Source organism: Aphelocoma coerulescens, assembly GCF_041296385.1.
Source record: "Aphelocoma coerulescens isolate FSJ_1873_10779 chromosome Z unlocalized genomic scaffold, UR_Acoe_1.0 ChrZ, whole genome shotgun sequence".
NCBI lineage: Eukaryota > Metazoa > Chordata > Aves > Passeriformes > Corvidae > Aphelocoma > Aphelocoma coerulescens.
Window position 1 is genome coordinate 40,789,396 of NW_027184085.1, and position 60,948 is coordinate 40,850,343.

The window sequence follows — 60,948 nt, forward strand, 5'->3', positions numbered from 1 at the left end:
GTCACTGTACCAGTACAGCTGTCAATGTTGACACCAGCACTTAACTTGGATGGGCTAAGTTTGTCTACAAGGCCTTTTTGACAAACTCTCCCAAGAAAGAGTTGCCATCTTACCAAGACAACTTGTTGCAATACTGAATAAACCAATACTTGGTTTCCATAATATGGACGAAAACTAAGCAGTTAATCCTCACTCATGGAGATATTCTATATGTCCTTTCACTAGTGTGAGAAGCTCAACACAAAAAATTTTCCATTTATGGGCTAATTTAAGCATAATGGAATGGGTCACCAAACACTTTATTTTTCTTTCTCATAATTACAATTTCTTTCTCAGTTACAGTCATCAGGCTTGAGAGGTCAACACATGCAAACCTCATCAAGTTGAACAATGCCAAGTGCTGGGTCCTGCACCTGGGTTGGGACAATTCTGTACACAAACACAGGCTGGCTGGAGAATGGATTGAGAGCAGCCCTGGGGAGAAGGACTTGGGGGTGCTGGTGGGTGAGAGGCTGGACATGACCCAGCCATGGGCACTCACAGCCCAGAGAGCCAAACGTGTCCTGGGCTGCATCCAAAGCAGCGTGGGCAGCAGGGGAGGGAGGGGATTCTGCCCCTCTGCTCTGCTCTGGTGAGACCCTACCTGGAGAGTTACATCAGTTCTGGGGTCCCAGCACAAGAAGGATATGCATCTATTGGAGTAAGCCCAGAAGAGGGTCACAAAGATGATCAGAGGGAGCACCTCTCCCACAAAGGCAGGCTGGGAGAGAGATGGGGTTCAGCAAGAAGAAAAGAAGACTCCAGGAATACCTCACAGCAGCCTTTCAGTACCTAAAAGGGGCCTGCCTATAAGAGAGCTGGAGTGGGATGTTTTACAATGGCATGGAGCAATACAATAAAGCATAATGACTTCAAAGAAAGAGATTAAATTTAGATTAGTTATTAAGAAGAAATTCTTTACTGTGAGGGTGGTGAAGCACTGGCAGAGGTTACGCAGAGAAGTTGTCCCCTGCTCATGGCAGGAAGGTTGAACTAGATGATCTTTAAGGTCCCTTCTAATCCAGAATATTCTGTGATTTTATGATCAGTAATGAAACAAGGAACTGAGTTGATCTAGTATTTTATCTTCTTTTAAACAGCCAGACTTCTTACTACAAAAAACAATACTGCTAGCAGCAGTGTGATCAGGAGCAACAAGCTTTTGTCGGGCATCCAGCACCCACCCAGTCTTCAGATGACAATGGCAGGCCATTAACTTGGCAGTTCTGCACTCTTCTACCCACCCTCTGGCAGCCATTTGCTCCATGACAGTACTAAACCCACTTGCTGTCATAATGACAAACAGGTCTTTACTCCTTTACCATGTCAGCTAACAAATTACAGAATGAAACTTTGGTAGCTGAAGTCTCCAAAGCCAAAAAGCAATTATCATATTTTTCTCAGAATGAGCTGTCAGAGCATTACCAACCCAGATGCTACTAGATTCCAAGTTGCTTAGTGTATAATTTAAACTATATTGTTGGTGAAATACCTGCAATACATTCTGCAGTACCTGTATTACATAGGACAGTATAACATTCCGCATGAACTGTAGAACTCCAGGTCTGATGAGGTCTAAATTTTGTACATGGTAAGTTCTTTGCCAAAACAGAAACACAGACAAATATGGATCTGTTTGGGAATGTTTTTGCTGGTTTTTTTGAGGAAATACAAATGGATGTTGCGGACCAAAATATCTCTTAGATGCAAGGTGGATTGAGTAATCAGAGCAGTAGCTCCTGGGTCCGGAACAGGCAACGGGTCAGAGCATCTACCTGGACTTGGCAGGACAGGGTATGAATTCCTGTCCTTGGTCAAGAAGAGCAGGGTAACACCTGGGTTTCTCATAAGCTACATTAGTCCTCTCTTTCAGACATCTTTTCTTCTGTTTTTCTGCAGAAAAAGAAATCTTGGAGGACTAAGGTTTTATTTCAGTGTAAACTGTCTATAATCCCAGATTTCAAGATTTTATGGAGTAAAAAAAAATCTTTACTGTCTAGGTTTTGTAGAAGATGATATACTTTCCCTGGGGTAGTATGAAAGTGCTTCAATCTTAGAGCAAAAAAAAAAGTGGTTTGGAATGTTTTGTAGGACCAGTTTATTGCTTTATATTGGCTAGAGAAATCCCAGATTTATTGGTCTGAATTGCTTTCACACTGATGAGTCAGTCTTTTCAATGCTTCATCTCAACACTGGAGTTTAGAGAATAATTTGTATTTCCATTCACAGTGGCAAGTCTCCCAAGGAATGATAGTTGTGAATTTGCTGGAAATAAAATAATCTTAATTATTCAAAACAATTCCACTCAGTTTCAACTGCTCCAGATTTTCAAACTTGCTCCATACACATGCTTTTATATGCAGAAAGTAAATACATTATTTGTATGTGCATAACTTTGGCTCAGAGTACAAACCCCAGGGATAGTATGCAGCTCTGAAAACACAGGTTACAAAAAATAATTTAATTTATAAGCTTTTAAGGCTGTATTAGCTCCATATTAGTTTTTTCTGCACTTCTGCCTCTCCAGATGTTGAAGCAATAAGAAATAATCCAGGAGGAGTTCTGATGCCACCTGTCAGTATTTGTGCTGTGAGCTGCAGCCACAAACTCTGCTCCACACGTAAAAGTCTGAGGAGCTGTGACCTCTGTTTGTGGGTTTCAGGCACACGAAAAAGTGGGTTTAGACTGCACAGTGCCAACATATTTTGCAGGATGCATTTCTGCTAAGGTTCAGCACAAGAAATAAAACCCAAGCAAGATAATATGTAGGGTGAACATAGTGAGAAGAGATGTAAGAGATGCAACAGTCAGCTGCTCAATGAGACTGTTCCATGTGCAATGATACGAAGGAATAAAAACTGTCTGAGCAAAACAGGTGGACTCAGTGCATACCAAATACTTGACTGCATAACCAGTTACCTCGGTAGTCTAATGGCCAGAAGGAGCAAAATCCCAAAATGAAATGTGAGTAGAACATTGCTAACAGATCACTAATGTTCAAGTATTGAATAATGGAAACTGATAACTGTTTTGAAACTCAATGTGCCTGAAGACTGAAGATCACAGATTCATTTACAAATCATGGAAGAATGGCAGGCTATATCTGCAGTTGTCCTGCAAGTATCTACAGGTCTATCTCAGTGAAGAAAACTGCTCAAATGTTTCAGTTCCCCCAAGTGCACTGGTATTTTTGTTGTACAGTGTGATACAGGCTTCATTTCTTACACAGGGAATAGACCATTTTTACAAATTCCAAATATACTGAGCAAATTTCTACGTAAACATTTCCCTGATAACCATTCATCTACCCATTCTGAACTATGGGATTTGAACTCAAAAGTTTTTCTGCTCTGCCCAGCAGCAAAATAAACAGACCTTTCTAACCTTTTCTTAAAAAAGAACAAGAACATCCCACATCCCAGCAGCCAGAGTAATCGTGGCTTTTAGGATACTCCCATTTAAGTTTGGTCTTCTGTGTTGGCTTCAGCTGGGGTAGAGTTAATTCTCTGCAGAGTGGCTAGCGTGGGGCTGTTTTGGATTTGTGTTGAACACAGGGTTGATAATATAAAGATGATTTGTTATTGGTGAGCAGGGCTTGCACAGAGCCAAGGCCTTTGCTGCTTTTCACTCTGCCATGCTGGCAAGGAAGTTGGGGTGCAGGGGAGGCTGGGAGGAGGCACAGCCAGGACAGGTGACCCTGACTGACCAAAGGGATATTCCAGACCGTATGGCATCTGTGCTCAGGATATGAAGTGGGAGAAGAAGGAGAACGGGGAGGACATTTGGTGTGATGGTGTTTGTCTTCCCAAGCAACCATTATGTATGATTGGGCCCTGCTCTCCTGGAGATGGCTGAACAATTCCCAGCCCATGGGAAGCAGGGAATTAATTCCCTGTTTTGCTTTGGTTGTGTGCACAGCTTTTACTTCCCCTATCTAAGTGTTTTTATCTCAACCCATGAGTTTTCTGCCCTGTACCCTTCTGATTCTCTCCCCAAAATTGCTGTGTGGGAGTGAGTGAGTGGCAGCATGGGGCTGGGTTGCTGGCTGGGACTAAACCACGGCCCTTTCAAATTGTCTCACATACTCTCTATCCTGGAGTGAGTTTCATTTAATACTTTCTCATTAGAAGCATTTCACTTTCTACAGATAGTTATTTAAATGAGGTGAGATTTGAACTTGAGTGCTGTATATGAAGTGAGCACTGTTTCCTCTTTTTTTATGATTTTAATATGGAACTACATCCAGTGGACTGAACTTTCCTTCTGAAAGTTTAGTCACACCTGGTAAAGTCCCATGAAAATACATTTTGTCAAAAATACTCCTAACCAACTTGCACTTTCATTAAGCTGTGCCTTACAAAGGTGTCTAAGATGCAGGATAGGAGCAAGACTTGACAACAAGATAAAATACTGGAGGAAAAAGAGACTTTGAGATATCCAGCAAGGTATCCTCTGATTCCTTTAAAGCAATTCCATCTTTCTATTTTCCGCTTAAAAGATGGGCTCAAAAATGTGGAGCCTTTTCTCCCTCCAGTTTCTTGCAGATATACTTAGGTATTGCTGATTGCTTCTTCTTCAAGAGCTAAAGAAATATGGAAGAATCGTCTGGGAAGGAGTCTCTATTCCCTTATGAAAGATAACTATATGAAGCTTTTCACTTAGAGAGAAACTTATATAAGGTATTTCACAGTGATTTTGAAAAGTCATGCTAAGAAATAACAGTCTGTGTGGTATTAGAGACCCATAGCCCTAGAGAAGAAGCAAAAAGGGATTCCTACAGTTCTTCTCCTGATTAGGGTCAAAACCTTAGAAACAAGTTAATTATCTAAACCTTTTACACACACTGCTGAAGTGCAGATGATTTCCTTAGAATTAGTCCATGCTCATTCCCTCAAGTTTTCTTCAAGCTCCAAATTTAGCATCTTTTGCAACTATAATGCCACCTTTAAATAAAACTGGAAATTCTAAGAAGAAAATCTGAGAGCCAGGAGAGGGAGATTTAGCAGACATCAAACAGCTCAAAACAGACATGAGGAGCAAATGTGTGATGATACTGGAATTTACGCTATGAATACAAGTGTAAACCAAGTCTGTGAACACCAGAATATTCCCAAAATGAAAAGATATTTTCAAGGGACTATGAAATGTGTTGTCATAAAAGGCCAGAAAAAGTTCGTCATCCATTAGGGGTTCCTGTGATTTTGTATTTTCCAGTAAAACTGTGAATTCCAGTTGACCATTATTTTTGTCAGAAAACAGACATAAAAAATTAATGTGTGGAAAATATTCTCCTATTTTTTCCTCCTCAGGATTCAAATTCCTGCATTTAACTTTTCAGGCTCCAGTTTTCTTAAGGCTGTTTCAAGGCAGATTCTAGAAAGCTGTTTTGGCTGAAAGACGTCTGTTTCCATACCCTATGGGTGATTCTGACTGTAAAAAGAAAAGAGACTGAGGTAAGAAAGACATTTCATTCTTGATTGCACAAGTAAGAGAATGGGGCAAATGGGACAAGAGAGCTGTGTGGATGAACAAGGAACTCCAGTCACTACTCAAGCATTAAGCAGGAAATACACAAGAGATGGAAGCACTCAGGCCACTTGGAATGAATATAGGGAAGTTGCAGAGTAAGTGGAAATGAGATGATGAATCTGGAATTTAAAGCTAGCCAAGGATGTAAAGGACAACAAGAAAGGCTTCTTCAAATACATCAACAACAAACAGAAAACAAAAGACAATGTGGACTGATCATTAAATAGAGTGGGAACCCTGATAACAAAGGACACAGAGAAGACAGGGTTACTGAATCTTTGCATTGGTCTTCACTGACAAAACCAGCCCTCAGCAATCTCTGACAGAGGAGACATGGGTAAAGGAGTGCTGGAAGGAAGACTTTACTTTGGTCAAGGAAAACTGGGTTAGAGAACACCCTGGCAAACTTGATATCCACAAGTCCATGGGCCCTAAAGGGATGCACCCCAAGTGCTGAGAGAGCTAATGAACACCGTAGCAAGGCCACTCACAATCATCTTTGAAAGATTGTGGCAACCAGGAGAGGTGCCTGAGGACTGGAAGAAGTAAATGGCACCCCCGTCTTCAAAAATGGCAAGAAGAAGCCACAGGAACTACCAGCCAGTCAGCCCCACTTCAGTCCCTGGAAAGGAGGTAGAACACCTCATTCTGGAGGCCATCTCTATCCACATGGATGACAAGAAGGTGATCAGGAGCAGTTAACATGGATTCACCAAAGGTAAATCGTGCTTGACCAATCTGATTGCCTTCTAGAGGAAACAACTACCTGGGTGGATGTGTGTGTGCGGAGAGCACCATGGATATTGTCTACCTTGACTTCAGCAAGGCTTTCGACACAGTCTCTCACAACACCCTCATAGGTACACTCAGGAAGTGTGGCCTGGGTGAGTGGACAGTAAGGTGGATGGCAGATCACAGAGGGTTGTAAATAGTGGCTCAGGATCTAGTTGGACGTCTGTCACTAGTGGTATCCCCCAAGGTTCCATAGTGGGCCCAGCATTGTTTACTTGTTCATCAGTGACTTGGATGAAGGGACAGAGTATCATCTCAGCAAGTTCCCTGATGACACAAAGCTAGGAGGAGTGGCCAATACCCTGGAGGGCTATGCAGCCCTTCAGAGGCACCTTGGCAGAGTGGGGAGATAGGCAGAGAAGAATTATCTGAAATTCAACAAAGGTAAATGCAGGGTCCTGCACCTGGGAAGAAATAACCCCAGGGCCCCAGCACAGGCTGCAGGTTGATCTGCTGGGAAGCAGCTCTGTGGAGAGGGCCCTGGGGATCCTGATGGACAACAAGCTGTCCATGAGCCAGCAATGGGGGCCAAGAAGGCCAATGGTGTCCTGGGGTGCATTAGGAAGATCTTTGCCAGCAGGTCAAGACAGGTGATCCTGACTCTCTACTCAGCCCTGGTGGGGAACATCTGGAGAGCTGTTGTACTCCAGTTATAGTCTCCTTAGTACAAGAGAGACATGGATCTTCTGGAGTGGGTCCAGTGCCAGGCTATGAGGATAATTATCAGACATGGGAGCATCTCTCTTATGAGGAAAGCTTGAGAGAGCTGGGCCTGTTCAGCCTCCAGAAAAGACAACTGAGAGGGGCCCTAAGCAATGCCTGTCAGTATCTGAGGGATGGATGTCAGAGGATGGAGCCAGGCTCTGCTAGGTGGTGCTGAGCAATAGCACAAAAGACAACGGGCAGAAACTGATGCACAGGAAGTTCCATGTGGAAACAAGGAAGAGCATTATTGTGCATGTGACCAAGCACTGGAAAAGACTGCCCAGAGAGGTTGCGGAGTCTCCTTCACTGGAGTTTTTCAAGGACAGTCTGAACACAATCCTGTGCCATGTGCTCTGGAATGACTCTGCTTGAGCAGGGATGTTGGACCAGATGATCCACTGTGGTCCCTTCCAACTTGACCTTTTCTGTGATTGCTGTGATCTCATCAAAACCCAGTTCCAGCGTATCAGGTTGAAAGTCTTCCACAAAGGTGATGTGAGACCAAACCATGAGAACCAATGGTATTTCCAAATAAAGGGAAGTATTCAACAACAGTGTGCCTAAGGAAATTCACAATGGGAAAAAAAAATTAAAATGTGTATTTCCTAATGATTAAAGTTAAAACACTAATTATAGAAATCATCCCAATTTTCTTACTAATAGGAGTGTTAATAATTAAGGCTGATCTCCTATTTTTTCTTCTGATGAGAGATAAATGCTGACTACTTTTCTTACGGTCTTCCTTAGCTGCCGGAACTGGAATTCATGCAAAGTATTCATACACACATTACGGATAAGAAAGCAGGCTCTGCCAACACAGTCAATAGCTGCTTGGAGTAGGTCTCTCCAGAGAGCTAAGTGATCACGATATATCCCTTACATATATCTGGCAGCCATTATGGCCATAGAAGGCAACAGTGGGATGGATGCTGCTGGGGAAGCTGGCCACTTACAATACCATCGCTGAGGAAAACACTGGATCTTGCAGATGCCAATTGCTCCAGAGGGAGCAACTAGATCAAGCCCAAAATGCAAGGTTTTTCTTAATCACTTCTCAAACCAGCTCCAACTGCTTTCAAAACTCATGGCCCTCCAGGAGCACACTAATCAAAACTCACTTTTGGCTTAAATTGTTATAAAGACAGGATTCTCATCTTCTGGGGAAAAAACCCAAAAAATCTCCCTTTAGATTTGTATGTGTTCTCAGAAAAATACCATCAAACTCACTCAAAGCAGAAAGAAAAACACCAGTTTTGTTGTTTTTCGCAGTAAAAGCTTATTCCTCTAGAAATCGGACACAAAATAATCAATATAAAAAAACACTGCAGTCTGGAAAATACTGTAGGTTGATGGTTTGGTGGGATATTTATTCACAGGTGTATTATCTCTTGTTCAAGAATAAAACAGGCAGTATAGAAGTACAGTTTGAAAAGCTTCCAAAGGACTATGTGTAGTGCACTGGTCATTTTGGAAGACAGTATGTTTGGGCCTGGAAAAATCTCAAACGTCCCAATGTCACTCTTACTGTCAGTCAAATTACCAGGCAGCAAGTATGCAGGCAGCAAGAGTTAGAGTTATTTTCTCTGCTTTGTTTAATTGTGTAGTTAAGTTAATAACATACAAAGAGCACATTGTAGAAAAAATATAACTTGGAAAACAGATGGAAAAATATTTACATGCTTTGTATTAGGAGTTTATATCAGTGGCTGACTGTTTCATAATTTTATGATAATATAGTCCTCTAAAATAATAACTATAAATATAGGTCTTACTATTAGCACTACTATTAGCACTACAATTAGCAATGTGAGAAATTTTCCATTAATTTTATTATCATTTCAGTTAATTTGTCTCATGTTATTTTAAAGATCCCAGGTTGAGCATAGAAGCACAAAGAATAATTAAGTCTCCTAATCTTTGACGATACTCAGGATGAACAAAGCAGACCTTAATGTAGACAAAAAGAGCTATTTTGCCACTTCTGTGATCCTAAAGATCAACAAAAATATCTCACAAATGTCTTGAAAATACTACCAGACAAACTACCCCGTGTATTATTGAACACAATTTCTAAACACAACAGAAAAATCTTTCGTCACTAGCGGGAAGAAGGGGATATTACTCCTATCTACATGAAAAATTACAAGGGCCAAAGGGACAGGTTATTCTCTATATTTTGTCTTAAAATTCACATCGCTATGACCAAATTCAGTCCTGATTTCACGGAAATCTCAGGAGGGGTGATGTGGTGAATGTGACAGTTTTAAGAGCTATCTTCCAGTAGAAATATCAAAAAAATAGTGCACAATAGATAAGGAATTATTTTTCCCTCTAACTAAAATAAATACCTAAGACAAGATCAAAAGCAAAACCATTACTACTTTTGCTTTGCAAAATCAGAGAATTATTCATAGCTACAATAAAAACTAAAATAAATCGATACTTACAAAGCTATGAAAAATTTTATTTCAAGACGAATTCCACGTTGCTCTCATTTTACTACATCTCATGCATTAGAAGGAACAATATAAAACTTTCATCTGGAACAGATAAAGATGTACACTGACAGGCAGGAGTCCTAAAATATTCACACCTTCACTCAAGTTAATGATTCTGAGGGTTTAAGAGGTCAATAAATACTGTTTGCACAAAATGTTACACTTAAGTAAATATTTAGGCAAATAGGTGTGACCTCTGGTATTTGATTTCAAATGTGAATGCTTGCCTGAATTTTTCAGGCAAAGTAAAGAGTCATCTTTCAAAAACAAGCCATGAAGTGTTAAAGGTATTTTGTAAGCACCAATTTCACATCTTCCAGGGTTTTGCAATTACAAACATAATTTGGATTATGAAAAATACAGAATATCTCCTCAGCTGCTCCCAAATAAATCAATTCTGTCAGCACCGATGACTTCCACAAAAAGAATATAATTTAAAACAAGTGCTTCTGAAAATTCTATTTCCACAATAACCCTTAACTAATTACAGGAAATCCTTGGCAGAGCAATAGTGCAAGAAAAATACAAACCAAAAAAAACCCAACCAACCAAAAAAACCCCTCTTTTACCACTGACAACAATAAACTATTTTCAGTAATAAATTAATTTACTTTTGATCATTTCAATCAATTCAGTAAATAAATTTTAAGCAGCAATACAAGTGCAAGCAACTAATAAATATGAAATAATCAAAGGCCTTCCAGGCCTTCAAAAGTCAGCACTTCCAGAGGAGAAAAAGGGGGGTTTTCCATCCTTATTAACATATAATTGCATCTTTACCTTCCCTATGTGAAAAAATTTTGAGACCTCATCCCACCATTTGTTCTCTCAGAATTTTACCTCAGGGCTGTCAGGAAGCGCAGCTCCTCAGATATGGCATGTCAGAACGGAAAAGCTATGAATATACTAATGTTTTATTAAATTTGGGTTTGTGTTATACAGGGATACGAGCCCCTAAAATAGGATGCCTTTGCCACAGAATCCAACCCAGGAACCAGACTTCAATCAATGCAAAGGATCTTATGAATTCAGCAATTTTCTACCCTTGAGGGAGGCCACAGAAGAAAAACTCCTTCTCTTAGAAGCTGCTGTCATCTCTCACACAGGACCCATCAGTCAAGCCAAATGTTAGCTAAGGGAGAATATGTTGTCTGGTGCTTCCCCTGTTCCCCACACTAAGTGGACGCAGCTTCAAGAGAAGTTGTTCCTGCACACTGCAGGTCTGTGCTCATTCCTTCATCATAACTCAGCCGTGACAACACCAAAGGTGCTGAAAACCCTGACCCTTACATTTAATAATGAGGTAGGATCACCTGGGCTCATGTGGTGTGCACTCCACACTCTCAATCTGCTGACACAGACATTTTAATTAAGCTGTGCTAAAAAGATTGCACAGCTCAGTAAAATACCTGCTGTCCACACACAGCTCAGATGATAAGCTCTCTTCTTCATCCTGTATATTACACTATGTGGAAATGTATTTTTGAAAGTGCAATCAATACCAGTCCTTTAAAATTTAGCTCTAATAGAGAGTATTATAGCAAAAAGAAAAAAAATCAGAAGATAATGGCATATTAAATCTTATCTCAGAAGAGTAGAGTAGTGGTTTTATTCATGAGAAATTTTAGAGTAGAAGGGCAGAAGGAACTACTGGAAGTTACTGCTATGCTCCTACCTTCTATACCACAGCACAGGACGTGAACCTAAGGGCTCGCTTTAATTAAAGAACATCAAAAAACCCCTAAATCTCGAACAAAATGAATAGAAAATACATTGTACCAGCTACTACGCTGTTCCGGGACTTTATTGCCATTGGTGACAGTCTTCATTTTAAACCTGAATACATCTAGTTTCAACTCCCAGATCTTGGGTCTTCTTTTATGACTTCAATCTCTGCTTCTCACATATTTCTTAGATGACATCTGTCCCTTCTCAGATGCCTGTAAATCACAACTCCTTTTCTTTCTCTTTCACCAGCCAAATAATTCCTGGAGTCTCTTAACTTGCAGCAAATTCCTCCCTTTCTTGGCTCTTCTCTGAATTTTCTCAGACTTAGCAACTCCTATTTTGAATTTTGCACATTTAAAAACAATCCAAGATTCTGAAAAAAGCTGGTCTAGAGCCAAATGCAAAAGCAACCTATATTCTGGTTTTATTTTTATATGTCTCTGATATACTCTACAGTTTAGTTAAAATAGTTAGGGAAATACAATCAAAGTTGTCAGTACTAATAAGATGCAGAATCAGGATAAATTGTACTTCATGGGCAGTATTAAAATGGTGGTTTACACTCTGGCTGATAACTTGTTCATTTTCAAGTATCACAAATAAAAGTGAAAAGATAATGGGGCAAGAAAAAAATTTAAAATAATCCCAGTACTTTGGACTCCTGGAGTTTTTTTTGGAGGGGAAGGGGTTGAAGTTTTTTGGGGGTTTTGTGGAATTACTCTTACAAAGAAAAGAATGAATCAGCTATTCTCAAAACATCTCTATTATTGACATGATATCACTCACAACCTTTATAAGATAGTCTGATGCACTGTAATAGTAATAAACAAAATCTGCTGTATTGCGTGCGTGTTCAGCTGCAAGTGAGAAACAAAACAATCCTTAGAAATGCAAAAGCACAGAGGAAGTATTATGTAATTTGAGATGTTGAACAGACTGAAAATAAATTAAATAGAAACTAGGTGGTCATATCTGAAGACATCATTAAAAATTTCCAATAATTTATTAGCTGGTAAGATTTCTGCCTCAAGCCAAGAAAATTACATTTTCTAATTCTCATATTTTCATGTTCAAAACAGAAAGAACAAGAAGAAAAATCTTAATTCTGTACCAGGTACAGCAAACAGTTTAACTGCAGAGGAGAGGCAAATGAAACTTTTTAAATAAGATTTGATGTTACCAAAATCTACTCAGAAACTGTTAAGTGCAGCCGAGCAGAGTGTGAGAATGGTAAGACCATCTGAACCAATTACATTTCACAGGAATGACAACCACTAACATAATTTTGTGCATTGGAACCAGTTTGCTTACATAACTTATGCCTACAATTGAGGTCTGTATTTCAATAAAGCAAATGTGCAAATGGCATGGTTCCTGTTAGAAAAGAGTCTTCCACCAAGTTAAATAGCTGCACAACACACTAAAATCCAGATAGCTAGTATTCAACACCATTTTTGCATCTGTCTAAATCCTTGTTGCAGTAAACAAGATAAAAAGGGCTAGAGGTTCAGAAATAAACACCCTTTCTTGTTTTTATTCCATTTTCTGGCCTTTCCAAGAAAATGTCTACAATGAACATCATCATCATCAATAATAATAATAATAATAATAATAATAATAATAATAATAATAATAATAATAATAATAAATAGTTACACTTAAAAAACCCTGACTGAATCCAGAATATTATAGACCTATACTAGAAATAGAGCTATACTATAATGTGGGCTTCTTTGAGAACAGTATCTACAGAGAACATCCTCTCTCTGTAATTTTGGTAATTTTTAAATTAAAAGATCCCTATTGCCACACTTCCATTCTTTTTTTTTTTTTTTAAGAAACCCAGATGAACAAAAAAGAGTGGAGAACTACAGTTGGTGTCAAAACAGTAATGGACATTTGTTATTAATAAATGCAACAGCATTCAGCATTTAATCATCATAATTCCACCTATTTTGTTGTGCCTTTTGGCCCAGCTCTTCGCTAAAATTGAGCATGTCATCTTTGCTCAGATGCTTCTGGCAAACTCTTCATTCTTTCAGCAACCTATCAAAACAAAATCTTTTAATGACATCCCTGATTATCTCCTGCGCCACAATTTCAGAAAGGGTGCTGCCTTATGGGCATGGCAGAGGAGGAAAAATAGAAATTCAACATACTAATTCAGCATTAGTAATCTTTTTTGCAGTTACAGTGATCTGAAAGGAAGTAAGTTAGAAAGTATTGGGTATCAAAGGATGACTAGATTCACTGTTTTCTGATGATATAAAACTCCTCTAGACTGTAATAGCAATTTTTGCCCAGCACACCACTTTAAGAGTGTAATTTAGCAATGTGTTGTTTAGGCTTGATCTCTTCTGTGGTCTGTTCCATGAGATCAGACTGTTTTAACTTCAAAAAACCTGGAGTATGTGTCTCAGTTTTAAGTGTTGCTACAGTTTGAGATCATTAGCATGATTTTTTATACATACTCAAAAAAAAAAAATAAAAACAAATCCCAGCATCTAGAAATGGAGAAGATTTTTATCTCAGGTATCCTGGTGTCAGAAAAATCTTTTTAATTACTATAAATTAAGGCCATTTTAAATATTAGAAAATAGAGTAATATTTTATTAGTAAGAAAGCTTTTCTATCCCTGCACTAAAAAGCTTCCCTCCTTAATGAATGCTTATGCAGGAAGAAAAGCGCACTTTTCACAATTGGAGCTCCAGCTTGCTCCCTTTCTTTCTCAGTGAGCACTACCTGAAAATTTATCCAGCATGGAAAGACATCTACTGACTTAACAATTTCCTGAAGTAAACATTTCATTAACCTTTCTAAAGGGAACAGTTTCTCCTAAGAGAGAAGGCATGATTCAGATAAAAGATAAAAGAACAGAGAGAGTCCATGATTGAAAGAGTTTTCATATTAAAGACTGGTTGGCAGGCATCAATAGCATGAAAACCCAAGAAATATAGAAGTAATTAAATACCAAAACCTCAGCCTTCTTGCTAGCATCCCAATTGTAGCCAAACTCCACAAGGCAAATTGCTGGCTGGAAGCCACTTTTTATTTTCAGATAAAAGCTTGCTATGTCTAATGTACAGTTGTGCTTTTCACATACCTATTCCCTCTAAAAGCAGCAATTTTCTCAAAGCAGGGGAATATTCACAGGGAGAGGAGTCCTTTAGTAGCTGACTTCAGTCACCATGGCCCAGATTTCCCCCTGTATTTAGAGGGTGCTGGGCCACCACTTTGAACCAGGAAAGAATTGCACTCTATGGAATGATTGGCTTTCTGTGCTGAACTTATTCCATGCTGACGCTGACTTCAAGACATCCTCATTCTGCACATCTGCCTTCCAAATGGCTCTGCTTAAATGATTATTTCCTTTCCCTTTATCAGTTTTGTTTTCACCAGGGACTTTTTCTTTGCTTATTTCTGAAGCTACCAAATGACAGCTTTGACTAGAGTAAGAAAAGTGAACACAAGGCCTGAATATACACAAGACTCTTTGCTAACTGAACGAATGGCAAACAACATGTTTCCAAAAATCTTACAGATAGAAGAATCTCAAAACTCTTCATGTAATAAAAGTACAGGAACTAATTTCTGTCATGAGCATGATTTCTCTTCCATAATCCTTTCAGACTTGAAAGCAGGGGTTTAGGTCACCTTTCTGTTCCCCAGACTGGCCTTTTCCAGGATAAAATATATTACTATACAGTGCAAAATACTGAGAACATTTTTAAAAAATCAATTTGTCTAAGGGCTTCATTCACTTACTTTTTTTTCATACTAGGAAATAATAGATTCTGACCACTGAGTTTCATACATGTGTGAGTCTTCACCTACTTGCAAGTAAGAAATCTGGTAGCAATAAAGGAGTACAGTAAGTAATAGCAGTTGGTGCATCTGGTGCATGAGCATAGAAATGTAGTTAACTTGTTCTGCCATTAGTAGCCATCCTCAATACCCTGAATTCTTGAGTAGTTTTAATTGTTTGTCTCCCTTGATTAATAGTTGAAGGAGACATGAAATTATGCCTTAGGAAGCAAAGTGTAGTTGATAGGCAGGAAATAATACAGCTTTAAGACATTTGAATGTGAGAGAAAAGCACTTGAAATAAGTGCAATGAAGGACATCTTAACACTGGAGTTTCAAAGAGCTGATAGCACAGTCCAGGCTATTTGCAGATCATCATATAAGCTTCATTTTCAACACCCTGGATTGTCTGAGGTAAGTAAAAGATGTTTAAAATCAAAATTAAAACTAAAACCACAGAATTGGAAAAACAAAAGAAATCCTATAAGCAAAGGTTATTACTTTAGAAACTATTTCTGCCCACTGTCCTTCCTATTTTCTTGCTAATCTGCACTAGAGCCTGAGCAGTGAAATATTCAGAAGTGCCCAGCCCTACTGAAATCCAATTTCTTTTTCTATTTTTAAAATTAAAGGTCTTGAGTCAAACCATGATGTATTATGCAATGAATCTGCAACAGGAAGAGCTGTATAACATTGCCAGCTAGTGGTCACTTGACTTCAGAGCACAATAACTCAATTCTAGCACAGTTTAAATATTTTTGAAATGTAATAAAACCTTTTATAGTTGTAGCTTAAGAAGATGACAAATAAATTGCAAACATATTTCAGTACCTTAGCTATCAGAACATAAAATTCTGCATGAAGGTAACATTTAGTTCATGAATATGCTAGTCCTTCATTTATGTTTTTCCAGTTGAAAAGTACATGAAAATTTTAAGTTTATACCAGCACTGGTACCAACGGTGCAGGTAACTGTATCTTCATAATTCTTGTTTAATATCACTATGTCATCTCTGAGCTGTATCTTCCAACACCTGAATAATAATATGATTTTTTTTTTTACAATTGTTGCTGCTAAAGACTATTTATTCATTAGAAGTGAACTCTCACAAAGGCCCAGACATCAGGAAAACAAACATGGAATGGATACAATAGAGACAAAGAAAATTGAGGAGCCTGCATTTATAACCAGGTGTGCCTTTATAATAATTACACTTACAATATTAATGATGCATCTTCCTGAATTCTCTCTGTAATCCAAGGTCTAGCTTCAAACAAGCTGTTTTGTGAAGCTATAAAGGGACATGAACACCAAGTAATGCAAAATACACAGTAAGACAGAAAAGGAAGAAAGAAAGAATGGATCCTCACATAAATGTCAAGTCCTGCAAAAACATACACACTTAACTGTTTCTATAGATAGCTTGACTAGCTACATTACTTTTGCAAAACTTAAATCAGTTAGCACTTGTGTGTCAGCATGTGAAGTTCATAGAGCAGAATACACATTCTGGAAGCAGACATTTCCTTCAGACTAGCATGAGAAAAAAGGAAGTTTCATTAAATATAAAAGAAATTAAAGGCAAGCCTATGATGGTGTAAATAGTTATCACCAAAGAGTTCTTATTAAGTCATTGATGGTCTTAATACATTAAAGGTTATATCTATGCCATCTTGCAGGCAGTTTTAAAATCGCACTTTTCACACTTGGATCAGAATTGGGAACAATCATCCCCTTGCAAGAAACCTGTGTTAATTCATCCTGCTCTGCAGACAGACCTATTGTGTGGATTTCCTTTCTGAGCTGGCTGTGGTTATGGGGCCCACACAGTTCAGAAAGAGAACACAGCATGCTCATCCTGGCAGTGTGCACCTGCAGGACCAATCTGGTTTTGCCTGTAAAGGACTGGGCAAACATATCCTAAAACGAATCTGTTCAAGGTCCTTCCAGTCTCAGGACATCATTCTGCAAAGATTTACGTGCCCATTTAATTTTATTCTGTCTTCAGCAGGACTGCTCATGGATAAATACAAGCTTAGCAGGCAGCTTTGCAAATGATTCTGAGAGCCGGGATAATTCTGAGGTGTGATCTGAGATACTGAGTCTGAGGGCCAACCCCACAGTTGTCTGGAAAATTGAGCTGCCATTAAAATTCAAGTGAGAACTATCCCTAGAGGAACAGATCTGTCAACAAAGGCAGAGAGCTACCAAAGAGACCTTACTCAGAATCCTTTAAAATTACCCACTACCTATGATGGAAGATCTAATTTAGAAGATGTCTTTAAAAAGTGGAGAGAAGGCAGATTTCACCTTTTAGTCCAAAAGAGGGGTTACAAAAGTCAAAAGAAAATTTGTTCCCTTTAGGCTGATTCCACACCAGTTTTGAAGCCCTTCCCTTAACTGACCCTATAGAACAGTTTGCTTTCACAGGATGGTTTTCCTGTACACTGTACAAATGCCTTGGGCAATACAATAAGTCTCTCTGTCACAAGAAGTCCAGTCAGCCTTTAAGCATTTCATCTTTAGCTATCTCCAAACTACCTGTGTGGTGGAGACTTTTGGCATAGGGGATCAAGCCAGATGTAACTCAGAGTAAATCCCCTGAACAACAAGCGTAAACAAAAACAGAAGTCCAGAACCAGCTTCCAAATAAAATCCCACGTTTCTGTCGGCACACGCAGACTTCCTGTCAAGCATTAAAATTAACTCAAGATAACTCTAGGTGGGTTGTGGTCATCCCCACAAGCGTCCAGGGATTACTTAGATTTTTCTAGCCATCACAGTGCACCACAGAGCTCATCTCATTCAAGTTCTCCTTCAATACTTGCAGAAGTATTCACCTACTGGGAAATGCCTATTTTTACATTACATTTTCAGGCTCTTGTACCAGTGACTGACACATACCCTCCTCCAGCCAAAGGATGCTCTGCAGCTCCATCTTCCCCTGAGTCAGACTTGGCAGCCTGCATCTTGCTATGATCTAGCTTTATGCCTCATGTTTTCTTCCCCAATTTCCAGTGAGAGGAAGTTTATGTTCCTATTTCCTTGCTAAAAAGATACTGGCAGCACTTTTCCAGCTAACTTGATAGTTACTAACTTGTGCAGCTACAAGCAGCTTGTGTAGGAGCACTTTCAGGCTGACAGTCTTACAGTTCCAATGCTGTCCTTTGACTGCAAAAGCACATTTGTCACCTCTTGGATCATTCTGTGCTGTGCCACCTCTAGCCAATTATATAATCCCCTCCACAGCCTTCAACTCTCTACAGTACAAAAACTTTGTACAGCCAAAAGCTCATTGATCTCAACTTCCACTTTTCACTCTCTGTCCCACATAAACCATTACCTGATCAGGTACTCATTCTTCTCCTTCCAGCAATTACTACCATCAATACACATATATATGTTTTATTATTTTTTTAATATATTTAGAACTTTTGTTGATGTATGCTTCACTTTTGCATAGAAAGCAGCATTCCTAAATTTTCTGCAATGCTGTTGCACTAGATCATCCACCCGAGATAAAGGAAAGACACTAAAACCAAACCGTTTCAGAACTAGCACTACCAATTAAGAAATGATCCTCTGGCAGATTTCCTTCTTAGTAGCCTTTGTCAACACAAAGCAAAGTGCTCTCCAGTCATCACCCATTCTACTAAAATGCCATCAGTCATGGCAAGGCTTTTACCTCACTCCTATATTTGTGGGAATTTAGTCTAGCAAAATTCAGTGCAAGATGTTACAGAAGAGGGAGGTGATTTCATTTAACAAAATTATCTCAAATACACTGTGCATTCATTTGCATTCTACGAAGTACCAAGTTATGGTTTCTCTTTTTCTGGCTGGGGGATGAACAGTCCTTCTCCCTGGGGAGAAGGACTTGGGGGTGCTGGTGGGTGAGAGGCTGGACATGACCCAGCCATGGGCACTCACAGCCCAGAGAGCCAAACGTGTCCTGGGCTGCATCCAAAGTAACGTGGGCAGCAGGGGAGGGAGGGGATTCTGCCCCTCTGCTCTGGTGAGACCCCACCTGGAACACTGCATCCAGCTCTGGGGTCCCAGAACAGGAAGGACGTGAACTGCTGGAGTGAGTCCAGAGGAGGCCACCAAGTTGATCAGAGGGATGGAGCACCTCTCCTGTGAGGAAAGGCTGAGACAATTGGGATTGTTCAGCTTGGAGAGGAGAAGGCTTCAGGGTGACCTAATTGCAACCTCTCAGTAACTGAAGGGAGCTTTTCAAGAAAGATGGGAAGGGACTATTTGCAAGGGCATGCAGTGACAGGACATGGGAGAATGGTTTCAAACTGAAAGTGAGCAGGTTTAGATTAGACACTAGGAAGAAAATCTTCACTGTGGTAGGCATTGGAACAGGTTGTCCACAGATGCTGTGGATGCCCGATCCTTGGAAGTGTTCAAAGCCAGGCAGGATGAAGCTCTGAGCAACCTGGCCTGGTGAAAGTGTCCCTGCCCACGGCAGGCAGGTTGGAACTAGATGATCTTTAATATCCCTTCCAGCTCAAACCATTCTGTGATTCTACAGATTCTGTGACACCCAAGCCATCTGGCCAGAATCACTTGGGTGCACCATGGAGGACAAACACTGCTGTCTACGCAACTCTCATACATCTTGATTTCTTTTGGATTGACTACTGCACACTGACTGGGGCATGTGCTGAACATCATCCTTTAACATGGGCAGGGCTGGAGCAAAATGCCCAAGACTTGTGGTTCTTTTCATTTTCTCTATGAATATTTTATGGCTCCAGGTCTCTGACAGAATTAATATTGCAAGTTTGTCCTTCTTGCTGTCTCTACTGGGTTTGCACAGCCTGGTTTTTGGTAGCAGAGGTTTTTGGTACTGCAGGGTCCACAGAGATGGCTTATTTGAGAAGCTGCTGGAATGCCAAGCAGAGCCAACTCCTGGCAGCTCCAAAGACAGACATGTCATTGGCCAAGGCTGGCCCAATTAGAAATGGTGGTAATGCCTCCATGATAACATAGTTAAGAAGAAATCAAAACGAAAGTGGTGGTAGTTTTAATTCCAGCCAAAGAAGAGCAGAATGAGAACATGTGAGAGGAACAACTCTGCAGACACCAAGGTCAAGGGAGAAGGAGGGGAAGGAGCTGCTCCAGGCACTGAAACTGAGATTCCCCTGCAGTCCCTGTTGCAGACCATGGTGAGGCAGCTGGGCCCCTGCAGCCCACGGAGCTCCAGAGAGAGGGCAGAGATCCATCCACAGCCCATAGAGAAGCCCCAGGCTGGAGCAGGTGGATGCCTGAGAGGAGGCTGTGACTCCGTGGGAGATCTGTGGAGTCTCCTTGAAGGACTGCATGTCGTGGAAGAGTGACCCACGCCGCAGCAGTTTTGGGAGGACTGTTGCCCGTGGGATGGACTCACACTGCAGCAGGTCACAGAGAGCTGTTGCTTGTGAGATGGATTCATGTCGGAGAAGTTCATGGAGAACTGTCTCCTGTGAGAGGAACCCCACGGTGTAGCACAGGAATGACTCCTCTCCCTGAGCAGTGGGATAAACCATGGGTGATGAATTGACCATAATCCCCACTCGCTGTCTCCTTGCACCACTGGGGCAGGAGGTAGAGCTTGGAAAGGAGGAAGGGTGGGGAGGGGAAGTTGTTTTTAAGGGGTTTTTTTACTTCTCATTATCCTGCTCTGATTGTGCTAGCAATGTTTTCAACTCTTATCTCTAATTAGAGCCTGTTTTGCCCTGATGCTATTTGATGAGCCATGTCTCCTGGTCCTTATCTCAACCCATGAACCCTTTGTTACATTTTCTCTCCTCTGTCCAGCTACAGAGGGGAGTGAGTGAGCAGCTTTCACGGGTGCCTGGCATCCAGCCAGTGTCAACGTGTGACACTCTCAAGTCATGTGAATGAAAAACTATATACAGTATTCTGTAGCAATTAACACATGCCATCCCCTTGCTTGGCTGTTTCTAAGGCTTTAACACATTTTTCTTTTAACACTTCAGTCACACCAGTGTTTTGATATAAACAAAAATATTTTGGTATAAACAAAATCTTTTGGTATAAACAAAAACCCCTATACATTCTGTAAGTTAATTATCTTTGTTTGTTTCCATTTGTTTTTCAATAATTTAGCCATCTAACCTCACCGGGGTATGACTCCTCCTGTGTCTGGCTACTTTCAATTGCAAGTTTATTTAACACAACAGCTGACTCTCACCAAAGGTATCCGGCTATTCGCTACATTTAATTATAAAACAGGAGTGTGTTCTACTTTCCATCACCTGTTTCAGCAAACACATTTCTACTGCACAGAGGGTGACTATTTTTGGAAATTATTAAATTATTTTTCAGCTTAATGAAATCCAGGTTAATCTGTATACAAACAGAAGACAACTGTTCAAGATTACTAAAATTCTTGCAAGACTTGAACAACAGAGACTGTACAAGATTGTGCATGAATAGGTGAAGATTTTTAGTCTATCCACAGGATAATGTTTCATTAATGAAACTGATCTCAGATTTCACAACCAGCACTTTTGAAGAGACAACAAGGACTTTTCACTTCCTCAGTGTCTGTCCTGGGGGTTGTCTGATGTAACATTAGAACCACAGTTTGCTTCCAGTTGGTAAAGCTTGTGGTCCTTCGAGTTTAAGGCTGATGCCAGTTATAATTTTATCAGATAGTTCAGTATCTTTTTGACATAACGCAGGTGGTGTATTTTCTAAAAGAGCTGACAAGGTCTCAGACTAACATCCAAGAAATGTGTATGATGTTTTACCCAAGCATTTGAAGCTCAGTGCCTGAAGGCACTTTCTAATTCAAACACCACTCTGGGATTTGTGGATGGATGTACTACTTCCTCAGCTAAGATTTTCTTCTATGACTAATTTCTCTTAGGAGTAAAGTGGTACTATCTTTTTACAAAGACACCTGCACCTTACAGTTCTCTTGAGACCAAGATGTGAAGGCTAACACCATGAAAACAAAAGTCAAGATTTTCTGATATTTTTTACTATTAGCAGCAGGCTTTCCAGATATCTACGACTAGCAGTGACAGACACTTTCAGTCCCTCCTGCCATGGGAATATCATCACAACCTTAGGCAATAAAGAAACAATGCAGTCAAGTCTTAAGTGATCAGCACATTCGATGGTCTAAATAGGACAGCTGTGTCAACCTTTCCTTAGACCTTTAGGACTTCTTTTATGCAGGACAAAAACGACACAAGAAAGCATCAAGCCAACATTCCTTTGATAACAAGCATCTGAACGCTCCAACTAAAGTGTGGGTATTGGCTACTTAACACTGTCATGTACTAACTGCTGCAAACCTCCTCAAAAGTTGCATGGGCAGAAGAGAATTGTCATCTAAGGGCAAAAATAATATTGCAGCATGAAAAAATAAATAAAAGACATTTTTGCAGCACTGTAGTTAAGGAAGTGTATCCTACTGGAATCAGTTGCAAAATGGATACCTGAGACTTAGAGCAGTTGGAGTCTTCCACTTCTAAAGAACAAGTTCTCTGAAGCTGTAGGTTTTCCTCTGTTTCCTGTAAGTTTGTGGCACACAGGGTATCATAGGAAAATGGATATGTGAGACAGGGCTGAATTATCTTCTTTGAAGGCCAAATTTCTCAATTTTCAGAGATCAAGTCTTCTGTGCAGATTTTCTTATTAGCTTTTGAATCATAGATTTAAATTCAAAAATTTAGGTATATTTCAGATATAACCTTTGCCAAAATCATCGATCAGTGTCATGTCAAAAATATTTCATTTCAAAGCTAGGTCTTACATCAAGGAAAACAATTTTTATCAAAATGATATTAACAAAACTTTCTGCAACAAGTGCTAATCTTTCATGCAGCTTTATTCAGATAAAGCTTCCTCACCTCATGAGGTTTTCTATCAGGTTTGAAAATTCAGCTGGTTAGAAAGTCATGCTGTCTTCTTTCCTTCTCCAGTAATACCACACTACCTCAAATGCATTTTTAATACACTTACTTACCCTATTCGCACTCTGTCCTAGGTAGGTAGCATTTCTGGTAATTGTGTTAAAAATACAATAATATAAGCCGAAACTCTTAGGTTGAGTCTGGAGTTTTTGCAACTAGGGAAAAATAAAATTCCTATTTTAAAAGAAAATTTTAAAAATTTACCTCAAAGGCATCGGAATCTTTACTGTTCCATTTTTTTTCTCTTTCTCCAAATATAACTACGTTCAACACTGAATAAAACCAAATAAATATATTTACCATGGGCTCCTTCCACAAACTTAGAGATAAGCTTTTATTTTTGTAAATTTCATAATAAAGTAAAAGACCTCAACCAATTGCTTGAGGCAACTGTGCAGAACTTTTTTGTATGATTGCTACATGGTAGCTTGATGTATTTTTCCCCCTAGAGATGGAAGAAATAGGGCAAATGAGTAGTTTTTACTACCTTCAGTTATTACCTGGAATCATGAGTTGTTTTTCCTTTTGACAGACGCTGTAATGTCAAGGTGGCACCAGCCCACTCTTGGCGAGGCTCTATCCTAGGAAAGTGTTTTGCTCATAATAGGCTGCCTGACAGTCTGACCTTTATCACATTTTTCTTTTCTGTCACCTACAGGACGGGCAGCTGTGGTGATGTTGATGTATTTCATACACAGACAAATAATTTCAGAATTATTATGAAACACTAAAAATTAGGTTCTTCTCTTGATCTTGCAACATCTGTTTTTTGTGATTTGTACTAAAAATAAATTTGAATTCGTTTTTGATTACTTGGTTCCAGGATCATTAAGAGTTTCTAGCACTCTGTATTTCCCAAGGCGCTTTCCCAAACACACCTTCCTGTCCGAAAAATGAAAGCTAACTCATTGGTAGGGAAAGCTTACTTCTTGAGAAAAAATGGAAATCTATTGTCTAAGAAGATTAAATCCTTAATCACTCAGTAAAAGTCACAAATTATCAGCTCTGCAAGCAGCTTTTTCCTCTAAGGACTGCACAGAGGCCTGCAACATCTCTCTGAGGTCAAAATGTGTACCAGACAAGGATATGCAGAATGCAATTGGCTTTAGGTGGCATAGTCTGGTGAATATTTGTATTTCTAAATCTTCCTTTTCAGTTTTATTTCTCTTTCAGCAATAAAAAATATATAATGTACACCTTTTAAATATATCTTTAAATATTGTATTTAAAATATGCTACTATTCTATTTAAATACATGTTTCAAACTTTCTGGAACCACTAGCTGCATTGAATTAATGCTCTCAATGCATTCAAGCATGAGCACAAAGCATATGGATTAGGTAGCTGGGCAAGTTTGATATTTTAGCTGTTTATAAGCCAGTGACAGATGATACCAATGATAAAAAAATACATTTTGTTTATTATGCAGGCATAAAGTAGTAAGACAGCAAGAAAAAATTGCTTTTGGGCATTAAGCAACATGGAAAGATGCTTAGACCTGCATGCTTTTTTTTCAGCGCTTAACACTTCAGTCTGTTACCAGAACAATCTTGTCATGTTTTGGTCTTTTTTCCCCTGCACTGCTTTTCAGAGGATGTTTGAATCACTGCACTGAGAAATGGCATCAAGTTGTCAAAAGCGGTATCTACATATGATAAAGCAGACACCCCCATATATGATTAAGTTTCTCTGACAAAAGAGAATTCATCTGAACTTTCAGAAAAGACTGCAGTATTCTGCTGCAAAGTGTAAAATATGCCTAAAAATATTCTTCCATCAAAACTGGGAGGAGGGAAAGGGAAAAAATAGTTGTCTGTAAAAGAAAAACTGCCTATAAAACAGATTTGCTGGACAAAACAATACAACCACAGCAAAGTTTTCAAGATCACCCTTTCCACATGTGTAGAAAAGACATTTGTCATGACTGATGCTGCCTGCCTGTTGGTCACCACCAGTTTTTCTTGCATCATCATTAAATAAGGTCCTGCTGAGCAGATTTTTGCCTACATTCAGATGAGCAGAGCTTGCAGCAGTTTTCTTTACAGCCTCTTTCTTACACAATTATATTCATACATAAGCACTAAGGTATGCATCAGCCATCAATTAAGGGACACTTCAGATACAAGCAATTTCCTGAAATCCATAAGCCTAAGTTCTCACCAGGGTATGCAATCAAAAGTGCCCATTTTTTCACATCAACAGAAAAAAAGGACTATAAAAAATATTGACTTCCAAACTGCTAACACATAATGCAGTTAATTGCACTTAAATCACCCAGCTCCGTACTTCTCAGAGATTCAGCTAGTGATCCAGCATTTACTTTCAAATTAAGGAAGGATTTTAACACACTTAAAGGTGCTAGTGCTGAAAATGCAATATATAAAGGCACTTTTATACTAACAGAAAACAGCCTGCAAGGGCAGCAGAGTAGCAATGCTAGGCCTGGGAGTGTATCCTGAACTTTGCCCAACATCTTCCATTCTCTTAACTGCAGTGTTCTTTTAGAAAACAGAGCAAGATTATTCAAGGCAATGGGAGAAGACAAACAGTACCTTCTTTTCTGTAAGACTTGTTCATGAGAAATTGTTTAGAAAATAAAAAAAATATTTAATTTAGTTCTTTACACATGCTGGATTCAAGATTTTACTCTCAAATGAATCTCACCACCAAGCTCCTGAAATGGAACCCATGAGACAGCATGCCACTAAAAAGAGAACTAGAAGTCATGCTCAGTTTCCTCAATCACATAAAAAATAAGACTATTCTGCTGATCTGCTCATCCTGGTTCACCAACTTTTTCAGGTTGACCAGGAAGTATCTCAGCAAACTGAGCTTAGAAGATCCTGTAAGTGAAAGCTTTTGGACCACAACAGAAAAGTATGACCAGAATTTTTTAGCAACTTTTTAAATTAAATTCTCTTCATGTTAGGAGACACATTGATGCTAGTATATATAACAGACTGCTTAACATGCTTGTTAAAACAATCTAAGTAATAGGTTTATTTATCACAGGTTTTATTATAATCGTCTAGTATATAATAATCAAAATACAGTGTATTTTTCAATATATATACAATATAAATAAATTTTCACAATAAAGGCATGTACACAGCAGATCAAAATCTCTGAGGACAGAGGAAAAGGAAACAAGTATAGTTTTCCAGATCTTTGTAGTGTTATCCATCATGTCCTTTCCCTGCTTTCAGGGAGGGGGCAGGCAAGACAGTGTTTAATTTCTTCATTTCTTCTGAAAAAATAAAAAAAAAACCCAGGCAAGGTAACTTGCATCAGAACAACTGTAACTTTGTTTCTCTGGATCAGAAGCACAGCTCAACACAAATGGAGATCAGCAGTTGCCCCACAGAAGCATACCCATTACCACCCTTAGGAAGTGAGGCACTGTCTTACTCTTATTGCATGTTCTTACATTGCAATAAAACATGCTCTGGCAAAAATGGTCTCCTACCTGGAGGCTGAGCACCCCAGGGGGTTCAAGGAACAAAGTATTAAGAGGTATTGTTTATTTTTTATCTAAAAGTATTAAGAAAAATTAAAACTTTACTAATACTTAACATGTCTTGACACTGCAGCCTCATTTAGTCTGTATGCCATGTAGTCATACTTTACAGTACATGAGGTATCCTTCAGGAAGACTGGGTGCTTCACAATGCAGAACAGGGATGACAGTGACACCCTCACTCATTTTTTCACTTTCAGGGTACTGACATACTGACATTTACATGTGCCAGTTAAGTGGATCTATGGATTGTATTATCTATTTGCAACTAAACTAATCGTCACAAAATGACCCAGTTTCTCAAAGAGATTCTGGAAAAAAACCCCTGCAGATTAAAGGTAACAGAAATGATACAAGCACAAACAGACAAGAAAGTTCCAGAGCTGATACTTCTGCTCCTAGGGTAAGTCCTTTATCAAACACTTTTCAGGGTAATATCACTGACAGTGTAGTCAGATTTGACAAAAAGTTGGCCAAAAAATTTGAAAACTATCAAGGTAAGTATTTACATGTATCATTGTTAACAGTTAACCTCTTTTTGAGTGTATATTGCACCTTTAACACATTAGCTAACAACAGTATGGAGCCACAAGGATTAACAGGGTATTTACAAACAAGCCATCCAGGACATAAAGAACAACTTTCTTAAGTTTTTTCAGCAATGTTTAAGTCCTGTGATATTCAATCCAGTACTTCACAAAATTTCACAGAAAACACTGCTGAAGGTTTGAAGAAATAAATACTAGAACAAGCTATGGGTTGTGGGAGGTTTGAAACTACAAGTGTTCCTAACCTGTCTCAGTTTATGGTACTTGCTGTATTTTTTACACTATAAAGTACATAAAGAGCAACTTTTTTGTCAAACCCTACTAAAAAGATGTAATGGAAAAGATAGCTGCTCAACAGTAAACTGTTCCTCTATTAAAAATGCTGTTTTATGAAAAATCTGTGCAAGTGTAACCACTAATGAAGTGGTGGCTTTGAATAGAACAAAAAAGGAATCTCAGGATGTAAGTTACAGCAAGAGTGAAATTCATTTACTGGATGACTCATGGAGAAGCTAGTGCAGCAAATAAACTGGAGACAAAAGCAGACAATGTCCTACATTGTCATCCAAGTGGTTAATTTAATAAAAACAAGACCTTTCAATATTAGAATCTTTACAATACTTTGGAAACAGATGGGGAGTTTCATGAAAGTCCACATGGGACTGGCTGTCCCATCTCAAAGTGCTCAAAAGAGCTGTTAAACTTACATTTTTCTTTCACAGAAAGAAAAGCAATTGTTCCACATCTCCTGACCTTTTCTGTGATGAAAAGGGCCTGCCAGTACTATGCTAGTATTTTTGAAAAATAAAAACATTTAAAGTGTCTCTTCAAGATCAAGATGTTATTTTAACAATGAGCAAGAAAATTTTTCTTTTCAAAATAAAGTTATTGTATGGAAGGAGCATTCTGAAAACAGAAACTTGAAAATGTTTGCATCATCATGCAATACTGCTGCAAAAAGAAGGGTAGAAGTGTCACCCATAAAAACTTCTAATACCTGTACACTTGTACAGGGGAGTACTTTCTAACCAATTTTAAAAAAATCTTCCAAAGGAAGGTTTTTCAATCCACTTGTTAACAACACAAAAATTCAAGACCATTCAATTAGTGTGCAAATCCAACTGACTGACATCAGGGAAAATGGGAACTTACTACTTGAATATTAAGTTGAATATTAATACACCTGTGCATAAGTAGTCAGCAGGACCAAAAAAGGAGTATTGTGATTTAGTAAGCACAACCTTCAACACACTTTCTATTTGGATCAGTATCTTCTGAGGTATCTTTTTCAGTAATGACATATTAAAAATAGATATTAAATGGATAATAAAGATTAAAATTAGATAAATTGAACTTAGAACCAAATCTTTGACTCTGTACCACAGTGTTGAACAAAAATTTCTAAAAATAATGAGGCATCAAGTATTTCTGAGCATCACTTATTAATCTTCTGCTGAGAACAGAAAAATACTTTGTACCACTCGTAAAAAAATATTTGAAAATTGTTTATCTGATCTATAGCTTAAATATTTTTATCATGTACTTAATTAGCACAGCAGTACATATACATAATTTATTTACAGTAAGGGTGCATGCTTAAAATACTTTTTTTAAATCCAGCTGTGGATTCCCCAGCACAGGAAACCACAAACCTGTTGGGAGGGAGGAGGCCACAAAAATGACTGGACGACTGGAGCACCTCTCCTGTGAAGGCATGTTGAGAGCGCTGGGGCTGTTCAGACAGGAGAAAAGAAGGCTCTGTGGTGAGCCCTCCAATGTATAAAAAAGGCTTGTAGGAAAGGAGGAAGCATTTTGCCAGGGCATGCAGTGACAGGACAAAGGGTAAGGGTTTTAAAATGAAAAGGGTTAAGTTTAGATTGGACATAGGGAAGAAAACGTCTACAATAAAGATGGTGTGGCTCTGCTGCAGGCTGCCCAGAAAAGCTGTGGCTGTCCCATTTCTGGAACTCCTGGAAATGTTCAAGGTCAGGTTGGACAAGCTGGCTCTGAGCAACCTTCTCCAGTGAAAATGTCCCTGTCCCATGATCTTTAAAGGTCCCTTCCAACCATTCTGTGATTCTGAGATTCTACTTCAAAAATCTGAGCCATTGCCGGGATACTATTAGCAGTAATAAATTTGACAACTGCTACTTTTAACACTAACATACTGTATTTAATTCCATATATCAAGTTTAAGACATTCTAAGCTGGGATCACGTAAAACCTACCCAACTAACCTCTGGCCTGCAGCAAAAAGAGTATCCAGCATAAAAGCCCAGGCTTGAATTACAAGAAATTCAAAGAAAAACAGCCACCTAAGCCTTCAGAAAAAGCATTTAATTCTGCGGTACTGTTCAGATCACGAATTATTCTCAGGGGTTTTTTTGTACTTTCATTGTCCACTTCTCTACCCCAGTGGATACCACATCAGACACCAAAGGAATTTCTAAGCAAAGCAGGGTTTTCACCACGCTTGATGACACAGACACAACAGAAGAGGAATTCAGGTACTGTCATCCAGCACCAGGATTACCCACTTCTGTTCTGAAGCAGAGAAGGCACAACAGTGAACTTGGAAGAACATGCACTTACTCACGAAACCTAGAAAGCTTAATATTTATATTTATTATGCATTAGGAAGCTTATTAACTTAAAAACCAAACCGCATAGTACAAAAGGTTTCTTATCTGTGCTCAGTGTGGAACAAGTTTCAAAATATGTATTTTTAAAATTTGTTCAGTCAATAAACAATCTTTTTAAAAAACTGTATAATTGTCCGTACCCTCACTACATTTATAAATACATGATTTACACCGAACCCCATCTGGAAAAATTAAAACTCCTTACAAATATCTACATTGCATACATATAAAACATTCATAGGAGTACTTCATTAAAGTTGGGTTTAATAGTCCATTTACACTGCAGCAAAATACATATAAATCTGTGTATTCTTCATAAAATGTCTCTAAAAATTAGCACATTTGTAACCATACGTAACACCTTTGAAGAATATTTTAGAAAAAAAAATCTGATATAAATATATCCATGATATTCAGCAGGTAATACAGTGATATGAAGGCTAAATATGATTAATAACTGAACACTAAGAAGCAGTTAAGGCAGGGGTGAAAGGAATTAATAGGAAAAATTATTTTATATGCCAGATAAAGTGACAAAATTCAGTACATACATATATTTCTTGATGTAAACTACTCTGGCACCCACTCAGAAGGGCCTGTATTTCTGACCCTGCTCATTTTAAAATTAAAATTTTATTTTTTTATATGGGAAACATTAATGGGACCTGGCTCTCAGGTGTCATCTGGATTTGCTTTAACTGCACAAAACCAATCCCTCCAGAATGTGGGTTTACAGTTTCTGTATGACCTTCAGTATGGATAATTACTGTCATGTGTAATCACACACATTTAGAATTCTGCCATCTCAGCTTCATCACTGCTTTCTGGTAACTAGTGGACTCCTTGTTAGTAAATAGTATTTGAGAATTTCAGTGATAACCAGTATTTCAGGTACCAAAACTATATAGAGATCAGTGCCTCCAGTACCATGAAGACTACATGTGGCATAGATGCAGACAGAAGGCATAAGAAATGCAGAACAACCTGTAATTGTGATGGCAGACATTGTTCTGGCTCAAACCTGTTTATTTCACATTATCTTGCAATTTTGGGAACTGAACATTCAAGCTTCAAAAAAAATTCTATCTGTACATTCAGGTTTCTACCCAATATCAGAATTTGACACAGCATTCACAGTCCAATATTGGGTAGAATCACACCAGCTTGTGACTTGCTGTTCTAAAAAACCACTCCTGCAAGCATGACATCAACCTCAAGTAGCGTACAGCAAGTGACCTCGTGTCATAGCTGCCTTCCTCTCGATACTCTGTACCTCCCACCAAGCTCCCAGAGCCACAATTCAGGGCATGAATTTGCTCCATAGACCCCTCAGAATTTAGCCTTCATACACTGCTATCCTGCAGCAATGGTTCAATGTCCTCTTCATTACTTTGGTCTAGGTTGTTACTCTGACTACTGCTGATGCTGTTGCTGTGTTTTTTGGTACTGCTGGCTTTGCTGTTCTCAGGAATAAATAAGGCGACAAGAAAAGCCAGAAGAACAATGCACGCTCCAACCAGGAAGGGTGGACCAGGAATGATCACTCTCTACAGGAATACAAGCATAATAAAGAATTCATGAAGTTTCAGACATTGACTTCTGCATTATGAACTACATCACTAAGGCAGGAGATCATGAGAGACATATTTATGGTGACTATAAAATTTTTGCAAACAGGTTCCTATCTGCATCTACAATCCCCACAAATTCTCCACCTGATCTCAACACTGATCTAAAAACCAGAAACACATAAAATTGTCAACTGACAATATGACTGCCTAGCAAATGAAACAGATATTGACTGATGCTTTTTTGTATTTTTTTTTCTTTAGACAATGTGCCTATTAAATCAACAAGACTCTTCTGAAGATTAACAGAATAAGGTTTCAACATCGAAAAGTACAAATAATAAATCTTAGCTTCACTTTTCCACGGCTGAGATACTCTAGAAACAAGTTAAAATAAACAAGCATCTCGAAAAAACAATAAATGACTACGCAAAGTAATAGCAGACTATGTAGTACATACCATTCTCACTGCAGCACATTGTTCATGTATGATAATTTAGTATTTGGAGTTATTCTCTCTTGGTTCTAAGCAGTTTATTTTAAAATTTAAAAACAAAACTTACCCATATTTCATAGCCCCAACTAAAAACAAACACCAGAAAGGTTTTAAGATAAATTTTAAATCAGCCAAGTTTGATGACAAACGTCTACAAAAGAAATGTGTCAACAACCCAGCTTTTTTTCTGATCTTTAACAATTTTTCTTTATCTGTGTAAACTAAAACCAGATAAAAATCAGAAGGTGAGATCTATCAATCCAGCATACTTTTATTCTATGAAATGAAATGTAGGAAGCTATTCTCAAATGAGGTGGGAGAGTAGCTGAACATAAGTATACAGTAACAGTAATATGTTTCCCTTGCCTCAATTCTTGTTAGAGGCACAAATTTTCAGCTGATGGTAACACATCAAAAATGTATCTTAAGGATATTAAATCTTCAAGAGGTACTACACATACAAATACTTAAAGAAGTAATGAACTTGCACAAATTAATATGCCCTCATTTGTAGTACAACAGCTAATTGATCTGAGCAGCTTTTGAGTATTACAAGATTGTGGTTTCACTGAAGGGAGTAAAAATCTTTCAAAAGCTGTCCTTGCTCATTGCATTGCCAAGTGTTATTATTACTCTCCAACACAGCCTACAACTCCACTATTTGGTGTGATTGCTTCCTGTGGATAATTATAATGATGCAACCTCACTCAAATTTTAACTCCAGTAAATTTACATCAAACAAAATTACCTGGTACCATTACAATACTGAAGCCAATGGTGCCACTACTGTAGATCTAAATATTTACTATCACATTTAAATTAAGAGCTATCTTAATAATTTAATAAAAGTGAAAAGTGAGAATTAAGTAGTTGAAGAATAAGAGATGAATATTTTAAATCAACCAAAAAGAAGACAGACTTCTGACCTAATGAGTTCTATGCTGAAAACTGCACATCAGATTTTTAACTTACCTTATCAATGGGATTTTGCTTTGTTTTTTTTTCAGAAGTGTTATCAGGTAGCAATTCATTGAGTTCCACATGGAAGAGAAAGAAAATAAAGCCATACAGTGCTGGCCCCAGGCCATTGCATAGTCCTCTTACTCCAGTTATTATTCCTTGGACAACACCTAATGAGGAAAAAAAACCAAAAAGAGTAGGATTGGTTTTTTAAGCAAGAAAGAAACGCTCAGAGCCAAGAGTTCTGAGTGTATTTTAATAATTTTTCCAAAATAGATCACATCATAATTATTTCTACATTCTAAGATGTAAGAAGTACACTGAAGACAAGTCTGTTGAATTAAAATAATCCTCTGCATCATCATAGTTCTGTCACTATACCTGCAGATTACTGGAAGCATTATGATTTTTATCATTATATAATATTTCATTATTATGATTATGAAATTTATGTGCAGGTTTAATTTTCTGTACTAGAGTTCTTCCACCTACACCCAAAGCCTAAAACGAAGATAGCAAAGACAGGAGAGCTTAAGTGTGGTTACCATTCCATTTATTTTCACGTGAAATTTAGAGTAACATACCTAAGTGTTAAGAACTCTGCTTGGGAAAATATGCACAAATTGTGACCAGTATTTATTTAAATACCAATTAACTTATTCAGGGCGGTAGATTAAATGTATAGCAGTAAATTCACAATACTTGACTGGCTGCAGTTTTTCACTGGATTCTTTTTAAAGCTTGATTAATCAAAGTGCTATAGGTATATTTCTGTTTCAACTTCATTAAGTGATTGTGACAACAGTGCAAAAAGTGTTTTGATGATATTAACTTTATATAACAAGAGTCTAAAAATGCCAATTTGCAATATTAATAATCTGCCTTGTTCTTAAGGCAGTAATTTGTAAACTGGGCGGAAAGAAAACACGCAAAAAAGACAGCTGTCCAAGTTTTTACTTCATGGATTGATGATGTCAAAGTTCAAAATCTTCATGCCACTAGGTGGCAAAACCTCAGTCTTGAAACTATTGAAAGCCTTAAGCTATTAACGCCAGTTTCTTCTATGTAAAATCAAAGATCAGTGGCTTCTGTCAGCTTAACTGAACTAGTTATTTCCTGATATAAATAGAAAACAAATCTTGAAAAATCTTTTAAAATGTCACAAAAAAAAAAGAGGGAGAGGGGAATAGTCAAAAAAACCTATGTAAAACACTCTATTTTGTATCTTTCAACAGAAATCCACCTCCTGGAAGAGCATCTGGTTTGTACTTCTCAGATTAACTGCATTTACCTAACTTCATGTTGTACAATGCTAAAGTATAACTAATACTTACAATTTACATGTACAGCAGTTTTTAAAGAGAACACAAAATTCAGTTCTTATATACCGGTGTTTTAATTTGTGATGACTTCTACTCTCATCTCACTTTAAAGGAGGAGTACTTTCTGACTGCACATTGCTTTTCACATCAAAACCAGTAAATTTTGTGTTTTCTCAGATTAACTGGTTCCTTTGGCTTCCTTTTCTATTCCTTGAAGATCTAAAGTACTGTATCAAATACAAAGGGCCAACTTTTCTACAAAAAATAAAGCTTCTTGAATACATTTATTTCAGCCTGGTAAAATGTGCAATTAAAAAGGTAGTATTGTTACATGAATCCTCACTGTCTACTTAGAGAATACTGCATGTAATAAAAGGAAAAGAAAAAGAGATGAAGTTTTTGTTGCTTTTGTATTACTTCTACAGGAAGAAAGACAACAAGTAACTTGTCAGAAATTATGTATTTTACAATGCAAATATGAAGAATTTGTGCACTTCCTTCTTCTCTACATAGATCTGCAGGCTTCCACAGGTACTGCCAAGTGAAAACTCACAAAGATAACTTGAAAAGTACACCTAGATAACTCTTCTGCTTTCTAGACAAAAAAGCATGTGTAAGACATGTAAAGACAAAAAAAGATGTGTAAACAGCAACTGATCCAATACTCACCTTGTTGATCTGCCTCTGCATTTCGTGAAACCAGAGCACTAACTGCTGGGAATGTAATGCTTGACATCGCTGCTACAGCTCCCGCTGCCCACATCATCCTGTGTTAAATACATAATTCGGATTAAAAATGAGACTGCCCTTATAAATTATTCCCCACACTCCCAAAAGAGCCGCAAGGGCCCCCTTATTTAACACTTAATGCCCTTTCAAAATGTTTTTATTAAAATACCTAGAGACTGGAAATTATCTGGTTATCTTCCTGCTCCCCTCCCACATAGTATTCTGAACTTGTTGGAACAGAAGCACACTGGATTTGAGTCTATCCTAGCAGAGAAAAAGACGGGAATGGGAGTGAAGTGGGCTTTTGAAACTCTCCAAACGCTGTACAAAAGAACAATTTCCCAGAGTGTCCCAGTGAGGCAATTCTCTAGCTTCTACTACTGACTGGGAAGTGTTCTGATAAACAACCAGCACTCATCCTTCTAAGTAGGACTTCCTTCTTGGTAAAGCAGAAGTTGTTCTAGCTTATGGTTCTAGTTGTCTCCACTTACATACAGTTTTTCCAACAGAAGAAACTCTAGATGGTTTCTAAGACCAAATATAATTAGAGTAGGAGAATATGTTAGAAAAACAAAAACAAGTACAGGTCCAGTACCTAATGGATAAAATAGCTCTAGTGGAATTACTAGACAGAACATGCTACTTACTAGCTTGTGAGTTCAAGAAAAAGTTTTAACCACATTCATAAACTTAACACTCAGTGGACCAAAATGTTGCCAAGACTCCCTTTGCAAAAGGGCTGTACATACAGGAAATTCTACCACTCCTACATATGCAAAATACAGACCAAATTTTGGTAGTGTAATGAAAATGGGAATGCTTAGTTCACGGAACATTTAAATACCCATGACAACAGAATTAAATAGTAGCAATTCTTGGAAAAAACCCTTTCAGTTCCTTAACAGGTATGTACATACCAAAATGTACGCTTACCAAGGCTGAGATCCAAAACCATACCAAGCCAGCTGAAAGATCTGAAAGCCAAGGCCGAGGAGAACTGTGTTTTTGTTCCCAATAGATCTCATCAAAATACTGAGAAACACAGTCTGCAAGAGAAATTGGTTCAACCAAAAGTTTTTCAAAGTCAGACTGCTGAAGTAACTTCTCCCATGCAAAGTAATTCAGAAGACCTTTCAAATGATGAGGAAATTAATACCATTTGTCCTCTTACTTCCCCTGTATGAAGTCCAAAATACAGATAAGTAATTTCAACATTTAATGCACAGGTATTCTTAATTCTTAAAGGGCTACTGCTTTGGGACATCAAGAAGCATACATACTGCCTTCTCTATATGCACTAGATGACAGTGTCTATTTCCAATGTAAACAGGCTTTCATTTCCACCTCTACAAACCCATTTTATTACAGACTAGAGTGTTCCTCAAAATAAAAGCTGTTACCAAACTAAGATAGTGCAGGCTGGACATGACTTGAATTTACCAGTATCTAGAAATACTAGAGAGAAAAAGACTATTAGCTCAGAAAAAAGTAAACTCCTTAGGTAATTTGAATTATTATGCAAATTTACATTTAAACTTACAGGTAAATCTTGCTGCTTTGTCATCTTCATCATATACACTGAAATTTGGCCAAGGCTGGTTCCTAGACACCATTAATTACATTTTCTACTGACTCTTTACACCACTGATACAGCCGTTTCATTTGCACATGGAAGCTAATCCTAACCAAAGATCAGTGTTTCTCTTTGTTAGAACTGTTACTTCTAAGGGGGAAGGAGATCCCAGTTCAGATACAACAGTAAGACACTCATGGCAAGAAGCAGACACTTCCTAGTAAAGCAAAGTCCACATGGACACTTGACTCAGTTAATGGAGGACACACTTTTCCTTAAAAGGAGAAACTCACCAATGCTGCAGTGAAAATACAGAGAAAAGGAACCAAGACTGCAAAGCAGAATACACTTCCTCTCTTGTCTCTCTTCCTGATTGTATTGGGTCTGGCTGAGATGGAGTTAATTTTCCCACAGTAACCCTGAAGGGTCTGTGGGTAGCTGGAAAGGTGTTGATAACACACCACTGCTTTGGCTACCGCTGAGCAGCACTGGCAGAGCACCAGTGCTGTCTCTCAACATTCCCCCACATCAGCAGATTGGGAATGGGCAAGATCGTGAGAGGGGGGATCCAGCTGACCTAAACTGACCAAAGGGTAACTCCTTCCATATGACATCAGCTCAGGTATAAAAGCTACGGAAAGGAGGAGGAATGGGGCATTTGTTATTTATGGTCTTTGACTTTCAGAGCAAGTGGTACGTGTGTACGTTCCCTGCTTCCTGGGAAGTGGCTCAACACTGCTAGCTGATGGAAAGCAGAAAACAAACCTTTTTTTACTTCCCCTCTTTGCTTGTGCATGCCTGAACTTTTGCTTTTACTTTAATAAGCTGTCTTATCTCCACCTAGTTGGTTTGTACCTCAATTTCTCTTCCCTGTCTGGCTGGGACGGGGAATGCTGGAGTAGCTTAGCGGGCAGTTGGCATCCAGCTAAGGTCAGCCACCCACCCCAGCTTTCTTGCTTTTCATTTTTAGTCTGAATGCTACATAGAAAAAAATACAGTAATTCTACCTTCATGTGTTCAGTTCTTTCTGGAGATATCCAACATGCCAACACAAATCAATATTTATGAAGCAAAGATTATGTCAATAAGCAAAGATTATTTCAGTAAGCTGTATTCTTCAAAGAACTCAAAAATCAATAGATTTTCCTCATTTTAACACTGAAAATTATAAACCAGAAGGAAAGCCATCTTAGAGATTTTTAGCAAAAATACTGGTCTGCATAAAGTATGACTGGCAAATATGAGTGCACACAACAGCCTCAGAACAAACCACAGCACGAGGATTAAAATAATGACTTGAATTGCTAATGAAGGCCACAACTGATACCAGTAAAACTGCTAAACATTGATGAATGTGTTCATATCAAAATAGTAAGACCTTCATTCTGCTAAGAATGGCAACAAGGTTACAACATACTCTCTATGCCATTCCCGTACTCGTTATCAAAGCAGGAAGACAAACTGCATCCATAAAGATACCAAAGATCATGTCATAAAAACTCTTTGATTTACAAAAGACATAAAGGATCTGTTGAAAAATCAGCACATTGTTGCCAATTAAGAAATATGACAAGAAGATACCAAGGCTTCACAGGTCCTCAGCCTCCAAGTTGAGACTAAGTAACCCTGGAAAGATCAGGTCTTGCTCGTATGCAAGTTTGATAGGAGAAGCCAACTGAATAGGTGCAAGTAGCATGACTTTTATTTAAAATAAGGCATTTTCCTTTCAGAATGCCTCTCATTTAGTAACAAATTTCCTGCACCATTTTTATGATTTTAAGTCAGAATTCCAGTGAATTTACTGACCTAAGTTTAGCAAATTTTATTTTTCTGATGTCCAGATCCAGTATTTCTAAGGAAAGCTGATACAAAGCAAGAAATTTACACAGGCTGCATCACAAATACAACGTTTAGTGAATGCAAGATACACTGGCACATTAGAGCATATAGAAAGTTTAAGACAAGCTTAAATGAAGCACCATAAAGAATAAAGCTTACCTGAGCTATTATGGACAGAATGCCCACCACAGCTATAAATGCTGCAATGCTAGCAGATCCAAAGCCTATAATCTGTAGAGAAGCAGAAATTGCATAAAACAAATGCCGAACACAATCCAGGACAATTACTAGCAGTATCTTCTCAACGAAAGCACTCATCCCTGCTTGTACTCTAGGTCTATACAGGAGCCACACAGGAAGTGTCCACTTTGAAGAATAATCCTTAACTTGACTCTTTGCCAAGAAAACTATAAGGAAAAAAAAAAAAACCTGCCTTAAAAAAAGGAGACAGAGGAAGTCATGGATCTAGAAACTGAAGTTCTCTATCCCTCCCACAAACACCATAGGTCTTCAACAGGCAAGATCCTTGAGACAGACCCAGAAACTGCTGCACTGAATGAGAACCAAGGCCTGCTTAAGGTTAACGTGCTTAAGATATTGCAGGGTTTATACATCAGGAGTCAAGTGCTTCTCATTTCTTGGCTTAGCAAAGCACCCTGCCTTTAATTTTAACGCTTTACTTTGCCAGAAGGCGGGTCTCTGAGCAAAGTCTATAAGAAAAAGAGGTCATAGGGAATACTTATTTAAACATCCTTAGTAAGATGTAAAGACACCAACATTTACCTGTCTCAAGTACAGAAAGAAACTAGAATACTGGCCAGCCTCAGGCAAATATGAGAGCAACACTGTAATGCAGATTGGGAGAACTGTAGGATCTTTTCTAACCTTCTTCAGAGACTGCAAAAAAAAAAGAACAAAGCAGGTATTGAAACATTTGTACAAACTCTAATGAAAGCATAAAGAAAGAAGATAGATTCCCTTTTTTGTGCATGCATACACATCAAAACAATTACACATGGAAATTGTTAAGCTGAAACTTAAGTCACAAACAATCTCATTATACACAATTTGGGCGATCCAACTCTTTGGCAAAGTTTCCATTAAGACTTTTGAAGCTACTGTTCAGTGCCAAATCAAAACTATTCCCCAAAAACAGTATTACATAATAGTAAGGGAAATGCATAATGTCTTCCAATGGATTTCCATAATAATAATTTGTTTTGAAAGATGCTAGCAAATAATATACATTTCTTACACTTGTTCACTGATCATATTAATTACTTTAAGGAACAAATAAATTGTGGAAAACAAATTCTGTAACTGCAGTTTTTCGAGCATGTCATTCATCTCTCAATATTCACAAGCAGTTCCCAGCAGGATGGATCTCATGAAGAAAAATCACTCCTTTTCTTAAGATACTAAGGTGTAACAAAAATGTAAGTTATCTGAGTAAGTGTAAGTGACCAAGACTGCACGGTATGTTTTAGCCCTTTCTATACATGCCTATAAAAAAAAAATCAGGCTTTATAGATCCATTCTCTACTAGAAAGAAATCACATATAACCAAAAGTGGAAATCAAGAGTGGGGAAAGACACTGCCAGAAGTACAATTATAAAGTGAATATGTAAAGCATTAAAATACTGGCTTTTGAGGTGTAAGAATTCAGCATTTCTCTTTGCAATAAAATAGAGTACGTAAGTTAGAAAAGTAAAGTATTGTCCCTTTGGATTTCACACCAAACATTATTTTCAAATCTAGAATTATTTAATCCACGAAGTTTGGTTTGATTTAGTTTTTTAAATGTAGTTAGATCTTTACGGGCAAGAGCAGAGAACAGAGACTATGGTACACGGCAGTCAAGGTACCAGTAAGATTGAAGATTTCTGAAGCTTACAAACTGCAACTAATAATTATTACTTATTAATCATCAAATATTTAATAATTACTTATTGAAGTGCATCTTACTGCAAAAGGATCTGCCTGTTCCCATGATATAGATGATCCCCATGAAGCAGGTCTTATTTTTTCTGGCAGAGATTCTGGTACAGCTATCAGGATGAAGCAGATGTCCACAACAGCCACCAACGTGGCCACCAGTACAACCAGACTATCTCCGTAGCTGGCAGACAGGTATGCTCCAATGGCAGGACTAGTTACCAAACTTGCTGCAAAGGTGGCAGATACCTATGTGCAACAACAGTTTACAAACTCATCAAAGTGGTTATTCTGCCATTACAGAAAAATGAAGTAACTTGCTCACCACCACCACTCCTCCCCAAAAGTGTGATTTAAAATTCAAGTAAAAAACCCAAACCAAACATAAAAAAATTAAATAAACCACACATCATTTATGACAGTAAACATGGGTCCAAAATAAGTTTCTATAGCCTCCTCAACAGCACACCATACTAGACAGGATTTGCAGTCCAAAATCAGGTTTGGCTCAAAGGAAAACAGCTCTTACTTTCAAATAGACTGAAATCTTTGTTTTCTAATTATGAAGTGATTTGACTGAAAAAGTTGTCTGTACATTTAAATGCTTGCCTAAAAGAAGTCCAAAGGCTGAGGACATCTACCAATGGACCTCCAAAACCTAAAGTAATACAGATATTAGGAAAGTAAACTAAGCAGGAATTATTTTAGCACTGAAAGGACTAGTTGGTACTAACTAAATTATTTTCCTCATCTTTGGATAATTAAGAAAGGTCATGACTAAGTTACTAAAAATACTGTTTTATGCATTTTCATTCCTCCTCCTGTTCTGACTTTAGAAAAAGCCATTCCATACCAAAAAGAAGTCACATGAACTAGAAGTACAACTTACAGGTGATGGAAAACTACTGCTAGATTACATTACCTGCATTGTCTTTAACATTTAATGTTTTGTTTGCAAAACTTGAAAGACATTCTTTCTTACACATGCCCCCTAATGCAAGTTGTCAAGTATTTTTTTTGTTCCCATACGCACATAGCAAGCACTCTGTTCACTGCCTGAACTCTAACCCAGTGTCTTGAGCCATGACTCATTCCTTTATCAACATCTTTACATTAATCAGGAAACAATCTGTACATCAAAACACAAGTTCAATATGAAGGTCATAATCTGGCCTTCTTCCCAAGGTGAGCGTATCTTACCAGTCCGTAGGCCGTAGTTCTTTCATGCTCTTGTGTTACATCAGCTACATAGGCAAATATTACAGAAAAGGTAACAGAAAAGATTCCAGACACTGAAATCATAGCGAAGTACCACCTAATAATTTAAAAGCAACAATTAGAAAGTTTGAGCTAAGATCTCTTGCTTTTTATCTTACTAATCAGCAAGTTTGTGTTTAAGCCTAAAAAGGGTGTTCCAAGAGAACTAACACAGAACTTTACTGGAGATGAATGAATGAATAAATGACTGTGCAGTCTCACTTAAATACTAGAAAACAGCATTTTAACTCTTTTATATTCCTCTGTTTATTTTACATCAGCCTAAAAGAATAAGTGGCCCCTTGAGGACACGGTACCTATATATTTTTACACTTTCAAGTTTAAGTTATGAAAAATGAACTTGAAGTCATTTCGTCAGCCAGTTAAGGAATAAACTACCATATCTATAATGCTGAATTCTGAATGCATTCAGCGTACACAAAGTTCTTTTGTAATTCTTCCAAGTTTCACAATTAATGTAAATGAAACTGAAATCTTAACTTAGCAGTATTGACTTGTCTGAAAGTCCTAATGAAAGAGTTAAAAGATCTCACTTGCAACAATTATACTTTTCTGTGGCAAATAGATGGTAAGGCTCATTTAGCTTTAAAAACATCTTTACTACTGTCAGTCACCAAGGGAAAAAATTAACAGCAGATCTTAAAACAGAGTTAGACAGGATTATCAAATCCTTGCAAGTACTGTTTTACTTGTGTGACTATAGTTCACATTCCATTATTTCTACTCCTAGGATACATGGTTTGAACACATCTTGAACAGAAAAGCTCCAGAGTAACACCAATATGGTCTTGAAAGGAAAGCCCCTTTCTTCTTGTCTTACTGTCTCTGTTACATTTCCCCAAACTACTCCTCTGACTGAACATCTGCTCTCCTGACAAGCTTGCTACTGCAGTTTGTACCACTTACCATGGGCTTATTCGCATTAATGGAATTGGGATACAGGTGAAGAAAACTGTAAGAAGAAGAAAAGATTTCCTTCCCCAAGCATCTGAGAGAGCACCTATTAGTGGAGCACTGAGAAAGGACAAAAAACCCTGTGACAGAAGAAAAACAATTAATATGTCTGTATCTACATTTCCAAGGCTCACTTTATCTACAATACACGAAAGGAAAATTTAAAATTGATTTGCAATTAAACACAGAAGTTGTAGATAACTGAAAATGTACACAATTTGTTCTACAGTCTAATTTTCTGTGATTCTGATGTTTTGTGCTTCAAATCTATTAAACCTGAGTGAATTTAAAAAAAAAGACACAGCATAGATTTTTTCAAGACCCATTTGATTTGATACAGAAGTAATACAGACTGCAAAATCTTCTTTTAAAATCTCCAAAATACAGTCTAGTTCCACAAAGGACACTATCTTAGCCTCTATCAAGAGATTCAGTGCTAGATTTCAAACCCAAGTTGCCCTCTAATCTGGACTGTCCCAAGAGAGAGTTTTGGGTAACGTAACCACTCTCTGAAACAAATTTAACAGAACACTTGCTGCTTTATACTACATATTCATCGCATACAGTACATCTGTACAGTGCAAGAACTATGAAGACCATTTGAGCAAGTCTGACAACTTGAGATCATGGGACGCTAAAATGAGATTCCCATGGAGAAGGTCAGACTCACATGTACAGTAAAAACAGAAGGAATTGACTAAGGATCAAATACTAGATTTTCCAGAATTTCTTGAAGTCCTAGAACCTAGGTCTCAAATCTGTTCTATTACACAGTAGAATTAAAATAAGTAAAGGATCTCACGGGTTTGTGAAACAAACCGGGAACTGGGAAACAGTTCCTCTGAATTCACTTATGAATTCAACTCTGCCATGAGTCCAAACATGAGTAAATGCATGGTTCTGTAAGCACCTTAATACACTGGAAGTCTACTCCAGCTAACTTTAGCTTACCTCTCTTATTCAAATATAGTCACAAGTTTAACACAGGCATACAGACTGCTGTACTGAATAACTGTTCTGCTAAATCCTTACAACAAACTGATTTCAACGTTTCAAGTAAGGAGATTGTGAACAAAAGCCATAAAGCCAGACTACGAAATCCTCAGAAAGACAGATGTCTTACTCAGTTGAAATTAATGTTTCTGCTCCTCAGAATGAGATTTCAGTACCATATGAACTAACATACTTTGCTGTCACCAAAAACACTTCCGATGTTTCATAAACAAAATTTTAAAGAAAAAAGAATGAAAGTACAAGCTCCTCCATTTACTAGACCTGTTAGAGCAATCCAAACATTCATGACATTAATACACTTTTCTACAGATATCCTCCGTACAAAGTCTATGGGAACCCTCTATTTACTACTTGCAATATACAGTTACATTGCACTGTGAGTGAAAAACGTGAAAGAAAACAGGAAGAGGAACATGAACTTTGTTTTTCTATGAGAACAATGAGAAGATAACTTCCTCTTTCAGTCTGAGATAAACCAACATCCTGAGTACATTGTGTTCTGCCAATCCACCATAAAAGACAGCAAGACAGCAAGTCAATCCTAAAGACGTCATGTTCTTACAACTAAAAGCAATGCTTTACATTTGTTACAGGACATAAATAATTTCTGAGTGCTATAAATTATCTTAGTCATAAGTTACAGCAAGAGCTTTGCAGTCTCTCAGTACAATAGTTATCAAAGAAAAGACTTTACATTAGTTATCCTAGAAAACTCTTGCAAGTTTTTTTTGTGGCCACAATCCAGCATAATCACAGTGTGAATGCCGTGGTGTAAATAAGCTATAAGATGTGCTGAATACCTTGAGGATCACAGAATGTTAAAAGAGTTGATGAAAAAAAGGTCCAGTAAATAAAACCAACCTGATGAAAATTAGCTCTTAGGCCACATTTTAAGACAAAATCACAGTGTTTAAGTGCTTCATTTTCTATCTCAATGGTATCATCACAGTTGCATTAATCTGCCTCTGACATAAATCATTTAGTATTAGGAAGCAGATAATAAAAACCTAGCTCTACTCTCAGACAGACCCTTATCAAGATTACAGTAGCTACAAGTGGTACCTATTCAAATGAGAGGAATTTAAATTTCTGAGAAATATTTTGTTTCAAGATGCTGCCACTTAGCAGTAAAACTTGAACTGAGTCCAAGAAAGAACCACTACAGTGAAAAAAATGGTTTAAAAATTAACTACATTCTCAGTGTTTTGTATGTTGTTATGGAGAATGCAGGTAAGACAAGTTAAAATATGGGAACACACAGAATATTTAGGTCAGAGGTTTAAAAAAAATCTTACCTTAACACCTTGAATAAGACCATTCATTAAGAATGTATGATGGGGAAATGTTTCATGTAAGACCTGATGGGGGGGGGAAAAAGCATTATTTTCATCAGGAGAGACAGGATAAAGTTGATTCCCACTTTAAATTTGATTTGTAAAACAGGATAGTTCTATGAGGGCTTGTTAAGAAAAAGTATCCTATCCCAAAATAAAAACTAAACGAAGAGAAAAAAAAACAAAACCAAAACCCCTGGAACAAGCAGAAAAAAAAGTATCTTCTACGTCTTTTCTGTCTTCACAAGAAAATGGAAACAAGATTTAAGATCAATTTATTGGCATAAATTCCTCTGCTGGCAAAGACTGTAATGCAGAGATAGTTTGGGACACTTTGCTCAAAAAGAGGATCAATGTAAGCAAAAACCATCTCCATGTGGTACAAGTTACAAAATTTTTACGCAGATAATTCCTTCAAAAGGTTGACTCAAACATTGTTGCTATTTAGGAGTGAAAATGAGCTTCAGCTAACTTGCACTGACGAGGAAAAAACAGTGCTACATTCACAATTGAACAAATAGCAGCTATTAAATAGCCATACAGTTAGAAACACCTCCAATTAACAAGCAGATGCTTATAAATACCAGCAAGAATTCTGAGTGTTTAAATACAGCTATGAATTCAGGTAAGGTGCTTTACCAGCAGTCTTAATTCAAGGGCAAGAATGTTAATCTATGCTAAACAGATTTACCATAAATATGCAAGAGAGTTAAGGGGCTACCAGGTTGACTAAAAAAAGTTATTGTGATGTTCAAAGTACAGATGTACAAAAATTCACATTAATTTGCTCCTGATATTTATAAGTAAGTGCCACCAACTACAAAAATTACTTATACGTATACTGAGAAAGTGTCATTGAAAAGTACCAGCATTATTTATCTAGGAAGACTGAGATTCTCAAATCATAGGTTTAATAAATGTGGTGGCTCTCATATTAATTATTGGGCAGATAGTTCTCCTATTTACATCACTTTTCCCTTCTGATATCATATTTTGGTTAGATATTTGGAACAAATTTTCACCTATTAGAACACTGATCTTATGATACTAATTAAGAAAAAAAAAAGTCAGTGTTCAAATTACAGATCTAAAGCGGTGTTTTCTAAGTTAAAGAAAAAAAAGTAAACCAAAACAAACAAAAATAGGAAACTCAGAGAGTCAAATCTAATTACCTGTCAACTGTTTTCTAGTATTTTTTCCTGAAAGACAACCACTTAAGTTCAAGTTTTTGAGATTAACCTGTTACTTTATAGACAAGAGAAATGCAAGTTGACAAAATGGTAGAGGGAACTGCTATACTCAAGTTCTACCAATAGATGCATATTCCAAAAAAATATGTATTGAAGACAGAACATGTCATTAAGTAATTAATATTGCTTATGGTAATTTACTAACATTGGCATAAAAGTCCATAAATAAAAGTAATGTCCATAAGCTTTGGGCAGTCTTTGACCAGAAAAGCGTTTGTGTGCTTTATAAACACCTTAAATCTTTTCATCTCCAAGTATAGTGTCATGTAACAAACAGTACAGCTTTGCTGACATATGTCAAAAGAAGTGAAAAGGCAATTTAAAGAATGAACTTTAAATAATCTCAGCTCTTAAAAATACACACAATGTATTTTCATAGTATACAACATTTTAATTAGATTGAAAGTTGACAATGACCTGCAGAATCATGAAAAAAACCACAAGAATTGTGTAACCACAAGCTTTGACCAACAGGCCAGCCATTTCCATTTCTTCCCTTCCTACATGACAAACCTGCTTGAGCAGAAGTGGGCAGCTGGCACTTCAAAGGCTGACCTTTGCTCAGAAGAAATCTCTACATGACTTCTAATACTTCTGCCTGATAACCAGGCCAATGTAAGCTACCACAAACACATCATAAGACAGAAAGGTGCAAAGTATCAAACCAGATTTGAAATTATATAAACCCAACAGCAGCCTTTCAGTGCGTGCAAAGCTGATTACAAATAAAGATGAACACCCTCAACTATGGACCTATTCCAACTGGAGTATACTACTGGAGAACTATTGAAGAACCCACCTAATATACAGTATTATTAAAATGGCTGGGGGTTTGCAGATCTGTAAGAATCATAATTTGCACATTTATCCTTTTAAATGAGAAGTGTCAAACTTGGGCCAGTTGAAATTGAGCACTTTGGTTAAGGAAAAAAGCAAAGAAAAAGAAAATATAAGAAAGACCACACAGTAAGCTTCCCAATATTTTGACACCAGGAAGACAAGATGTCAGGACAGTCATTTTGCAAGACACCTGCTTTATGGAAATGTGTTAACTCTTTATGTGAACTTTATTACTAAGTTATGTTAAGAAGTTCAGCGACTGTCTTTGGAAAGGTCAGACAAACACATTCCAAGAGTTATGTACATTATTTTATTTGTAGTTTGGAGAAGGAAAGAAATTAACTCTTTCGATCCCACAAAACTTTGCCTGCCATGTATTCAAAGTGGTCTCAGACATCAGCTGATGAAAACCTGGACTAATAGACCTCTTGCAACTGCTCATAGGCAGGCCCTACTAAAATGAATGAGATCCATGTCTTCAAATGAAATGCTTCATATCCTATTACCAAGCACTCAAATTATCTGTTCATCTGGAAAATAACCAGAGCAGATTAAATACTTATGAAATCAATTTCTTACATGAATGCCTTTACATTTTACTGTAAGTTATATGCTGGCAGAACAGTCAGCTCACAGAAGTATACACAGTTAACAAAGGGTTGCATAGTTTATTCAGCTGTTACAACAGGAAGATGAGTTGAACTATGAAGCCTTTAAAAAGCCAGAATTTCCAGAGATACTTTGATCAACAGACTAAACTGGTGTCACTCTAAAAGGCAAATAAGAGTTAAAGACTAGTACAGAAGAGTTAGTTTATTTTTCCTCATCTTATAGTCTTTCAGCAGTCCAGATCTCAGGTTAAGACTTCTGGAATTCAGATAATGAGATACGCACTAATGTAAAGCAAATTAAATCCCAAATCCCTAGGAAATAGCAAATTAACATTTGTCACTATCACCAAGATTAACAGCTGATGAATGATACTTACTGTTAGCATTGGAGTTGTCAAGAGCCCCCAGGCAAAGAATTCTAGAAATATGACCACCACAGCATGGTATACACTTGGCCGACCGATACCCTGTTGCTAAGAAAGAAAAACACATGCAGTGGTTGTACCCACCCGGGTCGTTACATAAGCAAGTATCTCCTGCAAACATGTTTTGAGCATAACCAGTTTTCTGCATGACCTATTAACCAAGCCCTTGGGAAAAACAATAAGCCAAACAAGCAAGGAAAAACTGTTCTGTATTACAAAACAATTAAAGACCTCTAGGGAACTTGAACACTTGAACACTTGCTGACTGAAAACAATTATTTACCCTATTCCTGCCATTGGACTGCACTGCTCTCACCTCCAACATGCCTTTAGGCTTTCTCCCCCTCAAGCATTATTCACAACCCTTCCACAACAGGGTGACAAATGCTTCCTACTTCCTCTGATGCCATGATGATTTTTTGCCTTTTCTCTTATACCCTTTTTATATACCTTTTCATAGCTTTTTGTATTCTTAGTGTTTTTTAGCCTACATTCTTAGACTTATTTTGTTAAGTCAGGAGACTGAACATCTTAGAAGCCCCAGACACCAAGGTTCTCTCCAGAACACATTCTGTAAACTAAGACAGAACCATCCAGGGGAAGGTTCCTTGGGGACGGGGGCTCACTCGAGCCTCTCACTGGGGAATCTTTGATAGATATCCTAATTAGTAAGACCTGTAATGTTATACCCTATGTATTGTGGGTGTGCACTGCAGTGTGCTTTTCAGTGCATTCCACCTGGATGTGGTGCACCTAAAGATCCTTAAAATAAATACTGAGGTAAAACTCCTTTTTCCCTTCTAACCATGCTTGATTCTTGATTTCAAGACCAGGAAAAGGCATCACTTCCACAAGTGACAACAAGACAGATCCACTTATTAAGTCACAGCATTGTTTCAACAAAACTATGACAATGTCCATAATCAGAAGAGCAACAATTTTTGTATTTGAAAATGCCAAAATATGAGAAAATAAGGATCTGCTTATGTCATCTGTACAACTGTTTTCTGTTGATTGCTGACCAACTGATTCTATGCTTGTGTCTGCAAACACAGACTACAGACTGAGGAACTATTCTACTGGTCAACAAGTAATTCCAAAAAGAATTAGCAAACTATCAAAGTACTCATGACTCTGTGAAACTGATGCCATTGAAGATCAAAGGACTTGATCCCAGATGAGATTAATGAAATCTTTTTATTTAGATGAAATGGACAGAACCCTTGGGAAAGGCATATTTAACCAGAACTGCTGCTTGTTTGCTTGCTTTCTTCCCAGAAGAGATTTAAGCAGAGATGCTGAACAATCTAGTGGCCTTCGGTACAGTGACAGCAATGGCTGATAGGGGGAGACTGACAGGTGTCATTTACGTTGACTTCTGTAAAGCCTTCAACGCAGTTCCACATGACACCCTCACCTCCAAAGAGGAGACACATGGATTTGAACTGTGAGCTATTTGGCGGATAAGGAACTGGCTGGATGAATGCAGCCAGAGAGTTGTGGTCAATGGCTCTGTGTCCAGGTAGAGGCTGGTGACGAGTGATGTCCCCCAGGGCTCTACTCTGGGATCAGTGGTCTTCAGTATCTTCACTGATGACACAGACAGTGGGACTGAGGGCAGCCTCAGCAAGACTGCAGATGTCACAAAGCTGTGCAGCACACTTGACACAACAGGACAGGATGCCATCCAGAGAGAGCTGGACAAACTTGAGAAGTGGGCCCATAAGAACCTCATGAAGTCTTAACAGGTCTGGGTGCAAGGTGCTGCACCTGGGTCAGAGCAACCCCAGACATGAGCACAGACTGAGAGAAGAACTATAGAGCAGCCCTGAGCAGGACTTGAGGGTTCTTGTGGATGAAAAGTTGAACATAAGACAGCAATGTGCACTCACAGCCTAGAATGCCAACTGCCAATCCTGGGCTGCATTAAAAGAAGAGTGGCCAGCAAGTGAAAGGAGGGGATTTTTGACTCTCTACTCTGCCCCCATGAGACCACACCTGTAATACTGGGTCCAGCTCTGGAGCCATCAGCATGGAAAGGACATGGACCTGTTACAGCGGATCCTGATGAGGCCACAAAGCTATCAGAAGGCTGGAGCATCTCTCCTATGAAGACAGGCTGGGAGTGCTGGGGTTGTTCAGCCTCCAAGAAGAGAAGAGAAAGCACCAGGGAGACCTCACTGTGGCCTCTCACTGCTTGAAGGGGTCTTTTTAAAAAAGAGTGACTTTTAAAAAAAAGGAGAGTGAGTTTTTACACGGGCAGAATGCGATAGGAGAAGGGGAATGCTTTTAAATGAAAAGAGGAGAGGTTTAGATTAGAAATTGGGAAGAAATTCTTTACTCAACAAGTAGTGAGGCACTGTAACAAGTTGCCCAGAGAAGTTGTGGATGTCTCACACTTGGAAGTGTTAAAGGCTAGACAGATGTGGCCCAGAGCAACTTACCTAGTGTGTGGAATCTTTTCCACTGGTGCAGGGGTTGGAATTAGATGATCTTCAAGGTTCCTTCCAATCAAAAGCATTCCATGATATTTTCTCTTCTAACTACCCCTTGGCATAGTAACTGTTTTACATAGTTTCTGTGTTCTAAAATTACTCTTTGCCTTTCCCGCAACAACTGTTCTGCAAAAGACTGTTTTCCAGTGTTTCCAGAGAATCCAAAGCCATTACACTTCAAGAGAAAAGTCAATTTAACAATGCAGAATTCAGTTGAAAGGACATTATCCAGTGATAAATATCAACCTGACTCATTTCAGGAACTGGAGAGCAGGGCAAGTGTGAAACTCAGGTTCTGCCACTGAACCCAAAAAAGTCAAGACAATCTAGGATGAACACAGAGCACAGACACCTATGGGTGTTTCTCCTCTGCCCAAAAACTTTCATCCAAATGGTAGAAATCACATGTTTTGAAAATGCTTGTATTACAAGACTCATTTAAGCTTACTGTCTATAGTAAAAACTTTGAAGAAATTCCTATTGTTTAAATAGTAAATGCATAAATCTCTAAGAATTTTTAGATCTGTCAGTTTATCAAAACCTGTAGCAACAGTGTATCCTAGTTAGTAAGATTCAATTTATTTTCTACATTCCAGCTTGCTTCAAAGCATGCAGATTTGAAGAAAACAATTCTCTTTCTCCGGGGAAACAATATAATATCACAGATCAAAGACTATCTCTGGAAGGCTGATAACTTTCAAGCATTAACATTTCTCCATAGGTTATCATGCAATTTTTAATTTCTAAATAGTAAAGATTCCAAAGGCTAGAGGGGTTATATATATATCCTCCTCATATAAGAAGTCTGTAAGTACTTCTATATAAGCTAATAGGATAACAATTTTATGGATTTTTTTTGCCAAGCCATATGCCACTTAACACCAATTACAATGAAGTCTGAAGACCCCTTCCAAAGCAGTTTCCTCTGAAAAAAGGAAATTTTTAGTAGAGTACATAAGGGACTCCCCAGACCTTCTCCTGCCTCTATTTTACTTCCCTCACACCTTTATATCACTAAGCAAGTTGCTGCACGATAAATATCTGGTCTGCATTTAGCAAACATTTCTAATGCTACTAAAAATGAAGTTTTGGAGTGTTTGAGGTTTTTTAATAATGTTTCTATGACATACAAATTTGATCTGAGATTTATATGGTTTGGCAGAAAGACAGTACATACTCAAAGACATGCATGAAGATTAAAACAGCCTGCATATCATTTCTAGCAGTATCATGCAGCTTACAGTTAGCTGCACTGACCTACTAAAAAAACCAGAAAACACCATAGCCTTTTGGATTCAAGCCATGACCTGGAAAAGTACAATTCAGATCTCGAAAGGAACATGTACCTGTTAAAACTAAGACAAGCATTATAGGTCAAGTATACTAGCACTACCAATCTATGATCCACACAGACTGCAGTTGATGATTTCCAGTTTTCTTGACAGCGTCCTAAATGCCTAGATTAATTAAAAAACCACAGGTGCAAAAAACTGCATTGGAAAACGGAGATCATGAAACAAGGAAAATTTACTGACATTATCAAATGGACTGATGCAGACAGTTACTTCTGAATGTTCATCTTTTCTCTAGTTCCCAAATACTCTATCACAGAAGCTTTCGATTTTTAATCAAGGATCAACTTATTTTTAAAGGAAAGAAAATAGTTTATGGTCCACAGACTAAAAGAAGCAATAAAAACTCTTTACTTAGTTCAAAATCAGTTTTCTAAAAACACCTCACACTTGCCTTTACCATGAAGTTGTCTCAGAAGTACTGGGTGTGGCTCATTTCCACATTGAGAAAACACCCTGCAACAAAACTCCACGCAATTTACATAAAAAACTTTGAGTAGGCAAAAAAACAGTTAAAAACTTTTAAACACAAGCACGTTTAGTCTTCTTGAATAAACAATATCAGAACAACCTACTGAATTCCTTATGATTAAAAAGATTTTAAAAGGATGTCAGAAATAGAGCAGATATGGTCAACATACAAGTTGTTTGCGTCATTCACTGCCCTCGAAATTGGAAGTGTTGTAAGTAAGTGCCCTCAGGAAAACCTTAAAATTGTTATGGGCTTATTTTCTATTCACATGGATCATTTTCATGGGACACACCTGTGTGTGGGCTCAGAAACTATATGAACACTGTAACTGCCTTCAAATGCAGCTGTTTGTCAAGGTTTTATACTTGCACAATCATTACTGAGCAAAACATTACTTAATCGCAAATGCGTAACAATACGAGTTTGAGGCCACCATTGTAAAATCTTAAGTCCTAGAAGTTCTAACAAAACATCTGTTATTTCTTCAGTTTTACACTTTTGCTCCTTCAATGACTCTTTTCACTACCCAATTCCAAAAAACTATTTTTTCTTCTGTCTTTCCTGGATTCAGAATAAACCCAAAAGTTAATTTGAAGGAAACTGGGAAGACTACTGGGAAGCAGTACAATTTCTTTTTCAAAGCAGAACAGCTGTTGAGTATTAATAAATCCATGAAAGAATGTCAAAATGATAAACCCAGCTGGTAATACTTGCTCATAGAAAAGGACGGGGGGAAATGCAATATAGAATACCTCATCTTAGACATCTTTGTGAAGAACAGCTAGTACAATTCACCCTAAAATACTCCACAGCAAGATGCAATCTTATAGCCAGTCCCAGATCTACAGAGCAAAGCTAGAACTGGCACTATTTAGTTATTATTTATAGGTAACTGTTTATCTGTTAATTCAAAACTATAATGTAATAATTAAAATTGTTTGAATGCTTGCAAAAGCACGTTAACATCAATTTCAAGCATGCCTAACTATTTATTTCTCTGAAGAAATATGCTTATTTGAGAACAAAATCACTTCTCACTGTTCAAATCCTGAAGTCCTCTGGAGACTTCAGGACCTTTTTAAATTTTTCATAATTTGATGAGGGCCACACAATCCTGCTAGGCATGTTAAGCAAAAGATTCAATTGGATAAATACAGCAGCCTTTTTTTCCTCCCATAAGGGTGAAGCAGCAGAGCTGGAGATGAAGGGTTTGTTTCGATATCCAACTGGAAAAACCTTAAGAAACCTGCTCAGGCATCACAGCTGACACTGTCTTCAAGAGGAAGGTACTTCCCTAAAGTACCTTTCCAGTCACATAATCCTATTACCTCTCACGCAGAAAACAACCAAACTCAAACTGAAGTTCTGAACTGACAAACCGTAGGAGCTTGCCTTTGTCCCCCTACACCATCCTCTGGGAAATTCTTTCCCACCAGGCAGTAGGGTCTCTCAGGAGAGCATACTAGTTGCTTGTTCTATTTGCAGTACAGACATACCTTTGCAAAGAGCACTCACTGTCCTACAATATGTAAACCAACATTAAAATGCATTAGTGTGAGATGTATTACTTTCTTTTCTTTTTTTTTTAAGTGTCTACAGAAACATCTTCCCCTATAAAAATCAACTGGTTCAAATATTCATTTTTTGTAATACCACCTGCACTGCAATCCACGATGTCAACTCTGATATTTTCAAGAAAACAAAGAACTAAACTAACAGAATCAGTAAAAGACTTCAAGAAACATGCTTTCATGTATGAATCATTCAGATCTTGAAGTTCGTGACAAATTATAAAATTCATTTCCTTTACATATTTATCCCCACTACTATTTTGTTAGTTTCCCCCAAAATACAACCATTTCAAATGCAAACTTTTCCTGGTATGCCCCCACTACAGCTTATTTAATCACTTTAGCTTATTCATGCACAAATATTATGCCACCAATCCATCTCACTACATGATGGATTCCCTTTCTTCCACACATATTACCCAGGTAGCTCTCTAGGTATATTGCATGTTTATCTCTTTCTAGTAACTATTCTCTTTAATTTTCAAACAGAAGTACTTTGGATCCACCTTAATTCCAACTGTTCACCACAAATGCTCTATTTGTGGGAACTGGCAAGAACTCAGTGCAAAAATACATAGAACACAAGATGAAGTGCTTTCCAATCCAGTACAGCATTTTAGGTATGCCTTGTAAGCTGCAATATAAATCATAATTAATTCAGATTATACACTGTCCAAACTTGTAGTTCAGTTGCAAAATAAACACCTTAGGCAGATCTGTATCTGGACTGGAAGATCATGACGTATTTTCTCAACAGAAAGCTGCGGTAAATCATATTGCACATGTCTAGAGTATCAGAACCACAATTCATTCAAAATGGAAGAGCCTGTGAAGATTTTGTGAAGAGAAACTGTGCATTAAAAAGTTCCTGGAGTTCCTGTATAGGTAACGTAGGTCACATTAAGAAGTCTTCTGAAAATTCAGTAAGCATACTCAAAGATGCTCACCAAAGGCTCTTAAAGTCAGCAAACTCTTCACAGGACTTGAAAAGGGAAAAAAAAAGTAAACAAACAAACACAAAAAAACAACCCACTCAAAAACTCACCAAACATACATACACAAGAACCCCAGGACAATTAACAAAAATAAACCCACTGCAATCTGTTCATACAGCATAGCAAAGTTACCAGATGACTCCTACTGCTCTGTCCTAGCACCTCTTGTTCAACACATTCAGAAGTGAGCTGTAAAAAAGGAGGAAAGTGAAGTGATGAAGTTCACCAACGACAAAATGCGATTCACTCTGGAAGAGTTATAGTGCAATGGCAAAGAACAACAAAAGTTCGTGGAATCAGCAGAACAAATTAAATGGCAGACTGAAATTTGTGTATATTAATTTAAGCAATGCAAACAAGAAAAACTATTTTAATTCCATATATAGGGTGATTACGACATAGGAATGTGATCCTGGAAAAAAAAGAGTTCAATGAAAGAAATGAATCTAGCATTCAGCAGAGGTTTACTAAAGTGTGTATCTTTACTAAAGATATACCCTGTTAGGAAAAAGATTATCACTACACTACTGCAAGTGATGTGCCTGCCTTGCTAACTCTCTGCTTCTGGTGTTCTGACCGTTTTTATTAGGTCTACAGGAAGATCCTGCTCTTATCCCATGACTGTTTTGTTCAGAAGCTTTAATCAATATGCATTGTTGAGTAGTCTATTATACAGAAGCACAAGAGGCCCACACAAAGAAGAAGAACACTACCAAAGGTATGGAGGATTGCTGAAGCAGCTTCCTCCAAACTGTGATCAAAATATCTGCAGAAAGATACCAATGGGATTCATTGAATTGGGAGTGACATGAAGGGTGTTAAGGAAAAATTGCCACTACCTCCTTATCCTAAAATACAAGAAAAAAAGTGGCACTTCACAAAATTTATTCTTGATGTTTAAAATGTCTTGCCATATTGTATTTCCTGCTGGGAACACATTCCTGTTTAATTTTAGACTGGACAAGTTTAGAAGCAGAAATCTTCTAAGGCACATAAAACACGAAGACCATTTCTGGTTCAGTCTTCACAGCTGAGGCCACTGAGGTACGAAGACCAGCCAAGTAAACAATTGCCATACACCCTGCCACATTCTGAAAGCCCTGCTTCAAACAGTACTGCACTGTCTAATTAACCTACTTCTTACAGAAATAACATATAGCCAGCATATTATACTAGAGCAAGCTGGAAGCCAAGTTATCTGTTTAAGTTTTCTTTGTAAAATGTAGAAAGGTGTACAAGACTGAGAAATTCCTCTAAAAAGCACTGGCTGCTCAGTTAATACACATGCTTCTTCATGGGGCAGACAGTTACTCAAACTCCTTGTCCAGTAGGCTAGGTTTGAATCTTCGTAACTAATTATATAGCTATGACTTGATAATTTAAGTTTTTATTGCTCTAACCTACAGTACTTCTCTTGGAATGCAACACTATTCATATCTGGAATAACCTGGAGCATCAGTAACAGTAGACTTGCAACAGCAGAAGTGCCCTTTCAGCATAAACTGGAGTTATTTGTTTTTGAACAGAGTAACTAAATATTCCTGGTAACAGTGCATACTTAGCGTCAATTTAACAGGATGGGAAAATTCAGAATGACACTGGCGATTTTGGGAAGGCAATATTGTTCATCTCTAATTATTCGGATTTAACAGGAAAAATACCCCGTGTGGGAGAAAACAATGCTCCACCAAGTACTGAATACCCAAACTGACAAATGAACAATGTGTTTACTACTAGCAATACAATTTAAATTCTACAAGCAAGAAATTTAAGAAACCAGCTTATTGAATTGAGAGCTGTTTCAGTAAAGCCTCATAACATTACATCATGCTGCCTTAGTTTAACTGTGCTGTATTTTTTATCAAGTATAAAAGAAAAATGTGAACACTAAGGGCAAGAACAAGTAATTCTTTGGGTATGTAGAGTTGTGCTTCACTGTGTAAAATAGTTTAAATAATAAAGGCTGGCAAAGTTCCAAGATGTACAGTTCAGAATGCTTACACTATCTTGGGCTTCACAACAGCTGAGGCATTTTACAGTGTCCAAGAACATGAAACTAACATCTGATTAATTCTCAAAGAGGTACACAGGTGTGACTTTTCTTTTCATACCCTATTTAGGCTTTCTCCCATAAGAGCACTTTATTTAGACAGTATGACAGTGTATTTTGCTGAAAAGATTCCTTAGTGTTGACATTATTTTACCCCCAATAGGTTGCACAGAAATGAAGTATGTGGCGCAAATATTCTGAATGCTGTGCTAAATTTTATTCTACCAGTATTTGTAATTCAGATGTAACAAGATTGCACAACAGGCTAACAAAATGTCCCATGGCATCATTTACTTCAATTTCTGAGGCTCACTGAAGTCATGGTAATACGGCCAAAAAAAATTATTTAATTCCACTGGAATTTACTTAAAACATATTGTTCTTATTAATTTTGAGGCAGTAACTCAATTCATAAGAAGTCATTTGTTCAACATTTGTATTTCAGCTCTTCAATTCAGTGAAGCCAGTGCATTCAACAAGGTGAAGTCAGTTACAGCTACATCAAAAAACAGAAGCTTCTTACACCCAAGCTGGAGGGGTAAGAGGAAAAAGTCTTGCACAGCCTGACAGACTTGGTCATACTCTTCCACTTGGTCCTACTGATCTGATGTGAAGAAAGAGTAAAAATAAAAATGAAAAATTAAGACATTCTTCACAGACCAAAGAAGCAGCTCACAAAAATTTCACTTTTGCATTTATTTCTTCAGCAGCAGTCCAAGCAGCAAGCTTCCCCTTCCAAATGCCAGGAAGGCACGCCTCCTGATACCAAACAGATCTAAAGCAATTTTCCGGCCCCTCATATTTTATTGTGAATAAGCTCTTTCAATAAAGTCTAGGCAGAGAGAGTTGTAGTAATATGATAGCCACATGAGAATCACAGGGACGTGCAGGAATTACAATTACAAAACAGACTGTTCAGTCAGGAACAGATGCAGACCCTAACATGATATAACAGCACTACTGCTGTATCAGTGTACAAAAGATAAGGCTAGAGCCCTTCTGTCTTGAGATGCTTTAGAGGAACACAAAGTCCTCAGAGGGCACAACTAGGAGGGAAAGGACAAAAAATACACTCTGAAAACCAAACCTCAGATCATTTTATAAAATTAAGAATGTATGTCATTTTGAAGCTTAATTTTCGAACTTATAGAAGAGCATATATTAAGTACTCAAAAGCATTTTTCTAACACTTAATCCAACATTACCAAACATTCCATCCATTAATGAAAAACCAGGCAGTTATGGATTTAATTTCCTTTGAGCTTTACTTTCCAAAGCTAGAGAAAGACAGCAGTTCTTTGATTTTTTTTTTCAATTTCCCTACCTGCACCTTCCATTTCCTAGCCTCTGTTCATACATTAAAAAATTCAACTGTTTTTCTTCTATATAGTGAGATCAATCCTCTCTTTGCTTCACCACATCATCTGAGCTGATAAAACTGAAAGCTTATGTTTCTTGGCTAAAACATTCACTTTTCAAGACTCTTCTTGGAGATATTTTTGTAGTCTGACTTCAGACCAGGTTACTGCATCTTATACTAACTATACTCTTTATTGGGAGGTGCTGTACCTAAACCTGGAACAGGAATTCTACCATACAGCAGACATCAGATGCATGTTTTGAGGAGTCCAACCTGCTTTTAGAAAGACATAACCATTTCTAAAAGACAACTGACTCAAACACAGAAGTTATGCATTACAAGAAGTGTGAAGCAGTCATTTTTGAATTAACTTACATAAAATAAATTATTTGACTAATGAATTCCATAGAACAACATTTTTCTACATCTTCTCTGTGTTAATAATCTACTAGAAGTCCCTCAAAATCTTCATCAAGTACAAGTAAGGTAGAAACAATGTAGGTGCATCAGATGGTTTCAAGATGATTCTTTTTTTACATTCTTCAGCTCTAGCCATGATATCACATTAATGCTACACTATTAATGCTCAGCTAAAAATACTTCTTCACATTCACATAAAACAGCACATTCTATCCTCTCTGATAGCAGAGATACTTATATGTGGGAGGACAAGTAACACACGAAGGAGATGCCGGCTCCCTGACAAACTTAGCATTGTTTTATAACTTTTGGCATATTCAATGTTTTCAGCATACACAACTTTGTGAGTAAACTAATACTAAATTATTTAAGTACACATGAACATAACACCCCACGGAAAGTTATTAATAGCTTGTAATTCAGACTGCAAAAAAAATCTACGTGATTTCAACTTGCCAAAAGATTCGGCATGGTAAGGCATTGCCTTGTTTAGCACCTGGACCCCTTCAAAAACTGTCAGTGCCGGGATCATCTTTTTATTACTTTATGTCTTCCCCTGAGTTCTTCTACTCCATCGTGACCTCTGGGCTAACTCCAACAAAAAAGCATGGGTTATATCGCCTCAGCCAGTACCATCATGCCCGAAACAAGTTACCTGTCTCCACCTACTGCAGAAAGCTCAAGGGGTGTGATCTCTGATCTGGTTTTAATGCACCTTGTGAGCACACTGACGTAGTGACGGAAAGGCTTAAGCCTTTTCCGAAAGCAATTATGCACTACTACCACATTTACAAACGAAACTTGGCAGTGAGTGCACGGATCACTCCCTTCCAGCTCCACTTTTTGCACAAAAAGATCCCAGTGCTTAGTGAAGAGACGAAACAGACAGCACAGCAACTTAAGAAAACTGCGTATCATAACCCCGTGGGTTCGGTTCAACAAGGAGCACCTCCAAGAGCTCCCAGGGAAAACTTAAGTTTTACCTTCCTGGCATCTTGGATTCATGTATTTTAAAAGAAAACTTATTTACAGCCACCTGCTCACAGGTGCGATTACTCCGGTTCCTCCGCCCGGGACAAACTCGTAACGAACGTACCGAGGCTGTCAGAGACGGGCAGGGCAGGGCAGGGCAGGGCCCGAAGAACCCGCCGCACCCCAACTTCCATTAGGCATCCAGGGGCAGGACGCTGTGGGAAGCCTCTCGAGGGGCAGCTGAGGGTGACCCGGCCCCTCACGAGCAAGCCGGGTGCTGATCCCCACGGGCCGCCCAGCCCAGCCCGCAACGCACGGCTGCCCTCAGAGCCCGCAGGATCTGCACGCAGCCGCCGTCGCCACCTCCGCGGAGCCCCCGCTCCCATCCTGCACTCACCGCGTTACAGCCGCCCGCCGTCAGGCCAACCCTCTTTACCAGCATGATGCAGCCGCCCCACCTGGCGGCACCGCCGCCACCCTCCCACGACGGCGACGGAGGCGGCGGCTCCTCTTCCTCTTTTGCCGCCCGGGCCCAGGCTGGCGGCGGCTCCGGCTCGGGGCTCATGTCGCTCCGACCATGGCCCCTCCCGGAGCAGCCGGGCCGGGCCGGGCCGGGCGAGGCTGCCGCGGCCGCCTACGCCGGGCTCACGTGACCGCGCGGCCCCGCCCTCCTCGCGCCAAACCGCCCCCGCCCCCGAGGCGGGTTCGAACGGAGGCGCGCGCGGCCGTCAGTTTCCCTCCGGGAATCACTGGCTCAGTGTGGGGGGACGGGCCTTCTGAGCTCATCGAGTCCAACCTACGACCGAACGCCACCTTGTCAAGTAGATCTTGGCGCTAAGCGCCACATACAATCTCTCCTTAAACACCTTCAGGGACAGTGACTCCACCCCCTTCCTGGGCAGCCCAGTCCAATGTCTAGTCACCCCTTCTGTGAAGAAATTCTTCCTCATGTCCAATGTAAACCTTTCCCGGCACAGTTTAAGATTGTGTCTTCCTGTCCTGTCACTGGTTGCCTGCGAAAGAGGCCGGCCCCCACCTGGCTACACCTCCTTTCAGGCAGCTGTAGAGACGGATAAGGTCAGCCCTGAGCCGCGTTTTCTCCAGGCTAAACAACCCCAGCTTGCTCAACCATTACTTACAGGACTTGTGCTCCGGACTCTTTACCAGCTCTGTTGCACTTCTCTGGACGTGCTCCAGCACCTCAATGTCCTTGAACTGGTGGGCTCAGAACTGGACACAGGATTCGAGGTGTGACCTTACCAGTGCTGAGTACAGGGGACAGTCATTGCCCAGGTCCTGCTGGACACACTATTGCTGATCCACAAGGTCAATCTCTTCCAAACTAGCGTTCTGTGTGGCTCAGCTTAACCTTTCTAAAGCCCTTGGTCCTTT

The 60,948-nt window shown here is 38.4% G+C and overlaps 1 protein-coding gene across 6 annotated transcripts; it reads right to left on the reverse strand.

The window, feature by feature from the left end:
• Positions 1–26,046: 26,046 nt before the first annotated feature.
• MFSD14B (major facilitator superfamily domain containing 14B) lies at positions 26,047–60,192 on the reverse strand. Of its 6 annotated transcripts, none has more exons than XM_069000909.1 (12): positions 59,954–60,192; positions 47,822–47,917; positions 44,705–44,767; positions 42,348–42,475; positions 41,364–41,478; positions 40,194–40,412; positions 39,011–39,124; positions 38,387–38,458; positions 35,749–35,861; positions 34,756–34,853; positions 32,777–32,934; positions 26,047–26,280 (listed from the first exon to the last, which is right to left on the reverse strand). In XM_069000909.1, the coding sequence occupies exons 1-12, from the start codon at positions 60,119–60,121 to the stop codon at positions 26,272–26,274; spliced, it is 1,353 nt and encodes a 450-aa protein (XP_068857010.1). In that variant the 5' UTR covers positions 60,122–60,192; the 3' UTR covers positions 26,047–26,271. The 6 variants fall into 6 exon arrangements, with proteins under 6 accessions (XP_068857010.1, XP_068857005.1, XP_068857011.1 ...); XM_069000904.1 differs by lacking the exon at positions 26,047–26,280 and adding an exon at positions 29,415–31,287; XM_069000910.1 differs by lacking the exons at positions 26,047–26,280; positions 59,954–60,192 and adding exons at positions 29,415–31,287; positions 54,465–54,689.
• Positions 60,193–60,948: the final 756 nt, after the last annotated feature.

Coding starts and splice junctions, on each gene's coding strand:
- MFSD14B (XM_069000904.1), bottom strand. CDS start 60,121: ATGAGCCCCGAGCCGGAGCCGCCGCCAGCCTGGGCCCGGGCGGCAAAA. Junction 39,125..40,193: donor AACAGGCAGATCCTTTTGCA/GTAAGATGCACT, acceptor TTTTTTTTGCAG/TCTCTGAAGAAGGTTAGAAA. Junction 32,935..34,755: donor TGCAGAGGCAGATCAACAAG/GTGAGTATTGGA, acceptor TTTCCTCATTAG/GTGTTGTCCAAGGAATAATA.